General features: G+C 41.3%; 3 protein-coding genes, 3 long non-coding RNA genes, 3 other non-coding genes and 2 pseudogenes across 15 annotated transcripts in view; 5 read left to right on the top strand and 6 right to left on the bottom strand.

Annotated features, from left to right (window-relative positions):
• Positions 1–5,344, bottom strand: part of LOC138407081 (BOLA class I histocompatibility antigen, alpha chain BL3-7-like) — a 7,052-nt gene extending 1,708 nt beyond the window's left edge. The window contains exons 1-6 of one of the 3 annotated variants that reach the window (XM_069521428.1): positions 5,077–5,344; positions 2,850–3,128; positions 1,420–1,722; positions 1,007–1,108; positions 679–696; positions 138–222 (exon numbers count right to left, since the gene is read on the bottom strand). In XM_069521428.1, coding sequence (XP_069377529.1) covers positions 143–222; positions 679–696; positions 1,007–1,108; positions 1,420–1,722; positions 2,850–3,128; positions 5,077–5,221 — 927 coding nt within the window. In that variant the 5' untranslated portion in view covers positions 5,222–5,344 and the 3' untranslated portion in view covers positions 138–142. The remainder of the gene's footprint in view (positions 1–137; positions 223–678; positions 697–1,006; positions 1,109–1,419; positions 1,723–2,849; positions 3,129–5,076) is intronic. The other 2 variants (XM_069521426.1, XM_069521429.1) reach the window with 2 other exon arrangements.
• A 6,681-nt stretch (positions 5,345–12,025) lies between these two features.
• Positions 12,026–14,403, bottom strand: LOC138407085 (uncharacterized). The gene is made up of 4 exons (XR_011240514.1): positions 14,262–14,403; positions 13,606–13,881; positions 13,068–13,135; positions 12,026–12,972 (listed from the first exon to the last, which is right to left on the bottom strand). It is a non-coding gene; the product is annotated as an uncharacterized lncRNA (long non-coding RNA).
• A 9,257-nt stretch (positions 14,404–23,660) lies between these two features.
• LOC138407138 (5S ribosomal RNA) lies at positions 23,661–23,779 on the top strand. The gene has a single exon (XR_011240572.1). It is a non-coding gene; the product is annotated as a 5S ribosomal RNA (ribosomal RNA).
• A 929-nt stretch (positions 23,780–24,708) lies between these two features.
• LOC138407141 (5S ribosomal RNA) lies at positions 24,709–24,817 on the top strand (annotated as a pseudogene).
• A 2,221-nt stretch (positions 24,818–27,038) lies between these two features.
• trnad-guc (transfer RNA aspartic acid (anticodon GUC)) lies at positions 27,039–27,110 on the top strand. The gene has a single exon. It is a non-coding gene; the product is annotated as a tRNA-Asp (tRNA).
• Positions 27,111–33,472: 6,362 nt separating this feature from the next.
• On the top strand, positions 33,473–41,466 carry LOC138407083 (golgin subfamily A member 6-like protein 26). Of its 3 annotated transcripts, none has more exons than XM_069521436.1 (3): positions 33,473–33,655; positions 33,740–34,188; positions 41,239–41,466. In XM_069521436.1, exons 1-2 carry the CDS (start codon positions 33,644–33,646, stop codon positions 34,145–34,147), a joined length of 420 nt encoding a protein of 139 aa, XP_069377537.1. In that variant the 5' UTR covers positions 33,473–33,643; the 3' UTR covers positions 34,148–34,188; positions 41,239–41,466. The 3 variants fall into 3 exon arrangements, with proteins under 3 accessions (XP_069377537.1, XP_069377536.1, XP_069377535.1); XM_069521435.1 differs by having other exon boundaries at positions 41,092–41,466; XM_069521434.1 differs by lacking the exon at positions 41,239–41,466 and having other exon boundaries at positions 33,474–33,655; positions 33,740–37,428.
• A 1,415-nt stretch (positions 41,467–42,881) lies between these two features.
• On the bottom strand, positions 42,882–44,662 carry LOC138407084 (uncharacterized). Its single transcript, XR_011240513.1, has 2 exons — positions 43,422–44,662; positions 42,882–43,178 (listed from the first exon to the last, which is right to left on the bottom strand). It is a non-coding gene; the product is annotated as an uncharacterized lncRNA (long non-coding RNA).
• A 6,321-nt stretch (positions 44,663–50,983) lies between these two features.
• On the bottom strand, positions 50,984–51,826 carry LOC138407022 (uncharacterized). Its single transcript, XR_011240420.1, has 2 exons — positions 51,653–51,826; positions 50,984–51,568 (listed from the first exon to the last, which is right to left on the bottom strand). It is a non-coding gene; the product is annotated as an uncharacterized lncRNA (long non-coding RNA).
• Positions 51,827–58,179: 6,353 nt separating this feature from the next.
• On the bottom strand, positions 58,180–58,251 carry trnad-guc (transfer RNA aspartic acid (anticodon GUC)). The gene has a single exon. It is a non-coding gene; the product is annotated as a tRNA-Asp (tRNA).
• A 4,889-nt stretch (positions 58,252–63,140) lies between these two features.
• Positions 63,141–64,394, bottom strand: LOC138407126 (uncharacterized; annotated as a pseudogene).
• LOC138407071 (uncharacterized) lies at positions 64,141–69,471 on the top strand. 3 transcript variants are annotated; one of them, XM_069521412.1, is made up of 7 exons: positions 64,141–66,509; positions 66,988–67,055; positions 67,151–67,219; positions 67,365–67,500; positions 68,101–68,170; positions 68,600–69,160; positions 69,265–69,471. In XM_069521412.1, exons 1-6 carry the CDS (start codon positions 66,249–66,251, stop codon positions 68,788–68,790), a joined length of 795 nt encoding a protein of 264 aa, XP_069377513.1. In that variant the 5' UTR covers positions 64,141–66,248; the 3' UTR covers positions 68,791–69,160; positions 69,265–69,471. The 3 variants fall into 3 exon arrangements, with proteins under 3 accessions (XP_069377513.1, XP_069377512.1, XP_069377514.1); XM_069521411.1 differs by having other exon boundaries at positions 69,260–69,471; XM_069521413.1 differs by having other exon boundaries at positions 68,472–69,160; positions 69,260–69,471.
• Positions 69,472–71,476: the final 2,005 nt, after the last annotated feature.

Here is a 71,476-nt window from a genome sequence, read left to right as displayed (position 1 = left end):
TAATTTCAACATTGAATCTGTTAACGTGAAATCTCAAATGATTGTTTTCTTTCTAATTAAAACAGAGGTTTTACACATGATCACACGTGTTACTTTGCACTTATTTTAAGTTTTGTTGAACATATGGAGCAACTCACTGTGTTCAGGAGGACGTCTCACTTGGAGGATTAGAAACTTGTCCATCTGGGTTCAGAGGGTTTAAGACGTTTGGATCATTTCCAGCTGTGAGGTCAGAAACACATCATGAGACTATCCTCCCCTGAACAGACACTTTTATTACAAACAACCAACACTGCAGGGAACATTCCTGAAAACTCTCTTCAGCAAAAAATGAAGCCCATTTAATCTACAGAGCTTTTTCTAGAGTCCTGCACTGGGTCAGTTTCCTGTGGGGAGCCTCAAATCCATTGAAATAAATAATGGCAGTAGTGTGGACAAGGCCTAAGTGAACATTTGTGGCAAATTTGAAGAAATTCCCTCAAAGCATTCTTGAGATATCGTGTTCACAAGATGGGGACGAACAGATGAACGGCCTGAAAAAATAACGCCTCCCTGACTGGCGCGGGTGTGGACCAATAAAAAGTGGAGCAAATAGGAGTTGGTGGTGTTTTATTAAACTGGACATGTTCGTACTTTCAGCTGCTCTGAAAACAGAGTAGAAATAGAAGTTTTACTTACGAGATGGGGGACTTTTGGCTGAAATAAAAAGAAAATACAAATCATTTCAGTTATTACAGTTAAAAAAACAGCGCGTCCGGCAGGTAAAGCTTTTTCCCCTGCTTAGCCTCTTGGCGACTATACTGTTGTGAATTAGATAGTCACTCTACAACAGTCTATGGTGCAGAATGAAGTTAGAAAACTTTGTGTGAACCCTTTGTGTGCAGCTCTTGAAACAGATGTTGGTGTGTGAGGAACTGAAGTTTGATCGGACAAAGCATTCGTTAAAAAAGTCTGAAATAAAAACACCAGAAAAATATTGGACAAAGCTTCTGTGTTGGTCTCTCACCATACTTCTTCCTGTACACGATGTATCCAATGACAGCGAGGACGACAGCGAGAGCGACCACTGCAGCGATGATGATGATGGTGGTCACGTCAGTGGGCTTCTCTGTTGAGTGGAATAAAAAAACAAAGCATCACAACCTGAACAGATGAAGCAGGTTAGATGACAATAATCTCCCTGAACCAGAATCCTGTACAATAGACACAACAAACACACACAGACAATCAACCTGTTTCTTTGTCCGGCTGTTGTTTTTAACACTGATCTAAATTTATTGATAAAGACTGATGAAAGAAAATGACCGAAAACCAACAGAGAGTAAACTTCTCCTGCTACACGTCAGCATACACGACCTACAGGACTGTAAGTGGAAATGAAATGTGTGTTTCCCACAACATCACTGATTCAAGTCTCACCTCTGTTGGACTCCACTGAGTCTTTGTCCAGTCTTTTGACGATGTCCTCCTTCACACCAGAGATCTGGAACACACAGTCGTACCTCCTCCAGTCTTCAGGTGGGATTGATGAAACCTGCAGGTCAGTGCTCATCTGGAAGGTCCCGTCATGGTTGGGGAGGACCTCTCCGACGTACACGTCCTCATGAAGCTCCTCTCCGTCTTTCCTCCAGAACAACATGGCTGCGTCGGGGTAGAAACCTGTAGCGTGGCAGCTGACTGGAGATGAGGGAGACTTCTGGAGGAGAGACATCGAGGGAAGCTCTGGGGAGAAAGAAGAAAGACAGTTTATGGGTTATTCTAATGTATTGTATACTAATAATACCATTCCTGTTTGATTCCATCGATTTAGCATTAGTCATGTCTGTTAATATACGAGACAAGTGAAGAACTGTGAGATGTGAGCGAGACAGAGGCTGAAGTGATGCAAAGACACTGGGGGGGACTATATGACGTCAGAGTAATATCACAGTATTTTTTGAAAGGTGACAGTTTTATATCAGGATATTTATTTTCTTTATACAAACAAAGTAAATCTCATGAACTGAACAGGTCTGATAACTTCTGGTTCATGTTGGTATTTTTTGTTAAAGTGCAAAGTGAGCGCAGGTCAGTCGGGGGGTGAGGAGGGAGGACACTCCGGCTGTGTCTCAATTCAGGGGCAATCTAACACATTCACAGTAACATGAGGTCACTGTGACCTTGACCTTTGACCTCCAGGCTCCAAAATCTAATCAATAACGAATCGATCTCTGAGTCCAAGTGAAAGTTTGTACCAAATCTGAAGTTGATCTGATGACATCATGTTCAAGAAAAGCATAAACATACTTTGTGAGGCCACAGTGACCTTGACCTTTGACCTTTGACCACAAAAATTTAATCAGTTCATCTTTGACTCAAAGTGAATGTTTTTACTAAATCTGAAGAAGTTCCCTCAAGTTGATGTTAAGATATCATGTTCAAGAAAAACATATTTGTTTAGTCCACTGTGACCTTGACCTTTGACCTTTGGCTACAAAAATCGAGTGAGTTAATCCTTGAGTCAAAGTGAATGTTTGCACCAAATGTGAGGAAATTCTCTGAAGACATTCTGGAGATATCATGTTCACAGTGATGGGACGGAAAGACGACCCCAGAACATAATGCCAGTGGCCACTAGGTGTCGCCAGAGCAGAGGCATAAAAAGAGCAGAGAGAGAGAGAGAGAAAGGAGAGGGAGAGAGAGAGAGAGAAAGGAGGGAAAGAGAAGGAGAGGGAGCGAGAGCGATGATGATAGAAAGTGAACAAACTGAGTCACAGCAGGTGTCTGTGTATCTGCTCTCGTTCACTGTGATGCCACAGAGTAAGAAATGAAAGAGGAACATCATGTACATGGAGGTTATGTGATTTCACCTGTTCTCTGCAGAGAGCTTTTCCCATGCTCTATGAACTCTTTCAGCCAGTAAGGACACTCCTGGGTGTAGTAGTTCTTAAGATATGCAAGATCAGCTTTATCATTATCCCACTTCAGTTTGGTGATAACAGCCTGTGGTGTTGGAGCGATCCACGTCTCTGTCTCCAGGTCCAATGATATGAAGTCTTCTCCATCATAACCAAACTGATGATAACCTTTAACTTTTCCAGTCTCATCGTCCCATTCACAACCATACATCCGCTGGACAATGTGGACACCTGAGAGAGAGACAGAGATCTGAACCATTATTATCACATCTTCATCACTCACAAACACACACACACACACACACACACACACTCTCTCACACACACACTCACTCACACACACACACTGTGGTCAGCACAGTGACATGAATCTGTTGCTCTACCGTTGATTTGATATATTTAAGGTTCAAACTAATCATTCTGCTTGTTGTTGATTCTGTATTTTGTTATGGCCCTGCTAGCATAGACAAGACCTTGCTCCCAGGTAAATTGAAACTGTGGTGCCTGCAGTTTGGATTACTCCCCCCGCCTGATGTCTACGAGATCCCCATGACCAAAGTTGAGAAGCTGGAGAGAACAGTCAGCTCTTACATCAAGAGGTGGCTTGTTCTTCCTCGTTGCCTCAGCAATATCAGCCTGTCTGGCCATGGGGCCCTGGAACTGCCTGTCTCTAGCCTGAGTATAAATGCACCAAAGTGAGGCTGAACATGACCCTGACCGAGTCTCAGGACGAGGTGATCCGAGCAGCTGCTCCCAGACTGGCAACTGGGAGGAAATGGACCCCATCTGAGGCCATACAGCAAACAAAATCTCCTCTCAGACATGGAGACATTGTAGGACAGGTGTAGCATGGAAGATGTGGGTTTGGACTTGGAACAAGTCAACCCACATGGCACAAGGCAACATCAACCCAGAGGAGAAAACTAGTGGTTGCAGAGGTTCGACTGCAGGAAGAGGCAAAAAATGCACAAAGGCAGTCTCACAGTCCAAACAGGGCTAATGGACTAGCTGGGAAAACATGGAGCATCGTAAACTCACATGGACGGATCTTTGGGAGATGGAAGGAAGCCGACTCAGCTTCATCATCAGAGCCACCTATGATGTTCTTCCATCACCCAAGAACCTAAACCAGTGGCTAGGAGAGGATCCATCATGTCCTCTCTGCCAAACCCCTGCAACACTCAGGCACATCCTCACCAACTGTAAAACCAGTTTGTCCCAAGGCTGCTACACCTGGAGACACAACCAGGTCCTACAACAATTGGCGAGCACCCTGGAAGGAAGGAGGACTACCAACAATGCCCTTCCTCCCCTGACTTCCAGACATCCAAACACCACCCCTTTCATAAGAGCAGGTCAACTCCCAGCAACAACATCTGCTAGAGTAAAATGCAGGTGGATCTAGACCAGAAGCTTGTTTTTCCACCAGAGATCATTACAACTAATCTCAGACTGGACCTGGTCTTGTGGTCAACCATGCAGAAATCGCTCTTCATTGTGGAACTGACAATACCATGGGAGGCTGCATTCAGTGAAGCCTACGAACGCAAACACCTGAAGTACTCCGACATAGCAGCAGAGGCAGAACAACGTGGCTGGCGTGCCCAGGTGCTTCCTGTCGAATTCTGGGACGCCAGGTGTTGCCGTTGATTCCTGTGGAGGTGTGTTGGGCCTTTCAACGAAACACCAGTGAAGCAGGGTGCCCACCTGAAGACCCCAGTGAAGCAATTACCATTATCCCTAACCCACCCATCACCAGTTGCTGATTAAACAAGGGATTGTACTATCAAGTCCTATGAGCTCAACTGTATTTTGTTAATGAATCAATCACTTGTTTAAACTGAAGCAAATAAAGAAAGTAGTTAAAATGTCTGTCACTGTATTTAATTCATCAAAAAGTAAGAGAAGCAACAAACTCTAATATTGAAGAAACTTCACAAAACATTTGAGATTTTTACTTGTTAAAAAAATTAAAATATATTGATCACATGTTTGATTAATTAGTAAATAGTTGAGATCAAATCAAATAAATGAAAATGTGAGTTTGTGTCTGTGTGTGTGAGAGTGTATGTATGTGTTTCTGTTAGTGTGATTGTGTATGTTTGTAGATATGTTTTGTGTGTGTGTGTGTGTGTGTGTGTGTGTGTTGTTATTATTAGAGAGTGAAACATAAACAAACCTTCAGTCTGGCTGAAGCGTTCCTTTGCGATTTCAATGTTGACCTTGAAGATCTGCTGTTCACTCAAAAAGTATTTAGTGTTCCTCTCCCAGTACTGTGAATCTGTTGTCTTCAACATCCAGTCCTGTTTGGGTTCTACTTTCATTGTGTTGCTGTCATAGTGATCGATCTGAACTTCATCAACATAACCAATAGACACAAACTCTGGAAAGTTTGGGACTTGAGAGGACCCAGTGTGGAAATACTTCAGAGAATGAGTCCCTGCAAGAAAAAGTTAAAGTGACTTTAGTTTCAGAATGTTTAATAAATCACTGCACTCAGAGTCAAGAAGACATGAAGTACATTCAACACAACTTCAGCATCTCTGTTGTGTGGTAAACAAACACAAAAATACATTGAGAGATAAAACGTCTGCTCCAGAGTCCAGACACTCTTTACTTTGAATTCTACGTCTTAAACATTTATTCAATCTAACGACTCAAATATTTAATATTAGAAAATAATATTTTCTACTGCAGAGTATTTAATGTAAAGTGAAAACAACTTCAATTTCCAGTTACTACATGAGACATTGATTCTGAAAGTCCTCATTATCATATTAACAATTCAAATTGTGAAATCATGAACATTTTGAACACAACATATGAGCTGTTAGTGCTTTCTCTCAGTCTATATATAAATATATATATATATTCCTCCGTATATACACATATAAATTTATACTGAACCCAGCTAACAAAACAAAGTGTGACGTTAATATGTATGTTTGGCACTGATTCCAAAGTTAAACCATAAGATTAATTATAAATAACTAGAACTGTAATAATAATACAAAGAAAACACAAATATGACCAAACAGAACTTGAATGAAGAAAATAAACTTGTATGTTTTTTATCCATGTTTTAAATTGTAAAGATAAATGCACATCTTCTTTGTTTATTGTGCACAAATAAAATTGGTGCATATGGACAAACACAAACACTGATAACTTTATATCTGTGACAGACTCATATCAAGCAGTCAGGCTTTAGTGCAGATGTTATCACATTAGAAAGTATTAACAGACATCTGTCATTTCTTCATTATGGAGGCAGCCTCATCATCATGAGGTGCCCGTCTACTCGCTGCTTTACGGTAAGCGTATTCTGCCACTTCCGGTTGTCGGTGTCACTGCCACGGTGCTCTCTGCTGCTCACCTAAACAGATTTTCGTATATTTCTCACATCAGCGATTATCTGCATATTTTTAGACTATCCTTAGACTTGTTCTGTTTGCGGACTCTTAACTCTCTTAACTTTAGCAACACTTTAAATCTGATAGTTTTACTAGTGTGTTAGTTACACTAGCTAGCCTAGCTATAGAAATGGCTTCTCTCTGCTCTCCTGCTCTCTCCTCTCCTGCTCTCTCCTGCCCACTGTGCCACATGTTTAGCTACTCCTCGTCCTCCTTTAGCAATAATGGTACTTGTAATAAATGTAGTTTATTTGTTGCCTTGGAGGCGAGGCTCAGTGATTTTGAGGCACGGTATCGCACCACTGAACAGTCAGTAGCTGCTATAGTTAGCAAGTCACCTGTAGCCGGTGCGGTACCACCGAAGGTAGCTTCAGCTAGCCGTTCCCCGGCAACCTCCGAGCAGCTGGGAGGCTGGGTGACTGTTCGAAAAAGGCATAGCCCCAAACTGAAGCCCACGGTACAACACCAACCACTCCACGTTTCTAACAGATTTTCCCCGCTCAGCGACACACCCGCTGAGAGGCCAACTCTGGTTATAGGCAGCTCCATTTTACAAAACGTGAAGTTAGCGACACCAGGGGCCATAGTTTTCTCTGGACCCCTGCCCAACCCAATGTGATGACATGTATAGCCGCATGTAGTCATTGACCGCTGGCTGTCGAGGTGGTGTCCAGCAAACGACGTGGGCTTCATAGATAACTGGACACCTTTCTGGGGAAAACCTAGTCTGATTAGGAGAGACGGCATCCATCCCACTTTGGATGGAGCAGCTCTCATATCTAGAAATATGGCCAAGTTTATTAGTCGACCAAAACCGTGACAACCCAGAGTTGAGACCAGGAAGCAGAACTGCAGTCTTACACGCTCCTCTGCGCCTCCATTAGAGCAGCTGCCCACCCAAACCTTTCGTATAGAGATGGTGTCTGTCCCCCGTCCACCTACATTATTTAAAGATAAAATAAACAGAAGAGGAGTTCATCATAACAACTTAAAAATTAAATCAACATCTCCAGCAGTCCAAAATAAGAGATCATCAGGTCCTTATCCTCCAAAGCTGTTTTAGTCAATGAATCAATATCTGATTATGATATTGATTTATTTAGTCTTAATGAAACCTGGCTGCAGGAGGATGACTATGTTAGCTTAAATTAATTCACTCCTCTCAGTCACTGTAATACTCATATTCCTCGAAGCACTGGTCGAGGTGGTGGAGTTGGAGCCATATTTGACTCAAGTCTATTAATAAATCCTAAGCCTAAACTAAATTATGATTCATTTGAAAGTCTTGTTCTTAGCCTTACTCATCCAACCTGGAAAACATTACAGCCAATTCTATTTGTTATAGTATATCGAGCTCCTGGTCCTTACTCACATTTGCAGAGTTTGCATCAGGCTTGATCCTTAAAACAGATAAAGTCATTATTGTAGGTGATTTTAATATTCATGTGGACCACCACAATGATAGTCTTAGTGCTGCGTTTATCCCTCTATTACAACTAAACAAAAATATAAATGCCCCATGTCAAATATAAGAGTTATATAAGAGTTATTAACATTTGGGTTACGCAATATATAGAAAAATACAAAATTTATTTTCAGTAATTACTAATCTTCATATCGGCGTTGATAACATCGTGGTATGGTCATTTGTAATGTATTGACAGTCCTTTGAACATGATAGGGGTCAGGTTGAGGAATTTGATTGTTCAATATCTTGTGTGTCCACGAGCTGCGTCTCTCAGAGCAACACATCTTCTTCGGATGGAGTTGATCAAATTGCCTATGGTGGCCTGTGGAATCCCAAAGATGCTCTATCGAGGACATGTCTGTCAGAAACGAACTCTCAAACGGCTTATGGTCCGATAATGGACATTGAGCCGCGCAGCTACTACTCTGGTGGACATCCCTGCATCCAACGGACAGAGGGTGTCACTACCTGTACAGATTGTAAAGCCCTCTGAGGCAAAATGTGTTTTGTGAATTTGGGCTATACAAATAAAATTTGATTTGATTTGATTTGATTTGATGAGTCTTTGTCTCCCTGCTTCTTTTCACTTTTATCATTTACATTCTAGATGAATTTGTGTTGTGTGTTAGTAATAATTTGTGTTGATTGTATTGGAGTAGGAGGTCAAATCGATAACAGATCATTCATTAGTAATATGTCATGTCAGTCATGTTACTCACGGTCTTTATCAGCCTAAATGAGGTTGAATATTGAACCAACAAAGCAGGAAGCTGTTTGTCCTCAGCACTCTCTGTATCTATGGAAACAGCGCCACCAACTGACTGTTTACAGTATATATATATATATTGCATTTCCCTCAGTCTTATTTATTATTTATTACCCGCTGTGGTTCAGTCTCTCTCTCTCTCTCTCTCTCTCTCTCTCTCTCTCTCTCAATTCAATTCAATAAGCTTTATTGGCATGACTTTGTATTACAATATTGCCAAAGCATTATTATATAATAATAAAATAATTTAAAACAATGTATTATTTTAACAAAATAATAAATTAAACATCAATAAGACTATACTTTACATCAATTAAAACTATACTATATATCATTAAAACTATACTATACATCATTAAAACTATACTAAACATCAATTAAAACTATACTAAACATCAATGAAAACTATACTATACATCAATAAAACTATACTATACATCAATAAAACTATACTAAACATCAATGAAAACTATACTATACATCAATAAAACTATACTATACATCAATAAAACTATACTATACATCAATAAAACTATATTATACAACATTAAAACTATACTATACATCAATTTAAAAAAAGGTGTGTACCATACAGAGGTAATTATTACCGAACAATATCTATCTAATGATCAGTATGTTCATCAGTGAGCAGGTTGTTGTGCAGCTTTTCTCTTCTCCTGTGACAGACACTCACATATTTTACTGCTTCTACAGTGCAGCACCAGTGATCCCGATGCAAGCCAGGCGGTCCAGGAGCAGAGGGTGGGAGATGGTATCGAACGCTGCGCTGAGGTCGAGGAGGATGAGAATGGTGAGTAGTCCAGAGTCAGCTGCACAGAGGGGGTCGTTGGTGATTCTGACCAGGGCTGTTTCAATTCTATGTTTCGGACGGAAGGCGGATTGGAACGGTTCATGGAGGTTGTTTGTGTCGAGGTGGGACTGTAATTGTTTGGCAACCACCCTTTCAAGTGTTTGGAGATGAAGGGGAGATTAGAGATGGGCCGGTAATGGTTAAGGACAGCTGGGTCAGCACCGGGTTTATCCAACTGGACGTCATTGCTCCGACCAGGTTTCTCATTTACCCGATCAGAAGTCGTTGGTCTGACCAGATTCTTTCATTCATCCTTCCTTTTCTTTAGTACCAGATCTTTTGTCCAATCACACACACTTTATCCAACCAAAAAGAAAACCTGGCATTCTGCCAATAACCAAGATAGTTTATCTCCCATACAATTTTTTTTGTTACACAAAAACAAGACAGAAGCTGAGAAGTGCCTGAGGGGAGCTCTTTTGAGAAGTTGCAGACCACGGATGACTCAGCAGGCCCCAACGCATCATATTACATACAACGACATAGAATCCAACACGCGGGTCTCATTGTTATAATGGTTTATTTATTACAGGTCATTTATACTATTGTGTCATGTACAATGAATGGTGTCATTCTCACAGATGTACAGTGCCTCATTGTTATAACGGTTTATTTATCTATTCTGGTCATTTATACCATTGTGTTATGTACAATGAATGTGCTATTCTCACAAAATGTACAAAGAAATACAATAAAGCGCTTCCATAACCTCAAGGATTTCACCTCTGACTCTTCATGCTGATGTTGATGGAAACAGCTTTCGAAGTTCTGTGATTGGCTGATCACAGACAACACATCTGCTGCTGTTGCATGTGCATGTTACATGTCCACACTTGATGAGCCAAACGTTTACCTTGCCGCACGCCTGACATTCAGGATTCAATTCTTGGGACCCCTTGATGTCAAACCACTTGAGCTTTTTGGTTCTGCAAACACTGCACATGACTGAACCTGGGTCTTCCAGGCTGTTCACACAAGACAGACAACACAAATGTCCACACGACAGGCAACAGTCAGAAATCTGGTAGCAGCAGAAACAGGCGAAGGGGTGGACAGCTTCCTCAGTTTCATCGTCCGTCTAATCTTCATCACGCGTTGGACTTATAAGAAAACATTATAAAACAAAATGACTTTTACAATTCTACACTGATGTCTGTGACATTACCGTTTGCAATTCAAGTACGCAGAATCACATTACCTGGAAGGATGACGTTGCTCTGTTCCACCTCTACGACGTATCTATTGTAATTGCTTTTTTCTGCTGTGTCAAAACAAGATGGAACAAATCGACCGTCAGCCTTGACCACATCGCTCAGTCTGATCATGGGATCCTGGTAGTAAAGGGCAACTGGTATTAGGTCCTCCGTCGATTCATCCCCTTTGAGCGACTGCGTCGTTGGACAGCTGGGGAAAGGTCCTCTTATGTATGGCTTGTATCTCAGCGCCTCTCACTTAGCATGTATTTTGATGTGTTTCATGTTGTGGTAGAAAGTGGTGATCTGAGATGTAGAAACAAAGGAGGATCTCTCTGACTCTGTGATCCTGTTCACTAAAACTGTATTCATCTTGTGGTCTCTCAGTGCTATGCAAGGAGACCTGGCTGACAGGCTCATTGCAGAATTTCAGACAGTGGAGCAATGTAAGCCATGCTTCAGCATAAGGTCATATATCGTCCAGGGCTCAGTGCATCGCACTGTGATTATGTTGGTGGCAGACCCAGGTGGCAACACTACCAGGCTGTGAGGTTCCTGTCAGGGTGACATGAAACAAACAAACGATTTGTGGAAAAGGAGTATATAAATTTCTTTTTTTTTTTTTGGGAGAAAAAAAAGTAAGAGAGGATGTGCTGAGTACTTACATGTCTGCAGGATAGCTTAAACATCATCCTATGGTCTGCAACGGTCAGCTCTTTTCTTAGGGTCCGACTGCACGCTTTCACCAATGCTACTGTCTTCATGACATGTTCGCAGAAGCTAACTCCTGGCTGAATCTCAGTGTACGTGACACTATATTGGTTGACAATTTCAGTCAATGGTTGTTTATCTGTCAACAATAACTCAAAAGCTCCAGAGCCCAATAGATTAAACCTTGGGTCTGCCCGTAGCTTCTTCATTGTAGAGGACAGTTTGGCTATATAGCTCCAAACACCAGCGCTGGATAGGTGAGCGCAAATAACTCTCAAATGCTGGGTCTCATTTTCTGTACAGTTCCACCTGCTCATGTACCACCAAGACCTGATGTGGGTTAATTGATGTGAGACTGTGGCACACGGCACCATCGGACAACCACTGTCATGTACTCCATCATTTTAAAGCTTGTCGAGCAGACAGAGATCTGTTTCTGAGGAGAAACCAAGCACAGAATGATCTATAAATGTATCCCAACACCCCTTGTTTGTCTCACCAAGGTTTCTCATTTATCCAATCACATGCTGTATATCCAACCAGATTTTTGTGTGTGAACATGTGTAGATCAACAAGCCTGTGTATATGTTTGTGGTGGCCTGACGAGGCGGACAATTATAAATAAAAGGACACTGTTGAAACAACATTCTCTCCTCCCGTGTTTATCAGGGGTGGGCCGAGTAATCCCACAGTCGGATAAATGAAAAAAAATCTGGTTGGATAAACAACATGTGATTGGATAAATGAGAAACCCGGTCTGAGCAACGACGTCCGGTCGGATAAACGAGAGGTGGTCGGATAAATGAGAAAACATCTGGTTGGATATTGTGGTGGCAATTTCTGTGAAGCTAGCACAAAGTCAAACACTTCTTTCTGAAAGTTTAATTCAGCATCTGCAGATGGACTCATCAGTACACATCACCTGAATGACATGCATAAATGAGCAAAGAACATAGGAGAATCTGTGTTCCTATAACTCGCAGCCCCCTCCCACTAAGCATGCAAAGGTTTTTATTACCCTCCTGTAGTTTCTCTCAGTGGAGGAGATATCCTGTCCATTTGTTTACATGTTCTGTGGATGACCCCCCTGTGAGACCCCAGGTGTTTGATCCCAAACAGAGATAGCAAAAGATACCATAAAGTTGTTGTTTCTCGAGGCCATAAAGCTCAAGTCTCTTAAGCCACCATCATAAACCTTAAGGTTACCCTTTTTAGATTAACAATTTGGTCAGTCCTCCACATACATGTCTGCTCATGCAATTAAACATACACAAATGTAGAATTTCTATTACAGGTTAAAACAAATAGGAGAATGTAACAAACTTCAGGAGCTTGAAGTACCATTTTAATCCTTTTTTTTAATTTTAACTGAATTTTGGAGAAGAAAATTGACCTCAACTAGATGCATTGGATAATCCATGGTAGAAAACAGGAGAGCTGACAGAGAGCTGTTTCTTGCAGCATTCAATTCCATTGCCATCTTCTCCTGAGCCCCCTGTGTCTCAACTGCAGCGGCAGCTGCCATCTCTTCCAGAGCCTCCTGTGTCTGGACAGCAGCGACAGTGTCAGCTGCCATCTCTTCCAGAGCCTCCTGTGTCTGGACAGGGAGAAGGAACTCTGTCTCCTGGAGCCCCATAAATCACCTTTCCTTTGCTACATAAACAAAATCAGACACATTAGAAGACAGATACAAACGGAGGCTCGGAGGTGTGTGTGTGTGTGTTTGCATTAATGTGTGTGATACTTACAATAATCCAACAGGAGCCAGCCTCACCTCCAGGTGTTTGGTCAGCTTCACTGCTGGCACATTGTTAAACTGGAGACAAGAACAGACACAAAATAAGAGATAAGACCAACTGCATCCTCTGTGTCATCTGTCCCCTTGGTGTCAGAGAGTTAAAACCACCACCACACATATTTATACCTAACCCAGCCTTGTATAATCTCTGTCCTGATCTTAATATTGTCCTCCTGAACATGATGAACCAAAGATGAATAATATCTGTAACCTGTTAACCTGCTCTGTGGTGTTTCCCAGAACTCTAAAGCACAGCACTATCACTGACACCACTGATTCTTTAATCAACCACAGAAGAAATCAATCATGCAGTTTTTACAATTTAATGAAAGAAGAATTTCTTCATGCCAAACGGGAGGTTTCTACCAAAGTAAACGTCTCTATACTCGGTCAGGTTCACTTCTCTGAGTACTCATGAATACTCCTCCATTAATAAGTATATTTCTTGATACAGGTATTGATAAAGTTCCTCTGAATCTCTCTCTAACCTATAGTAAGTATCTCTGGTTGTGTCTGGTTGTGAGGCCCTGTCTGGCTGAACTCTGGGCCTGACTGCAGGACATTTTGCTGCTGGTCGTTCAGTTCAGCATGGGGTTCAGCAGGATACTGCTCCTGAGATGGATTGTTGGTGATGCGCTGAAACAGGTCCTGAAATGCATCCCGCTCCAGCACCTCCCTTTTCTCCGCCCAACATGCTGACCACTGGCTCCTCATCCTGGCAGTTGTGCACCTGTCTCTTTCACTGTTGTTCTCCTGTGACATTGCTGAGAAATTGGGTTTGAGACACTTTTAAAGGGTAAAGTATCAGAGCTAAAAACACCAAGTGTAAACTATATCTACTACTTCACTACAATCCAGAGGGAAATCCTCTACATTTCAATGCTCTACATTTACACGACAAGATAAATGATAATCACTATTTTTACCTCAGCATGCTACTTACATAGCTTACATACTGATAAATACATATAACATTCTGATAAATACATATAACATGCTGATAGATGCATAATATTGATCAAATATTATCATTTATATTATATATTATTATATATATTTGTTTTATTAACAATCAGTCCACAGAAGCTTGTGTTTACAGATGACTGCATCTTAGTTTTAAAAAAAATGTCGATGTGAGTATTACCTGTTGGGTTCACTGGTTAATCAGTTGGCTGATGAATAATAATATCAATAACTGACGTTAAAGGAAGTCAGTATTTTAGACTGAAAATGTAGATTTTCTCTCCAGGCGTCTCTCTCTGTGGTCCACTAGTGAAATGATCAAAGTCACAAATTGCTCTGATCATATATCCTTACATTAAAGTTTAAAACTCCTTTAATCCTTTGTTGTTGTCATTGCAACAAAGGAGAGTTAAAACTCCTCTTTTAAATAATTCTTGAAGCCCCTCAATAGAATATGTTATATTCTGCAATTAAATTTGTTGAACATAAACCACTAAGTATTTACTGTTCATGTTTAAGCTTTCTTGCAGCATTCAATATATTCCTGGTTACTCACATTTGCAGAGTTTGCATCAGGCTTGATCCTTAAAACAGATAAAGTCATTATTGTAGGTGATTTTAATATTCATGTGGACAACCACAATGATAGTCTTAGTGCTGCGTTTATCCCTCTATTACAACTAAACAAAAATATAAATGCCCCATGTCGAATATAAGAGTTATATAAGAGTTATTAACATTTGGGTTACGCAATATATAGAAAAATTCAAAATTTATTTTCAGTAATTACTAATCTTCATATCGGCGTTGATAACATCGTGGTATGGCCATTTGTAATGTATTGACAGTCCTTTGAACATGATAGGGGTCAGGTTGAGGAATTTGATTGTTCAATATCTTGTGTGTCCACGAGCTGCGTCTCTCAGAGCAACACATCTTCTTCGGATGGAGTTGATCAAATTGCCTATGGTGGCCTGTGGAATCCCAAAGATGCTCTATCGAGGACATGTCTGTCAGAAACGAACTCTCAAACGGCTTATGGTCCGATAATGGACATTGGGCCGCGCAGCTACTACTCTGGTGGACATCCCTGCATCCAACATGCCAATGCCACGTTCCCGCATAACTTGCGACATCTGAGGCATTATGACTTGTGACAAAATTTGACATTTTGGGGTGGCCTTTTATTGTCCCCAGTCAAAGGATTGTCCAGCTGTTGCTCATTTTGTCTGATCACTCACTGGACACGCCCCACCCATGCACTGAGTAAAAAAACAACTCACTGAGTAATGCTCACTGACAGCGTATTGGATTAAAAATTATACACAAATCAAGAGAAATATCACTTTTGTACAATAAAATGTCAGCAAATGCTCATTTACAGTTGTTACCCCACATGGCAACAATATTTTACATGGGGCATTTATATTTTTGTTCAGTATAGATTAAATTGGCTTCTGTCAGAGTGTCAAGGAACCGACTCATTGTCTGAACCACACTCTTGATCTTGTTATCTCATATGGCATTGAAATTGATCACCTAACAGTCTTTCCACAGAATCCTCTTCTGTCTGACCATTTTTTAATAACCTTTGAGCTCATATTCTGTGGAACAAACTACCATTTTGGGTTCGGGAGGCAGACACGGTCAGGCCAGTTGGATAAACCCGGTTCTGATCCAGCTGTCCTTAACCATTACCGGCCCATCGCTAATCTCCCCTTCATCTCCAAACACTTGAAAGGGTGGTTGCCAAACAATTACAGTCCCACCTCGACACAAACAACCTCCATGAACCGTTCCAATCCGCCTTCCGTCCGAAACATAGAATTGAAACAGCCCTGGTCAGAATCACCAACGACCCCCTCTGTGCAGCTGACTCTGGACTACTCACCATTCTCATCCTCCTCGACCTCAGCGCAGCGTTCGATACCATCTCCCACCCTCTGCTCCTGGACCGCCTGGCTTGCATCGGGATCACTGGTGCTGCACTGTAGAAGCAGTAAAATATGTGAGTGTCTGTCACAGGAGAAGAGAAAAGCTGCACAACAACCTGCTCACTGATGAACATACTGATCATTAGATAGATATTGTTCGGTAATAATTACCTCTGTATGGTACACACCTTTTTTTAAATTGATGTATAGTATAGTTTTAATGTTGTATAATATAGTTTTATTGATGTATAGTATAGTTTTATTGATGTATAGTATAGTTTTCATTGATGTTTAGTATAGTTATAATTGATGTATAGTATAGTTTTAATGATGTATAGTATAGTTTTAATGATATATAGTATAGTTTTAATTGATGTAAAGTATAGTCTTATTGATGTTTAATTTATTATTTTGTTAAAATAATACATTGTTTTAAATAATTTATTATTATATAATAATGCTTTGGCAATATTGTAATACACAGTCATGCCAATAAAGCTTATTGAATTGAATTGAATTGAAATGAGAGTGAGAGAGCTAGAGAGAGAGAGAGAGAGAGAGAGAGAGAGAGAGAGAGAGAGACTGAACCACAGCGGGTAATAAATAATAAATACGACTGAGGGAAATGCAATATATATATATATATATATATAACAGGGTAACACGGTCACTAAGTATTTACTGTTCATGTTTAAGCTTTCTTGCAGCATTCAATATATTAAGCATATTCTCCTTTAAATCTTCTCTCTGAGCTTTGAATTTGTGTAAATGTTGGATTGCTCCACATAACTTTTATAATCTGCACGGAGTTTGGTTGGATAATTGTTTTGTTATTTTATCCATATGGTTTTATCATAGAGACTAATTGCAATAACTGCAATCACCTGACCATAGGTAGCACATAGACGACCTCTTTGTTGGAGAGATTTCAACCCAAACAAATGATGATGGGAACATTTTTTGTTTGCTCAAGCACTGCTGCTGCATCACGTATAAAACACATAAAAATTTCAATCTGTGTCTTTCTTCACTTTTATGACTTTTGGGAAGCAATCAAAAACTGTTCAAAAATCAGTTTGTTTCAATAATTGTTTTTGAAGCAAGACAATACCGGGACATGAGTTTATCCACAGGTATTTTTTATTTTTATTTAACAAATACATTACATTTGGAGGCAGTTGTGTATTTTGACTCTTCTCCATTTGACTGAGCACCGGAGCATTTCTACAATCTCTTATCAAATTCAGAAGAACAGCAATATATTTGTCTTTACATATGTAACTCAGCGGGCAGCACGGTCAAGCAGCAGTTAGCACTGTGACAGCACGAAGGTTCCCAGTTCTAATCCCAGTTTGGCCTTGGCCATTCTGTGTGGAGGCAACATGTCCTCCTCATGTCTGTGTGGGAGACATGGAGAGTAGAGGTTAATTGGAGACACTTATTGTTTGTTACCCTACAGGCAAACTGTTCAGGATGTACCCTGCCTCTAATGTCAACTGGGAATGGCAACCTTGAAGGTTTAGCAAAATAGATATTGGATGGATGAATAAACCAACCATTCTAAACCCCTTTTTCTGATGTATCATATAAGTGAGGCTTTCTCTGTAGTATCTGGCATCATGAGTTGTCCATGTTGGTTATTCACTCATAAGGTAAGCATTTGAACATTGACTATGAAAACTGGTTATAAACCGGTTGTTTTAAATGGATTAAAAAAGTAACACATCAGCCAAAATTAAAATATAATGTGCTATGTGTGACCAACTGCTTATTCATTTCTGGATGGTCCGTCACATTATTGGAAATAGTATTAGTTAGGGGATAAGTTGCAACATCATGTCCCAATTGGCGAACCGTGAGCACTACAGCTGGGCCTTCACCTCAGCCATCACCGCAGAGAAAAGAAATCATCACGGAAAAAAGCAACAGTACGATGAATTGAAAGGGTTTAACAACTGCAATCCTTTAATTAACTATGACAAAGATGTAAATAAATAGACCATAACATCAATAACATTCTCCACGACAAGAAACATTCTCAACATTAACTTCAGAAAACTGGAGACCATTTAGGCTACATAGTTGAAATTAAATAAACATACTCTAACGCCAAAATCTGGAAATGGGACACTTCTGTTTTCAATATACACTAGATCACTAGGCTCTGCAATCACATCGCATGGATTCTCTTACCACTGTTATGCTGATGACACCCAACTGTTCCTCTCTTTTCCTACATCCTCGTCCAGCACTCACGTTGTGACGTGCATCTCGGAATGTCTGGCAGACATCTCCGCTTGGACAGCTGTGCATCACCTCAAACTCAACCTTAGTAAAACTCAACTCCTCTTCATATGACTGCCCTCATATGGACCTGTCAGTCACTGTTGAGGATGTCACGGTATCACTTTCGTCGACGGCAAGGAACCTCGGCGTAATCCTCGACGATGGACTGTCCTGCACCCCCAACATCAGTGATGTGGCCTGATCCTGCAGGTTTGCCCTCTACAATATCTGCAGGATCCGGTCTTTCCTCACAAAAGACACAACACAACTCCTGGTCCAAGGGCTGGTCATCTCCCACCTGGACTATTGCAACTCCCTCTTGGCTGGACTCCCAGCCTCTGCGGCTAAACCGCGTGCCTCGTTTATAATCTTCCCAAATCGAAATTCAATCCGATTCAAGATGATGGTGCTGGCCTTCAAGGCCGTCAATGGAACTGCACCCGTCTACCTCCAAACACTGGTCAGACCACATGCCCCAGCGAGAGCACTTCGCTCATCAGCTGGCCGACTGGTACCCCCATCGCTGAGAGCAAACAAAGCCCGCTCAGCGAAGTTGCGACTCTTCTCTGTTTTGGCACCTCAGTGGTAGAACAAACTCCCGAACAATGTCAGGACAGCGGAATCGCTTACCTTTGTTGGTGAAAACAGACACACAAAGTTGTTGTTGAGATCAATACTCCTGATGCTTCTTCTTTAGTCAGTCCTTGAAGTTAAAAGAGAAATCGAGGAAGAGAACTGGAGATGAAGCTAAAAACAGCCCCAACATGTTCAGTGGCCACGAGAAGCATTACGTCCATAGTAGTTTAGTACTACCATAGACAATGAATGGGAAAGTGTTGAGGGCCGTTTAGCTAAACTATCCATGGCTGCCGCACGGGGGCCAGTCGAGAATACTGGACCAGTCCAGCAAGCCAATAGGATCGAAGCATTCTCTCTGGGTCCGTTCATTTATTTATTTATTTCCGATTCCCCAAAAGACGGGGTTCACATCCCGATCGCGGTGTTATTGAACGTGATATTTCTGAGTAAAAAGCATTGAAAATACGTGGAGATTAACAATTAATTCTAATGACTCATGACTACTATGACCACTATATTGTTTTTATTTAAGCAGGACAAAAAGGCAGTGTGCAATATTTCAAAGAAAGTTCCAGTTTTATTTATGAACATGTGAAATAATGTATATATGACAAATGAAATAATTGGACTGTAAGTGAAGTTTTAGAAATAATATAGATAATTTAAGACAACAAATAGATATGACAATGACACAGTACATACATAGGGAGGGGGAGTATACAGTGATAGATACAGTGCTGGTTAATATGACAAGTAGAAAACTGGTGTTTCTGGTCATGCAATAATGTTAAAGTAAGTAAAAAAATTAAGTAAAAGAAAAAAAAAAGAAAGAAAAAACTATACAGCTATATTCAGCTCAACAGAAGTCTAAAGAACCTATGATCTATAGACATATAACCATGCAGAACAATTAACATAATAACCTAATAACATATGAACCTTTTCATGTTTACAATCTATTTACTTTCATACAGAAGACTAGACAGAAGCATTGACTTATTTACATCCAAACGATTGTTAACAACAGAGCACTAAGTACATCTGTACAACAAACAGTCCAAACTATGCACAAAAGATCAAGTGTCTACATACTGGCATATATACCTTTCACACATTCATACATTCAGACATTTGTAAAATAAAGAAAGAAATTTTAAAAAAAAGAACACAACAAACAAACCAAACTAGTTTCTGGTGTGTACATTTTCACGCATTCACACATAAATAAAAGAAAAAAAGAAAAGAAAAACAATATATGTACACTTTGTTTTACAACTATTAATTTGTAGTCTATTTACATATACACAGACAAAGAACCTGTACGTCTAGAGACATATACACAAGTCAAATAAGAAACATTAAGAACAATAATTAAATAAACAATAATGAAATAAAATAATGAAATAAAATCAAATAAAATGGGTCTAAACAATGGGTATACAGGGAAATCATTTCTTCCTTTCTTCCACAGTTCTTTGTCTCTCAGCCTCATAGAAAGGAGACTGCTGAAACTCGGGCCAGCTCATCTCCTTGGCCATGTCCTTATCTCTGTACAAAGAGTACACCTTTGATGGGCAATAAGATAGATAGATAGATAGATAGAGTACTTTATTCATCCCCGGAGGGAAATTAAGGTGTCATAGCAGCTTGTGTATCGGAACACAACAAAACACAATGCAATAGAACAAAACAAAACAAAACATTTAGGTAAAAAGAACAAAAACAGAAACACAAGATGAATAGGCAGACAAGTAGTGCAGTGGCAATATGATGATAATAGTAATAATGATATGATGGTAATGTTATTGTTAGACAGTATATAAGAATATTAGTACAGTATATATTAATATATATATATATATAGTATACAATATAACATAATATATATTTATATAGACAGTAATTATACCAATATAATAGCAGTATATAGTAATAATGGCAGCAATAGTATATATAATAATAATAATAGTAGTAGTAGTAGTGATAATAATAATATAATAATAGCATGTACACATGTATAAATATGTGTATATAGACTTGTAAATCCGAAGAATATACAGAGAATATGCAGAGTATGATATAATATGATATGATATATAATATATAATAGGGTATAAATATCAGTACTTGACTATACAATATACTGGCAGTGTAAGAATACATGGACTGGATGTGCAAAAGACAATATTATTCTATAAAAAGGTCTGTAATATTAAAGTGGTTTAAATTAACACACGTAGTGTAGTGCAGGGTACATGGTGCAAAGGTGACAGGTATGTTAGTGCAGTTCTGTGATGGTGGCTCTGACAGAGGGAGATGAGTTGTAGAGTCTTATTGCGGTTGGGAGGAACACATATCCTTGAATGTATTTCCCTGCCACTCCAGGGAAGCCCGTGTGAATGTGAGGGCTGTTTGGTCCCTGTTTCAGTTCCAAGCGGCAGAATCTGCAGAGGCGGACTGTTGGTTGTGGGTGTGGTTGTGGGTCTGGTTGTGGGTCTTGTCTCTTCCTCCTTCCAGGTGCTCTTGGCCCTGTCGCCAAAGCCAACCAGCTGGTCGTCCTCTGATGTGGCTGTCACCACACCCTCTCCCCTGGCCTCGTAGGCGAGGAGAGACTGGATCTCTGCAAAACTCAGAGCATAATTCACAAAGGACAGTAGACTATCCTTGCTATGCCCCTCGGGCCTGAAACGACCTGCAGCCTCCTCCTTACGCATATCCTTGACAAGGTAACATGTAGAGCCAACATCATTCTCCAAAAGCCACCTGAAAGCCTTCCCTTTATACTTGCCAAACTGCAGGATGTAGTCTCCTAGCACCTCCGTCCTGTCTGAGGCATCACCCCCTCTCTGACGAACCGCAGCCAGGGCATTCTGCCGCACGAGGTCCTCTCTCAGGGCAGACCTGTCCTGACGAGTGGGGTCATCCTTGATCCGTCTGGCTTCTGCAGAGGGTTCCTGTAAGAGAAATCCACCTGGTCCCTTGCGGAACACAACACTGAGCTTACCTGGGAAGAACACCGCCCTCTGCATCTTGACCTACCATAAAGTAAAAACATAAGTTTGGGTTATCTTCTATGAACTTCAGTCAAATAGTTCAGAGGGTAAAGACAATAGTTTCTCACACCTCTGAGTCTGGGAGGAAGTACAGTGTGTGCGTGTGTGTGTGGGGGGGCTTGCAGTGAAATAGTTCATAGGGTCAAGACAATAGTTTATCACACCTCTCTGATCCTTATCTACTCACAATGTGTGTGTGTGTGTGTGTGTGGGCGCGAAAACAACAGGGGGGTGGGACGGTCTTTACAGCAGGAGTTGGAGAGCAGTTATGTGTGTGTGAGAGAGAGAGGGGGGGGGGGGGGGTAGGAGAAGTGAATGCCTAGATCAAAGTCTTATTACACTTGATTAATACAGTAGGCAGACCTCTACTGCTTGTCTGAAAGTCTACTCTGGCACTACTAGTTCTGCCAAATGAATTTGAACATATTAATATCACATTTGTATTTTAACAAAAGAGATGGTATCAATCCCTTAGTAGTACAGCTGTTTTAGTTGATGCAATATGTAGCCTAACTAGTCAGACATCTTAGGAGTAACAGATCCATGGTGTAAAGATGAGTTAACATCACAACATCAAAACCAGATACACAAAAATATGAAATAGAATCATGTTATCATGTAATTTCAACACACGTTTGTAGCGTCAGTCTCTTAGCAAGTGAGCAATGCTGAGGTAGGCTATAGTTAACTTATCAACATAAGATTGATATAAACGGACTGACAAGACTATTTAACGTCACGTCATGAAAACTATGCATATAAATATATAAAACGATCATGTCCATTCATACTTTGACGTGTTATTTCACCACAAATCTTCTGCGTTACCCTGCGAGTGGTGCTAGGCAACTGCTGACACGACATTACTGTCAATACCGCGCTGACGAATATATGATATTAAGCAACAACCTAAAAACCACACACAATCTCAACAAATAGCATGATGTTCATTCATTATTTAGTCCATAATTACCCCAAACTTAATTCCGGGCAGTTCTATCGCATCAACCAAGCGAATTAGCAGCAGCAGCAAACTAATGTTATCAGAAAGCAGGCTAACTTTTATGAAAATAAAACAACGTGTCTTACCTTTGACGAATGAAAATGACTTGAATGTTTGAATGATGCACAGCCCCTGTAAGAACACGTAATGACATCAACAATAGACAGTGAATATGCACGCTTTTATGACCGTCTGCCGTTAGAGGTTTGCCTGAAGGAAAAAAAAAAAATATCGGAGGACCGAGAGTCTATAGAAAAAGTCGGAACAGCGCCACAGCCGGAAGAGTGGCCAAAAGAATATTACATCCACACTGTGGTTCAGCACTATCATTGAAATGCATGTTAAAAGGCGTTTAGGTCGGTTTAGCTAAACTTTTCTCGAAGGCCGCGCGGGAGGCCCGGGTTCGATTCCCGGCTAATGCAATAGACATTTTTTTGAGACAGAAGTTGTTTCTGCCCAGTTTCAGGCTGAGGACCTTTCACGTGTTAAGAAAAGGTGATAACCACTACACTACAGACACTGACGAACAGTGAATCCCCAGGGCCTGACACTGGTAAATACACCATAACCAACCAGAGTCCCATAAGCCGTTTTCTGAGAGGAGCCAAATCTATTTGCAAAGAATTTGCTACTAGGGGTCCTTTGAGATTTCAGAAGAGAGATTCAAAACTGCGAGTGAGTGATGATTCACATGTATAAAGGAGGTATTGTGGCTGGAGTCTATCGCTTACGGCCATACCACCCTGAACACGCCCGATCTCGTCCGATCTCGGAAGCTAAGCAGGGTCGGGCCTGGTTAGTACTTGGATGGGAGACCGCCTGGGAATACCAGGTGCTGTAAGCTTTTTAGACTTTACATTGCAAAGAGCAGAGGGCGCTGTTGCTGCTGCTTCAGAGGAGACACATCTTGGAAAGAGCAGGAAAGACTATTCATCAAAGAAAAAAAGGATATGGAACCCTCGCATCATCACTGAAAGAAGAAAGTGAGCATTCAAAAGACCATATGTAGTCAAAACACTACTTTATCCGTGTCATTTCAACATGTCAGTCTCAAAATGTCATATTTGGAGAGAGCGGTGAGTTTACTCAGCATCAAGGAAAAAACAGTTTATGTAACCCTGACATAGTTAATGAAGGATATGATTGAAAATTCAAATTATTATTTTTTGGCTTGCAATACTAGGACAAAATGACACCTTCAGTTTATTTTCCCTGCACAATAAAACAGTTGAAGGAACTCCAGAGTGTCAATGGTCACAAAGTGGAAAAACTTTGGATTAGGGTGATGATTCTCTTTGCCGCCAGCAGATGGTGCAGTTGCTTCTGCTTCAGAGGAGACACATCTTGGAAAGAGCAGGAAAGACTGTTCATCAAAGAGAAAAAGGATACGGAACCCTCGCATCATCACTGAAGGAAGAGAGTGAGCATTCAAAAGACCATATGTAGACAAAACACTACTTTATTCATATTTTATTAACACATCATTTTCAAAATGTCATATTTGCAGAGAGAGATGAAAGAGCAGGGAGTTTACTCTGCATCAAGGAAGCAACTGGATATGAAACACTGACAATATTGCTGAAGGAAATTTTTGAAAATTGTAATGATATTTTTCTTGCAACGATACGACAAAATTGCACCTTGAGCTTGTTTTTCAGAACAATTTAACCCCCGCCCCCCACACCTCAAGATTCCATGGTCGCAAAGCAACAGAACAATTGAGGATGGTGATGATTCACATGTATAAAGGAGGTATTGTGGCTGGAGTCTATTGCTTACGGCCATACCACCCTGAACACGCCCGATCTCGGAAGCTAAGCAGGGTCGGGCCTGGTTAGTACTTGGATGGGAGACCGCCTGGGAATACCAGGTGCTGTAAGCTTTTTAGACTTTTCTTTGCAGAGGGCGCTGTTGCTGCTGCTTCAGAGGAGACAAAATGACACCTTCAGTTTATTTTCCCTGCACAATAAAACAGTTGAAGGAACTCCAGAGTGTCAATGGTCACAAAGTGGAAAAACTTTGGATTAGGGTGATGATTCTCTTTGCCGCCAGCAGATGGTGCAGTTGCTTCTGCTTCAGAGGAGACACATCTTGGAAAGAGCAGGAAAGACTGTTCATCAAAGAAAAAAAAGGATACGGAACCCTCGCATCATCACTGAAGGAAGAGAGTGAGCATTCAAAAGACCATATGTAGTCAAAACACTACTTTATTCATATTTTATTAACATATCATTTTCAAAATGTCATATTTGCAGAGAGAGATGAAAGAGCAGGGAGTTTACTCTGCATCAAGGAAACAACTGGATATGAAACACTGACAATATTGCTGAAGGACATTTTTGAAAATTGTAATGATTTTTTTCTTGCAACGATACGACAAAATTGCACCTTGAGCTTGTTTTTCAGAAAAATTTAACCCCCGCCCCCCCACACCTCAAGATTCCATGGTTGCAAAGCAAGGCTCAAGGCTTGAGTAAGAAATACAAACCCTGCTCCTATCTTACCTGGCACAGTTGGCCACTCATGCCAAGAATCGGGTGTCAGTATCTGTCGAACATTACAGGAATGGCAGGAACCTCTCTTTACATCTGAGTTGGAAAAGTTTCAGACAAACTGTGCAGGCAGAGCATAATGGCACATCTGATGGGCCTCGTAAAAAAAAAAAAAAAAAAAGGTGCCCTTTGTTATAAAGTCAAGCATTGGTGGTTCAGTGGTAGAATTCTCGCCTGCCACTACACTACAGAAACTGATGAACAGTGAATCCCCAGGGCCTGACACTGGTAAATACACCATAACCAACCCAACCAGAGTCCCATAAGCCGTTTTCTGAGAGGAGCCAAATCTATTTGCAAAGAATTTGCTACTAGGAGTCCTTTGAGATTTCAGAAGAGAGATTCAAAACTGCGTGTGAGGAAATTGTTGTTATCGAGGAACCACTTTGACAACATTCATGGTTGACAACAGTTATTATAGGCTCCCAATCTGGAGCAAAGCCTACCCTTGAGAGGTGGATACCGGCAGCATTACTTTCTACTTCATGCACGCACCAGTTGACCAATGATGCCATCCAGTGGATATAATCCAACATAGATCAATTTAGTTTTTAATGATAATCATCAACAACAGTAGCATCAAGCCAGTTAATAAATTAGTGTAAACAGGCTGTAGTAAACATTTTGATTTGAAATTTAAACAAGAGAAAATGCTTAATTTCATTTAAAGAGCAAAACACACAATAACTTTAAGTTTATTTCAAGGTTCAAGTCACGGCTCAGGTTTTTGTTTGACTTTTTAAAAAGAGATTTAATAATTAATAATTGAAACTTTATGGATCCCTCAAGGGGGAATTCTTTTTACACTCATTTTCATTTGTTTATACACGCAGTTTAACCCACAATCCCCCACACACACAAAGGGCTCAAAGACATGCAAATTTGGAGAGAGATGGTAGAGTGATTTACACGTTTCTGTTTACTGGTTCTCACACTGTTTGTATAAATCAGCGAGTTGATCATATAATAATAATGTAAGTGAAACACAGCATGGACACAGTCACTGAGGTGGACTGAAAAACCTTTTCCATTTTCTTCTCCAAAGTTTTAGTCCACACTTACTAAAAAGTTTATAAAAATACAGAAAATCCTGTTCTATCACTCAGACACAGTAAATCAAGCAGTAGCTAGTCTCAGAATCCAGTGTGTGAGCTCCTGGTACACCCACAGTGATTAAAACTCTCTTCTTGTCGTCCTGATGTGAATCACGCCGTATACGAATTACGTCATCTGCCATTCCTCTGACGTGTTGCTGCTCTGGAAGTGTTTGTCCAACTGCAGCCTCCTCAGCTCCTCCAGGCCCGGCTCCACACAAGGTTTCTCTGGAGGAGTGTTCTAAAGATCTCTCATTGAGATGTGGCTCATGTTGTTGTTCATTGATGGGGCTGTTGGAAATTAAAAAGATAAATACAGGGAACACAAACTTATCAATGTTAGGCCTCAGTGGAAATTACTTTTCAAATTCCAGATCACTGTACAAGGCCACAACACACAATGACTTATGCTTAAGAGAACAGCGCCACCGTCCTGTTGATGTGGTTATTGCACCAATCCTTGTTAGTATAGTGGACAGTATCTCCGCCTGTCACGCGGAAGACCGGGGTTCGATTCCCCGACGGGGAGAAGCATTCTTCTTGACACTCTTCAACATCCCCCCCGAGAAGCTGCGCTCCTCTGAATTCATTGACCCACCGGTCCGGGAATCAACTCGATCTTGTCTTCACAAGGTCCTGTAGTACCTCAGCACTCTCTGTTACCCCAATCACTGTGTCTGACCACCACACTGTCACTTTCTCTCTCCCCTTAAAATTCACCACCTCCCTCGCCCCCAGACCTCACGCGGTCAACACCCGCCGCAATCTGAAATCCCTCTCTCCCTCTGCTATCGCCTCTACTGTTCTTTCCTCACTACCATCTACAGACCAATTTTCACTAATATCTACTGAGGAAGCCTCCTCCACTCTGCTATCCTCCCTCCTCTCTGTCCTCTCACCTCCCTACCGGCAGGATCATCTCCCCCCTCCCTGGCTGTCTGAATCTCTACGAACCAATAGATCGGTGCTACGAGCAGCAGAGAGAAAATGGAGAAAATCACATCATCCTGATGACCTTGCCCATTACCACCACCTCCTCTCTGACTTCACCTCAACAGTATCAGCAGCTAAATCTGCCTTCTACCTGTCAACGATCAATTCCTCTGCCTCCAACCCCAGGAAACTATTTTCCTTATTCTCTTCTCTTCTATTCTCACCCCTCCTACTCCTCCCCCTCCTTCCTTCCTCACTGCTGATGACTTTCCAACTTACTTTACCAAGAAAGTATAAGACAACAGCTCCTCATTTACTCCTATGCCCATCCAGAAAGCACCTCCCCCAAACCTCACCTCTGATGGCCTTACCTGCTTCAGCCCTCTCTCCTCTGAAGATGTTCTCACGCTAGTGACGTCTAACCGTGCCACCACCTGTTCCCTTGACCCGATTCCCTCCTCCCTTCTCCAAGACATCTCTCACGACACAGCTGACATCCGTAACTACAGACCTGTATCTCTTCTTTCATTCCTCTCTAAAACACTGGAACGTGCAGTCTACAACCAACTGTCCTCCTATCTTACAGAAAATGACCTCCTTGACCCTAATCAGTCAGGCTTTAGGACTGGTCACTCCACTGAGACGGCCCTCCTCACGGCGACTGAGTCGTTCTGTGCCGCCAGAGCCTCGTCCATCTCGTCAGTCCTCATTCTCCTCGGCTTTTCCTCTGCGTTTGACAAAGTCAACCACCAAATCCTCCTCTCCACTCTGGCTGAACTTGGCATTGCTGACTCTGCTCTGACCTGGTTCACATCATACCTGACAAATCGCACCTTTCAGGTCACATGAAACGGCACCTTGTCCAATCCCTGCCTTCTGGAAACTGGTGTCCCTCAAAGCTCAGTATTAGGACCACTTCTGTTTTCACTATACACTAGATCACTAGGCTCTGCAATCACATCGCATGGATTCTCTTACCACTGTTATGCCGACGACACCCAACTGTTCCTCTCTTTTCCCACATACTCCTCCAGCACTCACGTTGTGACGTGCATCTCGGAATGTCTGGCAGACATCTCCGCTTGGACAGCTGTGCATCACCTCAAACTCAACCTTAGAAAACCGAACTGCTCTTCATCCCGGGGAAAGACTGCCCTCATATGGACCTGTCAGTCACTGTCGAGGATGTCACGGTATCACTTTCGTCGACGGCAAGGAACCTGGGCGTAATCCTCGACAATGGACTGTCCTGCACCCCCAACATCACTGATGTGGCCCGATCCTGCAGGTTTGCCCTCTACAATATCTGCAGGATCCGGTCTTTCCCTCACAAAAGACACAACACAACTCCTGGTCCAAGTGCTGGTCATCTCCCACCTGGACTATTGCAACTCCCTCTTGGCTGTACTCCCAGCCTCTCCCAAATTCTCCCATGTGACCCCCTCCTCCGTGACCTCCACTGGCTTCCTGTTGGGGCCTGCATCCGATTCAAGATGATGGTGCTGGCCTTCAAGGCCGTCAATGGAACTGCACCCATCTACCTCCAAACACTGGTCAGACCACATGCCCCAGTGAGAGCACTTCGTTCATCAGCTGGCCGACTGGTACCCCCATCGCTGAGAGCAAACAAAGCCCGCTCAGCGAAGTTGCGACTCTTCTCTGTTTTGGCACCTCAGTGGATGAACAAACTCCCGAACAATGTCAGGACAGCGGGATCGCTTACCTTTGTTGGTGAAAACAGACACACAAAGTTGTTGTTGAGATCAATACTCCTGATACTTCTTCTTCAGTCAGTCCTTGAAGTTCCTAAAATCGAGGAAGAGAACTGGAGATGAAGCTAAAAACAGCGCCAACATGTTCAGTGGCCAGGAGGAGCATTACGTCCATAGTAGTTTAGCACTACCATAGACAATGAATGGGAAAGTGTTCAGGGCCGTTTAGCTAAACAATCAATGGCTGCCGCGCGGGAGACCAGGGTTCGATTCCCTGATGGCGGGGAACCTATTTCTTTACATAAAATGTTGAGAATTTCCTGTGAAAGTGAAAAAAATAAAAAACCTGAATCCACACATGCATCCACATTAACTGGGTTCCTCCCCTTCATCAAGTTTGGTAGAAAAAGGTTAATTCTTTTTTTTAGTAATCTGGCAAACAAATAAACCAATAAACAAACAGAGGTAATAAATGGATCTTTCTTTTTTTACCATTGTAATTGTAATTTCAAGAACATTTAAATATCCTAAATAAATAAAACAAACAAAAAACAATAAAATAGACTCTGTTGTAAAGTTCTGGAATTGCCGTTTGTGACATGTATTTTCACGCAGGCAATTCGTACTGTCTGTCAAACGTTTGCAGCATTTCTCTAAATAGTTTGAAGCCGAAATATTCCCACACCAGGGCTGTGGCATTTGGCTTTGCAATCATCTTTTTGCCTTGTGTTGCTCCGCACGAGGCTGACTTGCTGCACTCTGTGTGTGTAGCCAATGCTAGCAGTCCAGCCTCCCCCACAGAGACAAAGAGACTGGATGACTGACAAGAGGGTTCACTCCGTTCATTCCGCTATGGAACAAACGCGCTTAGGTGCTGAGACTGAGCATGGAGTGAACCCTCTTGTCATCCAGCCAGCTTGGAGGCAAGAGATGAGGAAAACAAACATGCATGCACATGGCAATATATCGAGGCCGGAAAAATTATTGAGTTCATTTTAATTTATCGTGCGATTAATTGATTTATTGATTATCAGCCTAGGCCTATATACTATTTACTTCCTCAATTTACTTTGTATTCCATTTACATGCTGAAAAACACATTTGGGCCACAGTGTAGAAATTGTGAAATAAAACCTTTGACAGTGCTCCCACTTTGCTGGGGACAGTGGAGGGGGCCTTAAGACAACAATATACTTTATTTGTACACATTCACATGGATAGATTTAATGTTTTTTTTGTTGAGTTTATTAGTCTAAGCCAAGAAATATACACAGGAATACACACAGGCTTACAGCATACCAGGAAGGGACATAGCAGACACAATAAGTAGCATAAGGGACACAATAGCACACATGAAAGGAGGGATAATCTTAAATTTAGATATAAACAAAGCATTTGATAGAGAAGATCACAGTTACTTATATAGTGTATTAGAAAAAGTAGGGTTTGGGCCTAGTATGGTAGGGTTAGGGGTTAGGGTTTAGGGTTAGGTAATGTCTCTACATTTAAGGCTAGACTTAAAACCTTCCTTTTTGATAAAGCTTTTAGCTCTACCCTGAACTATAGTCATCCATAGCTATGCTGCTATAGGTCTACACTGCTGGGGGATCATCCATCAGGCACTAGCACCTTTCTATCTTCCTCTCTCTTCTTCACTCTCTGCCTGGTTTATTTTGTTATATCTTATTACATATCTGTAATTCCTTGGGTCTTCTCCTCCCCTCCCTGGTCCATGCTGTGCGGCTCTCCGGAGCCCGTCCTGGTTCGGGTCCTGATGAGGGATGGACCTAGTGGAGGTAGCCAGTCTGTCGCAGGGGCCAATGTGTTTAATGTGCAAGTGCTGTCAAATATATCAAGTATATATCCTTGCTGGCCCATCCACTGCAGACAGAGGGGGAAAGCTGACGTGGAGCTCCGGGATCCCCTCCCTCTCCTGTTTATAATGCATGAAAATCTAACTTGACCAGTTGATGCAGTTGTAGATGCCTTTTTTTGCCGCCGACTTGTTGATGCCTTTTGAGTACCTGTAGAGGGCTCCGATATGGATGATACCTCATCCTGTTGCCCCTCCATAGATGTTTCTTTAGGTGTCTGGAGATATTAATGACAGATATCAGACTGATAAAATCAAGTAAAAATAAATGTTCCAATACAGTCAATATCTTTCATGTGTGTATGTGGCAGTGTAGATGTATTTCACTACATCAACTGAGAATTATGTAAAACCCCCGACCGTGGGGCAGGAACAGGAACTGGGGGGCCGCTCGCTGTAACCCCTCAGCCGAGGGGCAGGAACTGGCGAGACGACTGCTTGAACCCCCGACCGTGGGGCAGGGACTGGAACCGGAGCGGAGCCAGACGGGACCCGCAACCGAGGGGCAGGAACAGGAAGTGGAGAGCCACTCGCCGTAACCCCCAGACGAGGGGCAGGAGCTGGCGAGACGACTGCTTGAAACCCCGACCGTGGGGCAGGAACTGGAGCGGCGACCTCCGAGACTGAAACGTGAGTAGCATCTGCCGGGACCCCCGGCGCTGGAACGTGGGGGGCTTCTGCTAGAATCCATGATATCCTGACTTGAGGTTGCCGCTTGTGAGCTGGTGGAGATGGATGGAAACAGAGTGGGGGCTCCCCTCCGGTGTCCGCCCCGCACCGTAGCGATTCTACACAGAATCCAAAAGCCAGGCGGGTGCCGAGGTAGTGATCAGCAGGGGGAGTTGGGGGTGAGAGGATGTCCTTGAGTCTCTTCTCTAAGGTCACCAGGTGCGGGACAAAGTGGCTGACCCAGGGTCTGTCCTCAAGCCAATCCCGCATCGGTGCCATCCTCTCCAGGAGCTTTGCACGCTGCTTGGTGCCTGCGGTGCTCAGCTCGTCAACTAAGGAGTCTAAATAAAAAAACCTTGCTACAAAAAAGATAAAGCTCTGCTTGGTCCATATCTGGTTGGTACTGTCAAGGCTGGAGGGTGTGGGGAGGGAACGAACGTGGTAGGAAAAAGGGAAGGGAAGGACCAAAACGCAGAAACTAAATATTGTTTAACATAAAGTGTCTTTTATTTAAAAAAGGTAAAAGTAACGAAAGAAATCTTCATAATTCATACATAAACTAATCCTTTTAGCCCAGTATTAAGTGGAATATATTAAATGAAATGAAATGGAAACAGTCAAACACATCTGTAGAAGCATTGACAATTGTAGAGACCGTATTTGACCAACACTCACAAAGCACTGCTCAATAGCCATGAATCTGTGAGTGAAATTAAAATATGAAACCTTTATTTGCAGTGTAAAATCACATTGAACACATGAACAACACACAACAATACAATGCTTAATCACAGAATGTCGGTGCCTGTGTTATCAACTCAGTGCATCGATAGCTCTCACAGACTAAAATCACATAGATCAACATGTAAATACACATCCTCTCAATTATTTCACATCACTTTTAGAAACCATCCAGCATCAAGGTCCTCACACTCACACACACAAACACACACACACACACACACACAGACATTTTTTACAAACACGAATCCAAACATGCTGCAGAAATGCACAATTCCCCATGCTCTCAGTGACACACAATGCAACAATTAGTTTGCATAATGCACCCACTTCTTGCTGATGGTAAAGTAGTTGACTACAGTTGCTCTACAGTGTTTTCCATTTTCATTATTTTATTTTCATCCAGCTACATTTATTTTATAATGCTTGTGCTGTTAAGATTTCACACTATGTATTTACTGACACATAGACTTATATTTTGTTGATACTTATGTACTTTTACTAATTTAAAGGATCTACATACTTAATTCAACACTTCATAGCATATTTCATTAATTCCCTCAAGCATATCACACATTATCTAGTGGATCTGAAATCCTTGATTGATTTTCTTCATTTGGTCAAGAGACTAACCTCAGTCTCAGACAGGGATCACTGTAGCTATCAGTGCAACATGTGTATAGTAGCCGCCTAGCTCAGGATTTGTGTATGCTCCGCAATGATGTGCATCGTATAGAAGTCAACCTGATAAACCCCCAGGGGCCGCCATGTTGTGCAGTTATAAAAATCGCCATGGAAACGGTTGCTTCTTAAAAATCTTCTTTGATGATTGATGAGGGGCCAACCATCAAAGGGATTGCTGGCCTGCAAATCCTTATCAAATCCAATCAAAGAACCAAAAACTCTAGACATTAAAGGATATTTCTTTGGTCCTCTGAACTACCAAACGTATAAATAACAAGTTCCCTTGCTTCAAGTTATTAGCTTGTGAAAATAACAGACTGTCAACTGAGAAGACCACAGTCCTCGTTAGTGAAGACAACAATCCTGCCTACGGAGACAACCGCTGATTTGTTCAGTAAAAATTCATCAAGAAGACACTGCTCTCATAACTACAAATCCCCCTTTACCGAAATGAACATTCTGGTAAGAATTATTATTTTTAGAAATGTATGTTCAGGTTGTGTTGAGTGGACTTTTAATAATGAATTCCATGTTTCTATTTTTCAGACATGTGGAACAATGCAGTCTGAGATTAAGGCTCTGAAAGAGAAGCTCAAACAGAACGATGAGCTTCTGATAAGCGAGCAGGAGAAAATGACAGCTCGCTCTAAAGCCCACATTGGCGTCCTGGCTGAACTAGCTGTACAGAGCAAGAAGGTGAAGGCTCTGGAAGAGAAACTCAAACAGAACAATGAGCTTCTGATGAGGGAGAAGGAGAAAATGACAGCTCACTCTAAAGCCCACAATGGCAAACTGGCTGAACTGGCTGTACAGAGCAACAAGGTGAAGGCTCTGGAAGAGAAACTCAAACAGAACAATGAGCTTCTGATAAGGGAGAAAGAGAAAATGACAGCTCGCTCTAAAGCCTACAATGGCAAACTGGCTGTAGAAAGCAACAAGCGACTGAAATATTGATATTCAAAAACTCCCCGTCCAACCTGAAGAAGCACACCGAGGTAGGTTAAATTAAATTTCATTCAATGAAGCCATAATGTCAACGTTATTTAACTTTAGTTATCATAAGCCTGTTCAGATATCTGGCTAACATGTTGGCCAGGCTAACGTGTGCTAGTTAACTTTTCTGATTAACCAATGTGCAGATATTTAACAACACCAATGATTTTCCCTCCAAATTAATTCAACACAAAACTCTTGAAGACATGTCCATAATACTGAAATGGTTAATAACGGTTTCTGGTATAGCCTAAGTGGTAGCTGAATATTTCCTTAGGTAAATGAGCGTTACTCCGATGGAGGGATTTTTTTTTTTTAGACCACATTAGGCTAATTAATGGCAGGTTACAGAGGAGCGTTCAGGATTACTCACATGTTAAACTTGAGATTTGCTTTGAATTAATTACCTCAAAACTCAGTTGTTAGCGGCTAATGTTAGGCTAATGTTATATATTGTGAATGTACGCTTACATATTGATCAAAGTCAAAGTGCTTTTATTGCCACACAAAGAGTTAGTGGAATTTTTTTCAGCTTGTAACAAACAGGAGACAAACGACCAGTTAACACAAATACAGTACAGGCTACACAACACCAACAACAGCAATAAATCCAAGTCTAAGTTAATAGTGTTAGCCACTGGGTGGTAGGGTTGGGCTTCCATGAGTGTAATTCTTGCAATTGGGTAAAGATATGATCAAATAATGGTCATTTGACAGTTATTGTTGAGTAACTTATAAACCCTGAAGCTTAAGTTGTTTTGCTTATTAAATGTTGTGGTGTCTGAAATGTCATGTATTGTGTTCTTTTTTTTAAATTTTTGTTTTGCATAGTTATTTAGACAGACATGTAACAGAAAAACAAACAAGAAAAAGCACATACATAAAATGGGTAGAAAAAAGGTCATAGAGTCACTTTGTTATTAGTAGCTTGGGGGAGGGAGCCAACCAGAGTATGTGTACATGTGTCCAGGATAAGAGGTAGGTCCTCTTGTTTGACCCAACAATGAGTATCACGGGGGCATTTCAAGAAAAAAGTCTGAAGTGAAAGTCCATTGTCCACCGGAATTCCCGCCGCCCGCCGAAAGGGGGCGCTATATTCCACAAGCATACAAAAGGGCAGCAGACCTTTGTTTTTATCTGCATTACAGATGGATATACTTACATGCATACATATACATCTTCAAGAATTCACACACATTTTTATACATTTATACCTTTATACTAAACGGATTCAAAATGAGTTGACCATTTTCTCCATTTATTTGTGAATTTGTCCATGCATAGGTTTAAGGAGAAAGTCAGCCTTTCCATATGATACATTTCTTTTACAGTTCCAATCCATTCCCCTTTTGTCGGGGGTTCTTTGTTAAGCCACCTTCTTGTAATGCATTTTTTACTAGCTGCCAACATTATTTTAAGCAAATACTTGTCGCTAGAGTTAACTGTGGACGGGATATTCCCAAGATATATTGTGCAAAAGTCATGTTTGGTCTCGAAACCCATTATAACGTTAATTTTTTCCTACTATTTCCAACCAGTAGGGTCGGATAGTTGGGCACTCCCAGAATATGTGGAAATGGTTCGCCTGGGTGTCTCCACACTCCCTCCAGCAATGCCCATACTCTGGCAAACCCCTCAGAAATTGTTTTATTCTCGGAGTGATAAAAAATCTATACTCTGGCAAACCCCTCTGAAGTTGTTTTATTCTCGGAGTGATAAAAAATCTAATCATATTTTTCCACACAAATTCCCTCCACTGGCCTGAACTTGAAGTGCTCCGTTGGGTTTCGCAAATGTTCAGCCAATCCTCTTACCCATTTTGATTTAATATAAAGTGTGGAAGTTCCTTTATGTGACTGTAAACACGAATAAATTCTAGCGATAAGTTTTCTGTTGAGTTTAGATTTATATGATATTAATCATGATAGTTATTAGGTCTGTGTTGCAATTTTCTGTTGTTTTTATATTGCTATTAAAGTGAGATCTAACTTGAAGATATCTGAAGAAGTCTTGCTTTTCTAGGTGGTACCTATCACTAAGTTTTTGAAAGTCAACCAGCAAACCACCATCCAAAATAAGACAGTAAGTGGTAATGCCTTTAAAGGACCAGTTTTTATATCTGCCATCCATGTGGGAAGGCCAAAATCTTTATCGTTTGCAACCCATCTTAGAATTTTGATATGATTTTCCAATTTTAATTTAAGACACTCACCAAACCAGATGTTTAAGGGAGATTTTGTCCAGCAATTTAATTTTTCCTTAACAGATGAGTATAAGCTTCTGTCCCCAAGTAATGTTTGGAGGGGAATATCCAATTGACTCAGATCTAAATTTTTCCACTTAGCACTGTAACATGGGTTGCACCAATAAATTAAATATCTCAGTTGGGCTGACTTGTAATAGTGCTCCATGTTCGGTAGAGATAGTCCCCCCTTATCTTTGGGTAATTGCAATGTAATATATCTAACTCTAGGTTTTAAGCCTTTCCAAATAAATACAGAAAACAACGTTTATGTTCAATTTGTAACCTGAGTAGTGACCAAACGTTTTCAAACAGGAAAATAATTTAGGCAAGCTCAATTCGGCCTGGGAAAGAGTAACCAATACATCATCCGCGTAAAGGCAGGTCTTATATTCAGTCCCTTTAATCCAAATTCCTCTTATTTCATGATCTTCTCTAATTGCTTGCGCTAGTGGCTCTATGAATAAAGCAAACAAGGCCGGGCTTAAGGGGCATCCTTGTCTACATCCTCTTTCAAGCTGAACGGGGTTTGATAGACTACCATTTATTTTTATTCTGGCTGTAGGGGAGTGGTATAGGTTTTTTAAAGATAGAATAACTGAGCTATTAAAACCAAATCTCTGCAGGGTTAAGTATAAGTATTCTCAGCTGACCGAGTCAAACGCCTTTTCTGCATCTAGGCTGAGAACAATGGATTTATCTTCATTTTTACTCACATGCTCCATTAGATGTAAGGCCCTTCTTATGTTGTCTTGTGTCTGTCTGTTTTTTAGGAAACCTGTTTGATCGTCATCTATTATATCTGGAATTATATTTTCTAATCTTTTTGCAATTATTGAGGCATATAGTTTGTAGTCTATGTTTAGAATTGAGATGGGTCTATACGAGCTACATTCAGACTTGTCCTTACCCGTCTTTGGGATGACAGAAATAATTGCCTGTCTCCATGATATTGGTATTTCTCCCCCCTTCAGCGTAAAATTAAAGCATTTCAATAGTACCGGTGCTAAAATCTCTCTAAATGTTTTGTACCATTCCACTGGATATCCGTCCGCACCAGACATTTTATTTGTTTTAAGTCTCGAAATGGCACTGTCTAGTACTTGTTTTGTTATCTCACATGTCATTATACTATTCTGTTCCGTTCCAATGGACGGCAGGTCCAATGAGTTAAAAAAATTAACAATGCTTGGGGATTCTGCACTATCCGGTTGTGTGTACAGACCCTTATAGTAATTTTCAAAGCATTGTTGTATTTCTTTCAACTTATGACACACTTTGCCAGATTGTGTATCTTTAATTTTATGGATGGACCTTTCATCCTGTTGTTTTTTTATCCTCCAGGCAAATAATCTTTTGGCTCTTGGCCCATTGTCATAGTATCTTTGTTTAGTGAATTTAAGTTTAATCTCTTCTTGACTGTCATATATCCTATTTAAATTTTGTTTAGTCACTTTTATCTGATCTAATACTTGGGGGTCATTAAGTTCCATATGTTTGATTTCTAAGTGTTTTAGTTGTATAAGTAAGTCATTCAGTTGTTTCTGCCTTTCTTTTTTTTTAGTAGAAGACAACATTATGAGTTTCCCCCTGATTACAGCTTTGGAAGCATCCCATATGTTACTTGGAGATACTTCATCATTGTCATTGTGTTCTAAATACTCTTTAAATTCTTTTTCAATATATTTTTTGCACGATGGGTCATTTAATAGGCTAGTGTTAAGCCTCCAAGTTGTGTTTTTAACTTCGGTATCCAGATGTAGAGATAGATATACCCCTGCATGGTCCGATACGTCTTTAACACCTATATCACATTGTGTGATTCTATGCCTGTCAAAGTTGAACATGAAAAAATAGTCAATTCGTGAATGTACGCTGTGAGGGTGGGAAAAAAAAGTAAATTGTCTTTCTGTCGGGTGAGTTTGCCTCCAGATATCCATCAAACCTGCTTCATGAAGAAGTGTTTTGACTGTAACTGTCTCAGGGTTCGTTCTTTTCGTTAAGTTAGAGGAGTTCAAGGGAGGGTTGTAGCTGTACATTCCAGTCCCCACCACAAATGAGCACACCTGAGGTCTCCTCAGCAATTATGTCAAATATTTTTTTAATAAATATCTTATCGTTGCCTGGGGGTCTATAAACGTTTAGCAGTGTCACAGGTTTCTGGTCTATATGTCCCTTTACTAAGATGTAACGCCCCTCTGTATCCGTTAATTGCTTTGAAAATTGGAATGTTACCTTATTTGAAATCAGTATTGCTACCCCTCTTGTTTGCTTACGTCCAAAAGTGTTAGGCTTAGTTCTTGAGTTGGACCCCAAAGCAGACGCGGACTGGAGTTTTGCGGTTTAACAGAGTTTATTTATACGAACACAAAACAGGAGCAGGCTGGGGTGGCAGGGTGCAGGCTGGCTCGATGATCCAGGGTGAGACGAGGATGAATGGAGGAGCAGCGAGGCGCACGGAAAGACTGGGTAGAAGGAAGGAGATACGAGGGTTAGTAATATCCATGAAACGAACACGGGAGTCGGGGACATCGATAGCACATGAAAATACCGGACGGGACGGAATAATCTGGCACAGGAGTGGAGTCAGGACCAGGCGTTTATAGTGGGGATGATGAGGTGATAGAGATCAGGTGCGCCTCGTCGCTGCAGCCAGGAACCAGCCACGCCCCCTTGCCACACACACAACCTGCACTGAGAAAACAGAAAAGGGGAGGGGGAGAGACACCACAACAAAACACCAAACAGAAATCACCACAAAAAGATGAGTAATAAGTATTTTTAAAGCCAAAGCGTTTTAATTTTTCGTGTTCCTCATCACAGAGGTGAGTCTCTTGCCAGAAAACCATTTGCTGTTTCACTCTCTTCATTTTAGTTAGTAGCTTGTTCCTTTTGATGGGGTTAAGCAAACCATTAACATTCAAAGTGATAACTTTGTACTCCTGGTTTATCATCCTATCCCATTAGACCAATAAACACATAATGCTCCTCCAATGACCTGAACATGTAAACAAAAAAAAGTATGTGCTACACAGTAAAACATAAAAGTAGTGACCTCCAAAAGTGAAGTACAAATGTAACTTCTGAACAGGGAGGGGAGGCCTCCAGGAGGAGGGCCCCTCCAGGTGCGCATTGATGTCATCAGTGTCATCAGAGCACACATCCAGCGGCTTGAGTGCAGATAAATCCCCCCCAGATTACTGGTCCAGAGAGTGACTAATGTTTTGGCTAAGTATACTCAATACCATAGCAATTTATATAAACAGGTAAAGTAACAGGACTGATATTCAAACTTTAATCAGCCACGAACACTGTTCAAACATCTTATAGGCTACATATATATATATCTGTGTGCGTAAACTCTGACGTAGGCTATTATCTCTAGTTACTCACGAGTGCATCTCAGATACAGTTCTCCTAAAGCCTTTGAGAGTGTTGAAATCTCCGTAGCTTCTCTCGGGCTCGATCGATGCCTGCGGTGTGGTTTCGGCGTTTGGTGGGCTCGCGGAGCTCCCAGCCTGCGTCTGTCAGTCTCCTCCGGGGCGCCGTGTCTGCGCCGCTCCGTTGGTTGCCGACAGCCACAGGTGCAGCGGTCTCTTCACCAGGCGACAGAATCCCCCTCTTCAGCATGTCCTCCGCTGCCTCTTTTGCATTAGTGTACGTCGTCGGTCCCTCCTCATAAAAGACTCGGAGCCTTTTGCAGGTGCGGGTGTCTGGAACCTCAGCCCTTTTGCCTTTAATACTTTCCTCAGCGGGGCATATTCCTTTCTTTTCTTCATGGTTTCCACCGGGTAATCGTGGTCGAAAAAAACTCTCTTTCCATTAAGATGAACCTCCTTCTTTCTCCAAGCAGTGCTCAGCACCAGTTCTTTGGTGCTGTAGGCGAGAAAATAGGCGATCATGGATCTCGGGGCGGCGTGGGGAGGTGGCTTCGGGCCGAGAGATCGGTGGCAGCGTTGTATTTTAAGGTCAACGTCGGGGAGCAACAACTCTGATTTGATAAACTCCTCTAAGAATGCACAGGGATTGTCGTGCTCCTCTCCCTCGGGGATTCCAAAAATGCGGAGATTATTTCTGCGGGAGCGTGCTTCTAGGTCCACTAATTTGGATAGAATGTGCTCTTGTTGCTGCAAAGTTTCAAGCAGCACGCTCTTTGCGTTAGCGTCCCATTCTTCCACCTTGGCCACTCGTGTCTCTACTTCGTCCAGTCTGACCTGTGCATTATTCAGCTCCACACCAATCTCACTCAGCTTCTGGTTCACTTCTTCTTTAAAGTTCCCCAGCTCTTCCTTCATGTCTCGCTTAATTGTCTCGCAGAAACAATTCAGTTCCCTCTTCAAGTCGGCATGTCCTGCCTTTATGTCAGCGTGGATTGCCTTGATGCTAGCTTGCAGAGTGTTCATGTCCAAGCGCTCGTTAGCTTCGACCGTGTCGACCTCTACATCAGCTTCTCCACTCGCCATTTCCTCGTGTTCCGATCTGTTTTGAATAGTAATGTTCTTAGCCTTCCTTAGTTTATATTTCCCCATTAAATTTGTAATAAAATAAGCCGGAATAATTCTCTAAAAATGGGGAAATTCGTGGACCAGTCTGGGAGCTCACAAACTACTCTGCTGCCCGCCTCGCCGCCATCACCGGAAGTCGTATTGTGTTCTTTTTGAAGGAAGTTGATCTATGGGTTTGAAGCCCATAGGCCCTGAGGATCCGGAGGCCCATAAGTTTAGGCTCTCAGAGGAAAACTGAATGTATACGTTAGGGCTCTAACGGTCACTCTAAATTTTAGCTGACGCCTTTCCCTTCCTGTTACCAGGCGGATGAGGAGGGCTGGAGGAAAGCCAGATGTGTTTTCTTTAGGTTTACGACGACAACTCTCATATATAAACAGGGAGTTGAATCTGTTAGGCAGAAGAGATTCACATTTGCCCCGAATCTCTCTCCAGGCAGAAGAGATTCACATTGGCCCTGGATCTCTCTCCAAGCAGACTGCAGCGCTTGTATTGGTGCTGAACTTTTTGTAATAAACCTTTTATACAATCAAGACGGTGTCAGCGGAGATTCCTTCATCCTCTTCACATCATCGCTACCCCAATATACAACAAGACTTGGCGTAATATATGGACATAGCCAGACCATATATTATATAGATTATTTTGAACAAAATTTCTTACTTGTAAGTCACGGAAAAAGTGAGCATGAAGTAGGGAAAAGTTGTCTTTTAGCTCTATATCGGATGCAAAATGATTATTTATGTACAAGTCTGTGTTACCGGCGCCAGACCTAGGGTAAATCTGGACCGGCAGCAAGGGTTACACAGGCTAGGGAGCACTACGTAACCGGTAAATACACACTTTCTCTAGGTTTGAAGAAGGGAGAAGACCAGATGTTAGCATCTTGCTCAGACTGAAATCATTTATTATCATTTGGACAAATACACATCAGTCATTTTCCTATTGAGTTTCACTCTCATATTAAAGTGCTTGCTGTTCAAATTATATTCAAAATATTACAACAATGACATGACAAATACAGAAATACTATCAAATAAAACTGAAACACACAGTCCCTTAACATACATTCCTACACTGACTCACAGACTACACTTACAATTAATTACATTAATTTGACACACACATAGCACATCACACAAACCAGCCCCCTTACTCTTAACACTTCCTCACATTACACAAACATTTGACACTCTTGTACACACACTGAAACACATCAGCAGCATTTAATAATCATCACGTGACCAGGCTGTGACTAGGATGGTAAAGATAAATATGAATTAACATGTGAGTATTCGCCAAATGCTGGCTATTAATAATTTTAACCACTTTAAAAACAGTTTGGTTAGGTCACAGACCCATAATATCACTCACACGGACCCATTACACCGGTGGCTGAAACCACAGCGTGAACTGCGCATGCACTCGCCATGACGAAGTGCATCAGGATGGCGAGTCACTAAAATATACTTTTTCATACTTTTCAAAATCATCGACACTCACAAAACATCCAACGTAACTTTACTAAATTCGGAACAAAGATGAAATTGTAGAACTGAGTTCTACATTACCTGTAGATTTGAAGAAGGGAGAAGACCAGATGTTAGCATTCTGCTCAGACTGAACTCATTTATTATGAGCTGCGCATGCGCCAAGCCTGTGATCAGGTCTCCCGTGTGAATCCACAGTATAGTACCAACAGCACCACCTACTGATGTGGAGTAAGACTTTACTATTAAAACTGTTGGAATAGCTCAGTTGCTTTCAAAAAATTAGGGCGGTGTCTGTTTTCAATTAAAACTCAATGCATAGCTTTTCTATCCTATTACATCTGCAATAGTAGTCAGTCCCCTGTCCTTCCAGTAAATAAAGGCCTGATCATATGGAGACAGAATCAAATTATGGTTAAAACAAATAGGAGAATGTAACAAACTTCAGGAGCTTGAAGTAACATTTTAATCTTTTTTTTTTATTTTAACTGAATTTTGGAGAAGAAAATTGTCCTCAGCTAGATGCATTGGATAATCTATTATAGAAAACAGGAGCTGTTTCTTGCAGCAATCAATTCCATTGACAGCCTCTTGTGTCTGCACAGCAGCGACAGTGTCAGCTGCCATCTCTTCCAGAGCCTCCTGTGTCTGGACAGCAGCGACAGTGTCAGCTGCCATCTCTTCCAGAGCCTCCTGTGTCTGGACAGGGAGAAGGAACTCTGTCTCCTGGAGCCCCGTAAATCACCTTTCCTTTGCTACATAAACACAATCAGACACATAAGAAGACAGATACAAACGGAGGCTCAGAGGTGTGTGTGTGTGTGTGTGTGTGCATTAATGTGTGTGATTCTACCAAAGTAAACGTCTCTATATTCAGTCAGGTTCACTACTCTGAGTACTCATGAATTACCCCCTCCTCCATTAATAAGTATCTTTCGTGATACAGGTATTGATAAAGTTCCTCTGAATCGCTCTCTAACCTATAGTTAGTACCTTACCTGTGTCTGGTTGTGAGGCCCTGCGTGGCTGAACACGAGGCCTGACTGCAGGACACTTTGCTGCTGGTGGTATATGGCAGCAGCCAGTTCACCATGGGGTTCAGTAAAATGCTGCACCAAGCTGAGAGGTGATGCTATAGGGGGGGTGTCCTCATCAGAACCAGTCCAGTCAAACATTTCATGCCATTCCTGAGCAGGGACATCTTGAGATGGTGGATGGATGTTTGTGTCCTCTGACAGTTTGTTGACCACTGCCCGGACTATGTCCAACAACTCTTTGTCATCCTGCTCCTCCTCAGTAAGGTCAAATTCTGCCCTCAGGTTCAGAATATGCTGAGGTGTGTAGCCGTCTATTCCACTGTTGTTCTCCTGTGACATTGCTGAGAAACTGGGTTTGAGACACTTTTAAAGGGTAAAGCTTCAGAGATAAAAACACCAAGTGTAAACTATATCTACTACTTCACTACAATCCAGAGGGAAATCCCCTACATTTCAATGCTCTACATTTACACGACAAGATAAATAATAAGAATATATCTATTTTTACCTCAGCATGCAACTAACTTACATGCTGATAAATACATAAAACATGCTGATAGATGCATATTATTGATCAAATATTATCATTTATTGAGATATTTATATATTATATATATATATATATATATATATATATATATATATAATATTTATTTTGTTTTATTAACAATCAGTCCACAGAAGCCTTTGTTTACAGATAACTGCATCTTAGTTTTAAAAAAATGTCGATGTGAGTATTACCTGTTGTTCACTGGTGAATCAGTTGGCTAATGACTAATAATATCAATAATTGACGTTAAAGAAAGTCAGTATTTTAGACTGAAAATGTAGATTTTCTCTCCAGGCGTCTCTCTCTGTGGTCCACTAGTGAAATGATCAAAGTCACAAATTGCTCTGATCATATATCCTTACATTAAAGTTTGAAACTCATTGCAACAAAGGAGAGTTAAAACTCCTCTTTTAAATAATTCTTGAAGCCCCTCAATAGAATATGTTATATTCTGCAATTAAATTTGTTGAACATAAACCACTGAGTATGTTTAAGCTTCCTTGCAGCATTCAATATATTAAACATATTCTCCTTTAAATCCTCTCTCTGAGCTTTGAATTTGACTTCAGGAGACTCTAAAATCTAATATTTGATTTTTCTGGTTAAGTCCGTTAAGATAATTTTAAATACTATGTATTATATATTATTACAGTGTAAATGTTTGATTGCTCCACATAACGTTTATAATCTGCACAGAGTTTGGTTGGATAATTGTTTTGTTATTTTATCCATATGGTTTTATCATAGAGACTAATTGCAATAACTGCAATCACCTGACCATAGGTAGCACATAGACACCCTCTTTGTTGGAGAGATTATCAACCCAAACAAATGATGATGGGAACATTTTGTGTTCGCTCAAGCACTGCTGCTGCATCACGTATAAAACACATAAAAACTTCAATTTGTGTCTTTCTTCACTTTTTTAAACTGTAATGTTTATTAGGTTTTTTCCATTTTCACAAGAGACATGTACAAAAACAACAAAAATAAATAAATAAAGCAATAGACATAAACAAACAGTGTCAACAGTCATGGCTGCAGGTATCCATATTCTACAAAATCAGATTTACACAGTTTACATGTCTTTTGTTATATCATACAGCACCCACTTTTTCCACTTTGTAATAGAAACATCTTTCTTCAGTTGAAGTTGGTAAGTCATTTTCTCCATACAGTATATTTCTCCTACAATCCCTAACCATTGTTCTATGGTAAGAGATTCAGTCTTGTAACAGTTCCTTGTTATTGTCTTAGTTGCATTCAACAATATCTTGACTATATATCTATCACTCCCAGTTACACTTTCAGTCACATTTCCAAGGTACATAGTTTTGTTTTCATTTGGTATTTCATATCCCAGTATGTCTTTAATTATGGCAACGACATCATCCCTAAAGGAGCGCAGCTTGGGGCACATCCAGAAAATATGTGCATGGTTAGCTTCTTTGCTCCCACATGCCCACCATCATGGTTGTTCTGTAGCACTTTGTCTACTTTTTATTTTAGGTGTGATGAAGAAACGGGTCAGATTTTTCCACCCAAATTCCCTCCACATTCGTGAGTTTGTGGTAGTGTGTGGTGTTTCACACATATCAAGCCACTCCTCAGGGGTGATGCCAATGCCCAGCTCCCTCTCCCATCTAGCCCTAATGTAATCAGTTGAAGCACCCGTAAAGTCTCTGAGGTTTTGATATAACACAGATACCACCTTGATTTTTGACCCATTATATTAGTACATCTATCACTCCGTTTAATATTTTTGCGCTCCCCATTTCCCTTATTAGATAGCTGTAGGTATCTAAAAAGAATCCAAATTTTTTAATCCATACATTTCTCTAAGGTCCTGAAAAGACATTATGTTTGCATTCTTTAGTATTGTACACATGGCAGTGATTCCCTTCCTCTCCCAGTTCCTGTATGTCAGGTCACTCAAGTTTGATATGCAATCCAGCTCAACAATCTCACTTTCTTTTCCAATCTATGCCTTTTATTGAAATCAGCCCGGATACTCAGTGTGTGGGAGGTTATTGGATCTATTGAACCTTTTAGTAGTTTTTATCAATGTAATGTTGCCCAAAAGGGATTGCACTGGTTTGTTAGCCACCCTCATCTCAATCTCTTTCCATTTGGAGTTATAATGCTTGTCACACCACTTGCCCAAGTTGTGCTGCCTCATAATAAACCTTTAAATTTGGGAGTGCCATATCCCCCCGATTCTTAGCCAGTTGTAGTGTGCTATATTTTATTCTTGCTTTTTTACCACTCCAAATGAACCGCGATATCATTTTGTCCCAGGTTTGAAATCTTTCTAATGGTATCTTGACAGGAAGGGATTGGAAGAAATACAACAGCCTCAGGAAAATGTTCATTTTAATAATGTCAATCTTTGAACTGAACTCCACTGGTCCGACCATATCCTCTTAATTTGTAGATGAATCTGATCACAATGAAAACATGGCTGGATTTATCTTCTGAAGACGGCTTATCTGTTTTGTTAGGGTTACCCCAAGATATTTTATGCTTTCTGAGTTCCATTTCCATTTTTAAGCATTTGTAATTTCTTGGGAAGGGGTATAATTAAAAGCCAGAATCTGTGTTTTATTCACATTTGTTTTATATCCTGAGTGGTCTCCGTATATACTTATAAGTTTCATCAAATGTGTTAGGCTTGTATCAGGTCTTTCTAAATATATTATTACATCGTCTGCAAACAGACTTATTATTATGTTGTGTTTTTCGTCCTGTAATAAATCCAGTTTGGTCCTCGTCAATTAATTCTGTCATGAAATTCTGATATCTCCTTGCTATAATGGATGTGTATATCTTGTAATCTACATTGAGCATAGAAATGGGTCTGTGAATATTCTGCGTCTTTACCCTCTTTGGGGATTACAGATATGATTGCTTCATTCCATGAGGGTGGCAATCTACCTTCCTTAAGGGTACAGTTACAGGATGAGACAAGGAGAGGGGTTAGTTCTTCTCTAAAAGTTCGGTACCACTCTAATGGAAATCCGTCACTTCCTGGTGATTTATTTGTCTTAAGCCTGGATATTGCCTTAGTTATTTCTTCAGGAGTTAGAGGTGCTGTAAGAGCATTGTTTTGCTTTTCTCCAATAGATGGCAGATCAAGAGAACTAAGGAACTGTCTCTTTGCATCTTCGTCCAATGAGTGTGGCTGAGAGTATAGTTTTTCGTAGTATTCTCTGAATGTGTTCTCTATTTCTACTTCATCATGTCTTAGATGGTCTGTGGAAGAGTCTCTGGTCTTATATATCGTGTTTATCACTTGTTGTTTCCTAATTCTCCTTGCCAGAAGCCTTGTGGCTTTAGGGCCTGCTTCATAATAATCTTGTTTCAGAAATCTAAGTTTTTTGTCTATTTCGCTCCGTAGTATATTATCTATTTCCCCTTTAATATCCTTTATTCCTTGTTGGAGTTGGGCTGTGCAAGTGGTTTGGTGTTGTACCTCAAGATTTTTTAGTCTTTCAACTAAATTAAGAAACTTTGCCTGCTTAATTTTTTTTTGTTTTTTGACATAATGACTTAATTTCCCCCTTATCACCGCCTTCAGTGTGTCCCATAAGATTGTTGGGCTGATTTCTTCTGTGTCATTTTCCACAATACTTTTCTTTATTTCATTATTAATTTGTTCTATTGTTGTCTTGCTGTTTAGTATGCTTACATTCAGTCTCCAAGTAGTATTTTTCTGCCTTTTATTCAAAAGTACATTTAAGTGGACTGCACTGTGGTCTGAGATGTCAGCCACACCAATTCTACAGTCTTGTACTTTGTGTTAATCCCAATTGTTCATAAAAATATAGTCAATTCTAGAGTGTGTGTTATATAAAGTAGAGTAATGTGTATAGTCTTTTTCTTTCGGATGCAGTTCACGCCATACATCAACCAGTCCATGTTCCTTCAACGACATGTTTACAAATTTAGATATATGTGTCTTATTTTTTTTTATAAATGTTGTGTCTACCCTATGATCCATTATCATGTTAAAATCACGAGCACATATCACTATACCTTCAGATTCTAAGGCCATGACTGAGAATAATGATTTAAAGAATTGTTTAGTACTCTCTGGAGGAGCATATACATCAATTAACGTAACCATCTCTTCCTGTAGTTTCCCTTTCACTATAATATATCATCCTTCTGGATCCTTGATTTCTTTTAGACATTCAAATTTAGTTGAGTTTTGTATAAGTATTGCCACATCTCTTTTGTTGCTTTGTTTACAAGTACTGTAATTTTCATGCTCTTCCTGGGAAAGGTGTGTTTCCTGCATGAAGATAACTTGAGCCTTAAGTTTTCTCATTTTCAAAATTATCTTAGTCCTTTTAATTGGATTATTTAACCCATTAACATTTAACTACACTAACGATATGCTGTTCATTTATAGCTTTGGAAAATGGCGTTATACTCTTCCTTCGGACCCTTATTGCAGTCATGAGAACAAACAACATCCCAAAGAACATTGAGCAACTCAGCAATAAAAAAAAAAAAATCGAGAAGAATACAACAGTAGGCACTTGCCCCCCACGTTTCCCCCGTGGGTTGAGGGGGTATTCCCATGAAATATGGGTGCCCCTCCTTAGTGAGGTCCATTCTTGTTATCCAGATTCTCTTGAACATCTGTCTCATTATAGTTCACACATACAGCGTCCGATCAGTCCTACAGTGAAGACTATTAAGTCCAATCACCCAGGTCCACCTATATACAAACTCTTAGACTATTTGTCTTCAGTGTCTTACATGTGTTATCTTTCACATACTTATTCATTTAGATGCACTCACATACTTTATTTGTCCATTCCTCGGTATTTCTGTAGTTTATGTTTTGCTTGTGTTGCGGTGTCCTCTTTGTTTCCTACCTGTTGCCATGGCCACGGGCCGCTGTCCCAGTGTTTCGTAATTCTGGCCATGAGTGTCTGGAAAAGGATTCCTCTCTCTTTTAAAACTTTTTTAATTCCTGCGTACTACTTTCTTTTCTGAATTATTTCTCTGGCATAGTCACATTATTGGAAATAGTATTAGTTAGTTGATAAGTCGCAACATCATGTCCCAATTGGAGATCAGCCGTGCTGCACTGCTGCTGCGCCTGTGGAACAAAGAAGAAATGAACACAGTATCACTAATTCCAGCTCTGTCCAACAATCCATATATAATAGCTCCAAAGACTCCTGGAAGAGACATTGTCCTACCCTGAAGAGCAGTCGTCCACATGAGGAAAACACAAATGGTGGCCACCTCACAGCCCCAGTGGTGTGACTACTCTCTTGGAGATTCTCCCATCACAGTGTCCTCTCCATGCAGTCTCTCTGAATCTTCATCTGACGTGGCTGGCGGGAGGGGTGCGTGGACCAGTTCACATGTGAGAACAAAGCCTTTGCAGGGACTGGAGAATATGCTCTGCCTTTTGGGTGAGGATAAATCCATATTTAGGCGAAAAAAATGGATGCGACTAAAGAGGAGATGGAGAGCCCGTCATCGGCAGCGATCACTTAAATAAAGTTGACATTATGGCTTCATTGAATGAAAATTAATTTAACCTACCTCGATGTGCTTCTTCAGGTTGGACGGGGAGTTTTTGAATGCCAATATTTCAGTCACTCTCGGAAGGCAGAATAGGCACTTAATCCGGTAGGAAGAATCTTTCACTCCAACGTACGAAAATATTTCTTGCAAATACGGCCACGGTGTGTGTAACGTTATCTTCATCACCACCACGGAGTTCACCAAGTTTGCCACTTTAGTCGAGATGCTCGTCATCTGCTACCGGAGCGGTAACGTTAGCAGCAGAGCCGGCAGCAAGTGCTTCCATGATGGCATCAATAATGTAACATGCCCGGACAAGCGGGACTTGTTCTTCTTCATGCTTGGCGGTTGACATGACAACAAATGTTTATGGCATTACGTCACCAACTCAAATTTCTTCTGATTTTAATTTGTAGGAATGAGTAATGAAGATGGTTAGGAGAAAAGTATCTGTCAGGTTTAGAGGTGAGGGGAGGGAACGAACGTGGTAGGTAAAAGGGAAAGGAAGGACCAAAACGCAGAAACTAAATATTGTTTAACATAAAGTGTCTTTTATTTAAAAAGGTAAAAGTAACAAAAGAAATCTTCACTTAACAAAAGTCACACTCAAAAACAGGAGTGGAACAAGGAAGGACAAGAAACAACTTACAAGGAAACGTGGCGAGAGGTGACGGGACACATGAACACGACTAAGGTATCCGATGACAAACAGGACATGACAAGAATTGACGACGTACTAACAATCACATGGGGGGAACACAAAGACTTAAATACACACTTGAACTAATGAGTAACTGGGGACAGGTGGCACAAGACAAACAGGTGAACATGATGAGGGCAGGAAGTCAAAGGGAGCAGGGACTACAAAATAAAACAGGAAACAGAGGAACACTGAACAAACTTAAAACATGAGTACAAAATGTAACAAAAACACTGTTGAGACATGAACTGAAAACTCTCTTCATAAACGAGAACAAAATACAATAACAAGACAGGGATGAACACAGGAGGAGCACAGGGTGAAACATAAAGGAACACAGAAGGGAACATGAGAGAACACAGGATGAACATAGCGAGGGACAAGGAGAGGAACACAGGAGAGGGACACAGAGAACAACACAGGATGGAGCACAGAGGAGAGCAGAAGGGAACATGAGCGAGGGACACAGAGGGGACATAGAACAAACATGAATTCCAAACGTAACAATAATGCAATTTAAACTAGAATTGAAAACACTCTTTCTAAAAGAGGACAAAATACGATAGCCCCTGACAGAAAACAATACCAGTGACAGAAAACACCATACCGTGACAGAATACAATATCAGTGACAGAAAACACCAAAACGTGACAGAATACACTACCAGTGACAAAAACTCCGTAACCATGACAAAATAATACCATAACCGTGGTAGTATCAGAGTAAAAGTACACATTTTATTTAGGAAATGTAGTGGAGTAAAAGTGAAAGTTGTCTGAAATAAAAAATAACAAAGTAAAGTGAAATTTCTACTCAAGTAGAAATGTAAAGAAGTATTTGTACTTGGTTACATTACAACACTGGGTAAGGTCAGCTCAGGTGCTGTTGGATGGGCGCTGCTGACTACTTCCAACGCTGTGGCTTTCTCAACCCCAGAGCGTGGCGGATTCCCCTCCAGAGTGAAGTCTTCTTTGGTTTCTCAGGGAGAACACTGGAGAGAGACTTCTTCTCAGTGACATCATCCTTACTCTCTCCATTGAGCTCCCTACTGGAAACATCAGCTTCATGACAGTGGCAGACCACATTGTAAGAAGCTTTGAGCTTCATCAGCTCTTCTTGGAGAACCTTCTTCTCCTGGAGCTCAGTGTTGAACTTCTCCTGGTTGGTAGTCTGATTTTGATAGACCTCATGATAAGAAGCTCTGAGCTTCATCAGCTCTTCCTGGAGCGTTATTCTCATCAGAAGCTCATCGTTCTGTTTGAGCTTCTCTTTCAGAGCCTTAAACTCAGACTGCATTGTTCCACATGCCTGAAAAATAGAAACATGGAATTCATTATTAAAAGTCCACTCAACACAACCTGAACATACATTTCTAAAAATAATAATTCTTACCAGAATGTTCATTTCGGTAAAGGGGGATTTGTAGTTATGAGAGCAGTGACTTCTTAATGAATTTTTACTGAACAAATCACTGGTAATCTCAGTAGGCAGGATTGTTGTCTTCACTAACGAGGACTGTGGTCTTCTCAGTTGACAGTCTGTTATTTTCATAAGCTAATAACTTGAAGCAAGGGAACTTGTTATTTATACGTTTCGTAGTTCAGAGGACCAAAGAAATATCCTTTAATGTCTAGAGTTTTTGGTTCTTTGATTGGATTTGATAAGGATTTGGAGGCCAGCAATCCCTTTGATGGTTGCCTCCACATCAATCATCAAAGAAGATTTTTAAGAAGCAACCGTTTCCTTGGCGATTTTTATAACTGCACAACATGGCGGCCCCTGGGGGTTTATCAGGTTGACTTCTATATGATGCACATCATTGCGGAGCATACACAAATCCTGAGCTAAGCGGCTACTATACACATGTTGCACTGATAGCTACAGTGATGCCTGTCTGAGACTGAGGTTAGTCTCTTGATCAAATGAAGAAAATCAATCAAGGATTTCAGATACATTAGATAATGTGTGATATGCTTGAGGGAATTAATGAAATATGCTATGAAGTGTTGAATTAAGTATGTAGATATGTACATAAGCATCAACAAAATATAAGTCTATGTGTCAGTAAGTACATAGTGTGAAATCTTAACAGCACAAGCATTATAAAATAAATTTAGTAGGATGAAAATAAAATAATGAAAATGGAAAACACTGTAGAGCAACTGTAGTCAACTACTTTACCATCAGCAGGAAGTGGGTGCATTATGCAAACTAATTGTTGCATTGTGTGTCACTGAGAGCATGGGGAATTGTGCATTTCTGCAGCATGTTTGGATTCGTGTTTGTAAAAAATGTGTGTGTATGTGTGTGTCAGGAAAGTGTGGACCTTGATGCTGGCTGGTTTCTAAAAGTGATGTGAAATAATTGAGGGGATGTGTATTTACATGTTGATCTATGTGATTTTAGTCTGTGAGAGCTATCGATGCACTGAGTTGATAACACAGGCACCGACATTCTGTGATTAAGCATTGTATTGTTGTGTGTTGTTCATGTGTCCAATGTGATTTTACACTGCAAATAAAGGTTTCATATTTTAATTTCACTCACAGATTCATGGCTATTGAGCAGTGCTTTGTGAGTGTTGGTTAAATACGGTCTCTACAATTGTCAATGCTTCTGCAGATGTGTTTGACTGTTTCCATTTCATTTCATTTAATATATTCCACTTAATACTGGGCTAAAAGGATTAGTTTATGTATGAATTATGAAGATTTCTTTTGTTACTTTTACCTTTTTTAAATAAAAGACACTTTATGTTAAACAATATTTAGTTTCTGCGTTTTGGTACTTCCCTTTTTCCTACCACGTTCGTTCCCTCCCCACACCCTCCAGCCTTGACAGTACCAACCAGATATGGACCAAGCAGAGCTTTATCTTTTTTGTAGCAAGGTTTTTTATTTAGACTCCTTAGTTGACGAGCTGAGCACCGCAGGCACCAAGCAGCGTGCAAAGCTCCTGGAGAGAATGGCACCGATGCGGGATTGGCTTGAGGACAGACCCTGGGTCAGCCACTTTGTCCCGCACCTGGTGACCATAGAGAAGAGACTCAAGGACATCCTCTCATCCCCAACTCCCCCTGCTGATCACTACCTCGGCACCCGCCTGGCTTTTGGATTCTGTGTAGAATCGCTACGGTGCGGGGCGGACACCGGAGGGGAGCCCCCCACTCTGTTTCCATCCATCTCCACCAGTTCACAAGCGGCAACCTCAAGTCAGGATATCATGGATTCTAGCAGAAGCCCCCCATGTTCCAGCGCCGGGGGTCCCGGCAGATGCTACTCACGTTTCAGTCTCGGAGGTCGCCGCTCCAGTTCCTGCCCCACGGTCGGGGGTTCAAGCAGTCGTCTCGCCAGCTCCTGCCCCTCGTCCGGGGGTTACGGCGAGTGGCTCTCCACTTCCTGTTCCTGCCCCTCAGTTGCGGGTCCCGTCTGGCTCCGCTCCGGTTCCAGTCCCTGCCCCACGGTCGGGGGTTCAAGCAGTCGTCTCGCCAGTTCCTGCCCCTCGGCTGAGGGTTACGGCGAGTGGATCTCCAGTTCCTGTTCCTGCCCCGCGGTCGGGGGTTCAAGCAGTCGTCTTGCCAGTTCCTGCCCCTCGGCTGGGGGTTACAGCGAGCGGCCCCCCAGTTCCTGTTCCTGCCCCACGGTCGGGGGTTTTACATAATTCTCAGTTGATGTAGTGAAATACATCTACACTGCCACATACACACATGAAAGATATTGACTGTATTGGAACATTTATTTTTACTTGATTTTATCAGTCTGATATCTGTCATTAATATCTCCAGACACCTAAAGAAACATCTATGGAGGAGCAACAGGATGAAGTATCATCCATATCGGAGCCCTCTACAGGTACTCAAAAGGCATCAACAAGTCGGCGGCAAAAACTGCATCAACTGGTCAAGTTAGATTTTCATGCATTATAAACAGGAGAGGGAGGGGATCCCGGAGCTCCACGTCAGCTTTCCCCCTCTGTCTGCAGTGGATGGGCCAGCAAGGATATATACTGGATATATTTGACAGCACTTGCACATTAAACACATTGGCCCCTGCGACAGACTGGCTACCTCCACTAGGTCCATCCCTCATCAGGACCCGAACCAGGACGGGCTCCGGAGAGCCGCACAGCATGGACCAAGGAGGGGAGGAGAAGACCCAAGGAATTAGAGATATGTAATAAGATATAACAAAATAAACCAGGCAGAGAGTGAAGAAGAGAGAGGAAGATAGAAAGGTGCTGGTGCCTGATGGATGATCCCCCAGCAGTGTAGACCTATAGCAGCATAGCTATGGATGACTATGGTTCAGGGTAGAGCTAAAAGCTTTATCAAAAAGGAAGGTTTTAAGTCTAGCCTTAAATGTAGAGACATTACCTAACCCTAACCCTAAACCCTAACCCTACCATACTAGGCCCAAACCCTACTTTTTCTAATACACTATATAAGTAACTGATCTTCTCTATCAAATGCTTTGTTTATATCTAAATTTAAGATTATCCCTCCTTTCATGTGTGCTATTGTGTCCCTTATGCTACCTATTGTGTCTGCTATGTCCCTTCCTGGTATGCTGTAAGCCTGTGTGTATTCCTGTGTATATTTCTTGGCTTAGACTAATAAACTCAACAAAAAAAAAGATTAAATCTATCCATGTGAATGTGTACAAATAAAGTATATTGTTGTATTAAGGCCTCAGCCCCCTCCACTGTCCCCAGTCAAAGGTTTTATTTCACAATTTCTACACTGTGGCCCAAATGTGTTTTTCAGCATGTAAATGGAATACAAAGTAAATTGAGGAAGTAAATAGTATATATGGGCCTAGGCTGATAATCAATAAATCAATTAATCGCACGATAAATTAAAATGAACTCAATAATTTTTCCGGCCTCGATATATTGCCATGTGCATGCATGTTTGTTTTCCTCGTCTCTTGCCTCCAAGCTGGCTGGATGACAAGAGGGTTCACTCCGTGCTCAGTCTCCGCACCTAAGCTCGTTTGTTCCATAGCGGAATGAACGGAGTGAACCCTCTTGTCAGTCATCCAGTCTCTTTGTCTCTGTGGGGGAGGCTGGACTGCTAGCATTGGCTACACACACAGAGTGCAGCAAGTCAGCCTCGTGCGGAGCAACACAAGGCAAAAAGATGATTGCAAAGCCAAATGCCACAGCCCTGGTGTGGGAATATTTCGGCTTCAAACTATTGAGAGAAATGCTGCAAACGTTTGACAGACAGTACGAATTGCCTGCGTGAAAATACATGTCACAAACGGCAATTCCAGAACTTTACAACAGAGTCTATTTTATTGTTTTTTGTTTGTTTTATTTATTTAGGATATTTAAATGTTCTTGAAATTACAATTACAATGGTAAAAAAAGAAAGATCCATTTATTACCTCTGTTTGTTTATTGGTTTATTTGTTTGCCAGATTACTAAAAAAAAGAATTAACCTTTTTCTACCAAACTTGATGAAGGGGAGGAACCCAGTTAATGTGGATGCATGTGTGGATTCAGGTTTTTTATTTTTTTCACTTTCACAGGAAATTCTCGACATTTTATGTAAAGAAATAGGTTCCCTGCCGTCAGGGAATCGAACCCTGGTCTCCCGCGCGGCAGCCGTTGATTGTTTAGCTTAACGGCCCTGAATACTTTCCCATTCATTGTCCATGGTAGTACTAAAGTACTATGGACGTAATGCTCCTCCTGGCCACTGAACATGTTGGGGTTGTTTTTAGCTTCATCTCCAGTTCTCTTCCTCGATTTCTCTTTTAACTTCAAGGACTGACTGAAGAAGAAGCATCAGGAGTATTGATCTCAACAACAACTTTGTGTGTCTGTTTTCACCAACAAAGGTAAGCGATTCCGCTGTCCTGACATTGTTCGGGAGTTTGTTCATCCACTGAGGTGCCAAAACAGAGAAGAGTTGCAACTTCGCTGAGCGGGCTTTGTTTGCTCTCAGCGATGGGGGTACCAGTCGGCCAGCTGATGAACGAAGTGCTCTCGCTGGGGCATGTGGTCTGACCAGTGTTTGGAGGTAGATGGGTGCAGTTCCATTGACGGCCTTGAAGGCCAGCACCATCATCTTGAATCGGATGCAGGCCCCAACAGGAAGCCAGTGGAGGTCACGGAGGAGGGGGTCACATGGGAGAATTTTGAGGAAAGACCGGATCCTGCAGATATTGTAGAGGGCAAACCTGCAGGATCGGGCCACATCAGTGATGTTGGGGGTGCAGGACAGTCCATTGTCGAGGATTACGCCCAGGTTCCTTTCCGTCGACGAAAGTGATACCGTGACATCCTCGACAGTGACTGACAGGTCCATATGAGGGCAGTCTTTCCCCGGGATGAAGAGCAGTTCAGTTTTCTAAGGTTGAGTTTGAGGTGATGCGCAGCTGTCCAAGCGGAGATGTCTGCCAGACATTCCGAGATGCACGTCACAACGTGAGTGCTGGAGGAGTATGTGGGAAAAGAGTGGAACAGTTGGGTGTCGTCGGCATAACAGTGGTAAGAGAATCCATGCGATGTGATTGCAGAGCCTAGTGATCTAGTGTATAGTGAAAACAGAAGTGGTCCTAATACTGAGCTTTGAGGGACACCAGTTTCCAGAAGGCAGGGATTGGACAAGGTGCCGTTTCATGTGACCTGAAAGGTGCGATTTGTCAGGTATGATGTGAACCAGGTCAGAGCAGAGTCAGCAATGCCAAGTTCAGCCAGAGTGGAGAGGAGGATTTGGTGGTTGACTTTGTCAAACGCAGAGGATAAGCCGAGGAGAATGAGGACTGACGAGATGGACGAGGCTCTGGCGGCACAGAACGACTCAGTCGCCGTGAGGAGGGCCGTCTCAGTGGAGTGACCAGTCCTAAAGCCTGACTGATTAGGGTCAAGGAGGTCATTTTCTGAAAGATAGGAGGACAGTTGGTTGTAGACTGCACGTTCCAGTGTTTTAGAGAGGAATGAAAGAAGAGATACAGGTCTGTAGTTTCAGATGTCAGCTGTGTCGTGAGAGATGTCTTGGAGAAGGGAGGAGGGAATCGGGTCAAGGGAACAGGTGGTGGCACGGTTAGACGTCACTAGCGTGAGAACATCTTCAGAGGAGAGAGGGCTGAAGCAGGTAAGGCCATCAGAGGTGAGGTTTGGGGGAGGTGCTTTCTGGATGGGCATAGGAGTAAATGAGGAGCTGATGTCTTTTACTTTCTTGGTAAAGTAAGTTGGAAAGTCATCAGCAGTGAGGAAGGAAGGAGGGGGAGGAGTAGGAGGGGTGAGAAGAGAAGAGAAGAGAATAAGGAAAATAGTTTCCTGGGGTTGGAGGCAGAGGAATTGATCGTTGACAGGTAGAAGGCAGATTTAGCTGCTGATACTGTTGAGGTGAAGTCAGAGAGGAGGTGGTGGTAATGGGCAAGGTCATCAGGATGATGTGATTTTCTCCATTTTCTCTCTGCTGCTCGTAGCACCGATCTATTGGTTCGCAGAGATTCAGACAGCCAAGGAGGGGGGAGATGATCCTGCCGGTAGGGAGGTGAGAGGACAGAGAGCATCTAAAGAGGACACCTCTTTAGATGCTCTCTGTCCTCGCGAGGGATGATAGCAGAGTGGAGGAGGCTTCCTCAGTAGATATTAGTGAAAATTGGTCTGTAGATGGTAGTGAGGAAAGAACAGTAGAGGCGAGAGCAGAGGGAGAGAGGGATTTCAGATTGCGGCGGGTGTTGACCGTGTGAGGTCTGGGGGCGAGGGAGGTGGTGAATTTTAAGGGGAGAGAGAAAGTGACAGTGTGGTGGTCAGACACAGTGAGTGGGGTAACAGAGAGTGCCGAGGTACTACAGGACCTTGTGAAGACAAGATCGAGTTGATTCCCGGACCGGTGGGTCAATGAATTCAGAGGAGCGCAGCTTCTCTGGGGGGATGTTGAAGAGTGTCAAGAAGAATGCTTCTCCCCGTCGGGGAATCGAACCCCGGTCTTCCGCGTGACAGGCGGAGATACTGTCCACTATACTAACGAGGATTGGTGCAATAACCACATCGACAGGACGGTGGCGCTGTTCTCTTAAGGATAAGTCATTGTGTGTTGTGGCCTTGTACAGTGATCTGGAATTTGAAAAGTAATTTCCACTGAGGCCTAACATTGATAAGTTTGTGTTCCCTGTATTTATCTTTTTAATTTCCAACAGCCCCATCAATGAACAACAACATGAGCCACATCTCAATGAGAGATCTTTAGAACACTCCTCCAGAGAAACCTTGTGTGGAGCCGGGCCTGGAGGAGCTGAGGAGGCGGCAGGTGGACAAACACTTCCAGAGCAGCAACACGTCAGAGGAATGGCAGATGATGTAATTCGTATACGGCGTGATTCACATCAGGACGACAAGAAGAGAGTTTTAATCACTGTGGGTGTACCAGGAGCTCACACACTGGATTCTGAGACTAGCTACTGCTTGATTTACTGTGTCTGAGTGATAGAACAGGATTTTCTGTATTTTTATAAACTTTTTAGTAAGTTTGGACTAAAACTTTGGAGAAGAAAATGGAAAAGGTTTTTCAGTCCACCTCAGTGACTGTGTCCATGCTGTGTTTCACTTACATTATTATTATATGATCAACTCGCTGATTTATACAAACAGTGTGAGAACCAGTAAACAGAAACGTGTAAATCACTCTACCATCTCTCTCCAAATTTGCATGTCTTTGAGCCCTTTGTGTGTGTGGGGGATTGTGGGTTAAACTGTGTGTATAAACAAATGAAAATGAGTGTAAAAAGAATTCCCCCTTGAGGGATCCATAAAGTTTCAATTATTAATTATTAAATCTCTTTTTAAAAAATCAAACAAAAACCTGAGCCGTGACTTGAACCTTGAAATAAACTTAAAGTTATTGTGTGTTTTGCTCTTTAAATGAAATTAAGCATTTTCTCTTGTTTAAATTTCAAATCAAAATGTTTACTACAGCCTGTTTACACTAATTTATTAACTGGCTTGATGCTACTGTTTTTGATGATTATCATTAAAAACTAAATTGATCTATTTTGGATTATATCCACTGGATGGCATCATTGGTCAACTGGTGCGTGCATGAAGTAGAAAGTAATGCTGCCGGTATCCACCTCTCAAGGGTAGGCTTTGCTCCAGATTGGGAGCCTATAATAACTGTTGTCAACCATGAATGTTGTCAAAGTGGTTCCTCGATAACAACAATTTCCTCACACGCAGTTTTGAATCTCTCTTCTGAAATCTCAAAGGACTCCTAGTAGCAAATTCTTTGCAAATAGATTTGGCTCCTCTCAGAAAACGGCTTATGGGACTCTGGTTGGGTTGGTTATGGTGTATTTACCAGTGTCAGGCCCTGGGGATTCACTGTTCGTCAGTTTCTGTAGTGTAGTGGTTATCACCTTTGCTTAACACGTGAAAGGTCCTCAGCGTGAAACTGGAAAAATAAAATGAAACAAAAAAAGGTCTATTGCATTAGCCGGGAATCAAACCCGGGCCTCGCGGCCTTCGAGAAAAGTTTAGCTAAACCGACCTAAACGCTTTTTAACATGCATTTCAATGATAGTGCTGAACCACAGTGTGGATGTAATATTCTTTTGGCCACTCTTCCGGCTGTGGCGCTGTTCCGACTTTTTCTATAGACTCTCGGTCCTCCGATATTTCTTTTCTTACTTCAGGCAAACCTCTAACGGCAGACGGTCATAAAAGCGTGCATATTCACTGTCTATTGTTGATGTCATTACGTGTTCTTACAGGGGCTGTGCATCATTCAAACATTCAAGTCATTTTCATTCATCAAAGGTAAGACACGTTGTTTTATTTTCATAAAAGTTAGCCTGCTTTCTGATAACATTAGTTCGCTGCTGCTGCTAATTCGCTTGGTTGATGCGATAGAACTGCCCGGAATTAAGTTTGGGGTAATTATGGACTAAATAATGAATGAACATCATGCTATTTGTTGAGATTGTGTGTGGTTTTTAGGTTGTTGCTTAATATCATATATTCGTCAGCGCGGTATTGACAGTAATGTCGTGTCAGCAGTTGCTTAGCACCACTCGCAGGGTAACGCAGAAGATTTGTGGTGAAATAACACGTCAAAGTATGAATGGACATGATCGTTTTATATAGTTATATGCATAGTTTTCATGACTTGACGTTAAATAGTCTTGTCAGTCCGTTTATATCAATCTTTTGTTGATAAGTTAACTATAGCCTACCTCAGCATTGCTCACTTGCTAAGAGACTGACGCTACAAACGTGTGTTGAAATTACGTGATAACATGATTGTATTTCATATTTTTGTGTATCTGGTTTTGATGTCGTGATGTTAACTCATCTTTACACCATGGATCTGTTACTCCTAAGATGTCTGACTAGTTAGGCTACATATTGCATCAACTAAAACAGCTGTACTACTAAGGGATTGATACCATCTCTTTTTTTAAAATACAAATGTGATATTAATATGTTCAAATTCATTTGGCAGAACTAGTAGTGCCAGAGTAGACTTTCAGACAAGCAGTAGATTGTCAAGAGAGTATTAATCAAGTGTAATAAGACTTTGATCTAGGCATTCACTTCTCCTACCCCCCCCTCTCTCTCACACACACATAACTGCTCTCCAACTCCTGCTGCAAAGACCGTCCCACCCCCCTGTTGTTTTCGCGCCCACACACACACACACTGTGAGTAGATAAGGATCAGAGAGGTGTGATAAACTATTGTCTTGACCCTATGAACTATTTCACTGCAAGCCCCCCCACACACACACACGCACACACTGTACTTCCTCCCAGACTCAGAGGTGTGAGAAACTATTGTCTTTACCCTCTGAACTATTTGACTGAAGTTCATAGAAGATAACCCAAACTTATGTTTTTACTTTATGGTAGGTCAAGATGCAGAGGGCGGTGTTCTTCCCAGGTAAGCTCAGTGTTGTGTTCCGCAAGGGACCAGGTGGATTTCTCTTACAGGAACCCTCTGCAGAAGCCAGACGGATCAAGGATGACCCCACTCGTCAGGACAGGTCTGCCCTGAGAGAGGACCTCGTGCGGCAGAATGCCCTGGCTGCGGTTCGTCAGAGAGGGGGTGATGCCTCAGACAGGACGGAGGTGCTAGGAGACTACATCCTGCAGTTTGGCAAGTATAAAGGGAAGGCTTTCAGGTGGCTTTTGGAGAATGATGTTGGCTCTACATGTTACCTTGTCAAGGATATGCGTAAGGAGGAGGCTGCAGGTCGTTTCAGGCCCGAGGGGCATAGCAAGGATAGTCTACTGTCCTTTGTGAATTATGCTCTGAGTTTTGCAGAGATCCAGTCTCTCCTCGCCTACGAGGCCAGGGGAGAGGGTGTGGTGACAGCCACATCAGAGGACGACCAGCTGGTTGGCTTTGGCGACAGGGCCAAGAGCACCTGGAAGGAGGAAGAGACAAGACCCACAACCAGACCCACAACCACACCCACAACCAACAGTCCGCCTCTGCAGATTCTGCCGCTTGGAACTGAAACAGGGACCAAACAGCCCTCACATTCACACGGGCTTCCCTGGAGTGGCAGGGAAATACATTTATTGCCCATCAAAGGTGTACAGAGATAAGGGCATGGCCAAGGAGATGAGCTGGCCCGAGTTTCAGCAGTCTCCTTTCTATGAGGCTGAGAGACAAAGAACTGTGGAAGAAAGGAAGAAATGATTTCCCTGTATACCCATTGTTTGTACCCATTTTATTTCAGTATTTTATTTCATTATTGTTTATTTAATTATTGTTCTTAATGTTTCTTATTTGACTTGTGTATATGTCTCTAGACGTACAGGTTCTTTGTCTGTGTATATGTAAATAGACTACAAATTAATAGTTGTAAAACAAAGTGTACATATATTGTTTTTCTTTTCTTTTTTTCTTTTATTTATGTGTGAATGCATGAAAATGTACACACCAGAAACTAGTTTGGTTTGTTTGTTGTGTTCTTTTTTTTTAATTTTATTTATTTATTTTACAAATGTCTGAATGTATGAATGTGTGAAAGGTATATATGCCAGTATGTAGAAACTTGATCTTTTGTGCATAGTTTGGACTGTTTTGTTGTACAGATGTACTTAGTGCTCTGTTGTTAACAATCGTTTGGATGTAAATAAGTCAATGCTTCCGTCTAGTCTTCTGTATGAAAGTAAATAGATTGTAAACATGAAAAGGTTCATATGTTATTGGGTTATTATGTTAATTGTCCTGCATGGTTATATGTCTATAGATCATAGGTTCTTTAGACTTCTGTTGAGCTGAATATAGCTGTATAGTTTTTTCTTTTACTTATATTTTTTACTTACTTTAACATTATTGCATGACCAGAAACACCAGTTTTCTACTTGTCATATTAACTAGCACTGTATCTATCACTATATACTCCCCCTCCCTATGTATGTACTGTGTCATTGTCATATCTAATTGTTGTCTTAAATTATCTATATTATTTCTAAAACTTTACTTACAGTCCAATTATTTCATTTGTCATATATGCATTATTTCACATGTTCATAAATAAAACTGGAACTTTCTTTGAAATACTGCACACTGCCTTTTTGTCCTGCTTAAATAAAAACAATATAGTAGTCATAGTAGTCATGAGTCATAAGAATTAATTGTTAATCTCCACGTATTTTCAATGCTTTTTACTCAGAAATATCACGTTCAATAACACCGCGATCGGGATGCGAACCCCGTCTTTTGGGGAATCGGAAATAAATAAATAAATGAACGGACCCAGAGAGAATGCTTCGATCCTATTGGCTTGCTGGACTGGTCCAGTATTCTCGACTGGCCCCCGTGCGGCAGCCATGGATAGTTTAGCTAAACGGCCCTCAACACTTTCCCATTCATTGTCTATGGTAGTACTAAACTACTATGGACGTAATGCTTCTCGTGGCCACTGAACATGTTGGGGCTGTTTTTAGCTTCATCTCCAGTTCTCTTCCTCGATTTCTCTTTTAACTTCAAGGACTGACTGAAGAAGAAGCATCAGGAGTATTGATCTCAACAACAACTTTGTGTGTCTGTTTTCACCAACAAAGGTAAGCGATTCCGCTGTCCTGACATTGTTCGGGAGTTTGTTCTACCACTGAGGTGCCAAAACAGAGAAGAGTCGCAACTTCGCTGAGCGGGCTTTGTTTGCTCTCAGCGATGGGGGTACCAGTCGGCCAGCTGATGAGCGAAGTGCTCTCGCTGGGGCATGTGGTCTGACCAGTGTTTGGAGGTAGACGGGTGCAGTTCCATTGACGGCCTTGAAGGCCAGCACCATCATCTTGAATCGGATGCAGGCCCCAACAGGAAGCCAGTGGAGGTCACGGAGGAGGGGGTCACATGGGAGAATTTGGGAGAGGCTGGGAGTACAGCCAAGAGGGAGTTGCAATAGTCCAGGTGGGAGATGACCAGCACTTGGACCAGGAGTTGTGTTGTGTCTTTTGTGAGGAAAGACCGGATCCTGCAGATATTGTAGAGGGCAAACCTGCAGGATCAGGCCACATCAGTGATGTTGGGGGTGCAGGACAGTCCATCGTCGAGGATTACGCCGAGGTTCCTTGCCGTCGACGAAAGTGATACCGTGACATCCTCAACAGTGACTGACAGGTCCATATGAGGGCAGTCTTTCCCCGGGATGAAGAGGAGTTGAGTTTTACTAAGGTTGAGTTTGAGGTGATTCACAGCTGTCCAAGCGGTGATGTCTGCCAGACATTCCGAGATGCACGTCACAACGTGAGTGCTGGACGAGGATGTAGGAAAAGAGAGGAACAGTTGGGTGTCGTCAGCATAACAGTGGTAAGAGAATCCATGCGATGTGATTGCAGAGCCTAGTGATCTAGTGTATATTGAAAACAGAAGTGTCCCATTTCCAGATTTTGGCGTTAGAGTATGTTTATTTAATTTCAACTATGTAGCCTAAATGGTCTCCAGTTTTCTGAAGTTAATGTTGAGAATGTTTCTTGTCGTGGAGAATGTTAATGATGTTATGGTCTATTTATTTACATCTTTGTCATAGTTAATTAAAGGATTGCAGTTGTTAAACCCTTTCAATTCATCGTACTGTTGCTTTTTTCCGTGATGATTTCTTTTCTCTGCGGTGATGGCTGAGGTGAAGGCCCAGCTGTAGTGCTCACGGTTCGCCAATTGGGACATGATGTTGCAACTTATCCCCTAACTAATACTATTTCCAATAATGTGACGGACCATCCAGAAATGAATAAGCAGTTGGTCACACATAGCACATTATATTTTAATTTTGGCTGATGTGTTACTTTTTTAATCCATTTAAAACAACCGGTTTATAACCAGTTTTCATAGTTAATGTTCAAATGCTTACCTTATGAGTGAATAACCAACATGGACAACTCATGATGCCAGATACTACAGAGAAAGCCTCACTTATATGATACATCAGAAAAAGGGGTTTAGAATGGTTGGTTTATTTATCCATCCAATATCTATTTTGCTAAACCTTCAAGGTTGCCATTCCCAGTTGACATTAGAGGCAGGGTACATCCTGAACAGTTTGCCAGCAGGGTAACAAACAATAAGTGTCTCCAATTAACCTCTACTCTCCATGTCTCCCACACAGACATGAGGAGGACATGTTGCCTCCACACAGAATGGCCAAGGCCAAACTGGGATTAGAACTGGGAACCTTCGTGCTGTCACAGTGCTAACTGCTGCTTGACCGTGCTGCCCGCTGAGTTACATATGTAAAGACAAATATATTGCTGTTCTTCTGAATTTGATAAGAGATTGTAGAAATGCTCCGGTGCTCAGTCAAATGGAGAAGAGTCAAAATACACAACTGCCTCCAAATGTAATGTATTTGTTAAATAAAAATAAAAATACCTGTGGATAAACTCATGTCCCGGTATTGTCTTGCTTCAAAAACAATTATTGAAACAAACTGATTTTTGAACAGTTTTTGTTTGCTCCCCAAAAGTCATAAAAGTGAAGAAAGACACAGATTGAAGTTTTTATGTGTTTTATACGTGATGCAGCAGCAGTGCTTGAGCAAACAAAAAATGTTCCCATCATCATTTGTTTGGGTTGAAATCTCTCCAACAAAGAGGTCGTCTATGTGCTACCTATGGTCAGGTGATTGCAGTTATTGCAATTAGTCTCTATGATAAAACCATATGGATAAAATAACAAAACAATTATCCAACCAAACTCCGTGCAGATTATAAACGTTATGTGGAGCAATCCAACATTTACACTGTAATAATATATAAGTAGTATTTAAAACTATCTTAAAGGACTTAAACAGAAAGAAAAAAAATATTGATTTTAGAGTCACCTGAAGTCAAATTCAAAGCTCAAAAAGAGGATTTAAAGGAGAATATGTTTATATATTGAATGCTGCAAGAAAGCTTAAACATGAACAGTAAATACTCAGTGGTTTATGTTCAACAAATTTAATTGCAGAATATAACATATTCTATTGAGGGGCTTCAAGAATTATTTAAAAGAGGAGTTTTAACTCTCCTTTGTTGCAATGACAACAACAAAGGATTAAAGGAGTTTTAAACTTTAATGTAAGGATATATGATCAGAGCAATTTGTGACTTTGATCATTTTACTAGTGGACCGCAGAGAGAGACGCCTGGAGAGAAAATCGACATTTTCAATCGACATTTTTTTTAAAACTAAGATGCAGTTATCTGTAAACACAAGCTTCTGTGGACTGATTGTTAATAAAACAAATATATATAATAATATATAATATAAATGATAATATTTGATCAATAATATGCATCTATCAGCATGTTATATGTATTTATCAGAATGTTATATGTATTTATCAGTATGTAAGCTATGTAAGTAGCATGCTGAGGTAAAAATAGTGATTCTCATTTATCTTGTCGTGTAAATGTAGAGCATTGAAATGTAGAGGATTTCCCTCTGGATTGTAGTGAAGTAGTAGATATAGTTTACACTTGGTGTTTTTATCTCTGATACTTTACCCTTTAAAAGTGTCTCAAACCCAGTTTCTCAGCAATGTCACAGGAGAACAACAGTGAAAGAGACAGGTGCACAACTGCCAGGATGAGGAGCCAGTGGTCAGCATGTTGGGCGGAGAAAAGGGAGGTGCTGGAGCGGGATGCATTTTGGGACCTGTTTCAGCACATCACCAACAATCCATCCCAGGAGCAGTATCCTGCTGAACCCCATGCTGAACTGAACGACCAGCCGCAAAATGTCCTGCAGTCAGGCCCAGAGTTCGGCCAGACAGGGCCTCACAACCAGACACAACCAGAGGTACTTACTATAGGTTAGAGAGAGATTCAGAGGAACTTTATCAATACCTGTATCAAGAAATATACTTATTAATGGAGGAGTATTCATGAGTACTCAGAGAAGTGAACCTGACTGAGTATAGAGACGTTTACTTTGGTAGAAACCTCCCGTTTGGCACGAAGAAATTTATTAAATTGTAAAAACTGTGCATGATTGATTTCTTCTGTGGTTGATTAAAGAATCAGTGGTGTCAGTGATAGTGCTGTGCTTTAGAGTTCTGGGAAACACCACAGAGCAGGTTTACAGGTTACAGATATTATTCATCTTTGGTTCATCATGTTCAGGAGGACAATATTAAGATCAGGACAGAGATTATACAAGGCTGGGTTAGGTATAAATGTGTGTGGTGGTGGCTTTAACTCTCTGACACCAAGGGGACAGATGACACAGAGGATGCAGGTTGTCTTATCTCTTATTTTGTGTCGGTTCTTGTCTCCAGTTCAACAATGTGCCAGCAGTGAAGCTGACCAAACACCTGGAGGTGAGGCTGGCTCCTGTTGGATTATTGTAAGTATCGCACACATTAATGCAAACACACACAAACACACCTCTGAGCTACTGTTTCTATTTGTCTTCTTATGTGTCTGATTGTGTTTATGTAGCAAAGGAAAGGTGATTTACGGGGCTCCAGGAGACAGACTTCCTTCTCCCGTGAACAACCGCCACTCACAGTAAGTCTGCCTGACTAGTTCACAGTCACCTTGTCTGTCATGAATTTATATTTCTTTGATTGAGATGCTTTCATGTTCTTTTCTTTCCTCACAGTTTTACACATTGGTAATTCATGCTTTCTGTGTTTTTTCTGTTTTTCCACAGAAAGAGAAAACGTGAGAGCCAGCAGGATGATGACATGCCGTATGTCAAGCTTTCGAAGACGGAACAGACACTAAACGCTGTTGCTGAGCTCGAAACTCCTGACTGTGCAGTCGTTGAGCCCAGCTTTGAAAAGAGGGTATGTGTCTTTGCTGTGTAGGTTAGAGACTCTGTGTCACACAAACCTCATCCAGCTGTGTCTACTACCACACTTCTAAAACCTTTCTCTAACTATAATTCTTGACATCATGACACACCTATATATCTAGATTTAACTTGTGCAATAAAAGAAAGCCACCGGTTCATAATTGATATATGCATTATGATATATATCAAATAGATATTAGAAATATTTAAAAACAAATAATTTACTGAAATAAAATTAAAATTGCATTTATAAAAAAACTAAATATATATGTGTAACGGAGTAGATCTATGCCTGTTAAATTATGGCAGAAAAAGGTGCAACACCGCCTTTTACTGGCGCAGTGGTTGGTGAGGGTACTGCAGAGAGAAAAGAGGACTCCACTGTGGTAAGACGTCCTCTCGCATGGTCCGGGATAATTCATTATTTCCTTTAATGTTCCAGATGTTTATACTTTATATTTTACCGTGTCAAGTACTCACTGTGACCTATGCTAACAGTTTTGAGCAATAACTGTGACTTATTAAACCGTAAAATGATGTTAGAGACTTGTTAATGTTGCTAAACTAGCTTAAATATTTTCCCTCGTGTCAGGTGTTATTATCCCGAGACTGTGATGGTGGAACTTTCCCTCACCACTGTGCTGCTGTATGCTGTGTTGCAGGTAATATGTTGTGCACTTCTTATGTAACTTTTCATATGTTTTTTTTGTATACCAGTCTGTGAACAGCCTTTTTCATTGTTCAGATAAATGGCTCACATTTGTTATCTATCTCTGAATTTAATGTTAATGAGCTACTTGTGATTTTTATACTTACCTCAAGGTAAATGTTGAATGTGTTCTTAAAAGACATTTTATGTCACATAATGGTTATGTGGGGATTTTTCATTTATTATTTATGGAATAACAATATACACTATATCACACTAGGATGTAATTTTTATTTTTTATTTTATATGAACAGGTTTCGGTATTTTATTTAACTGTTAAATGCTGCACAGAGAAAAGAGGACTCCACTGTGGTGTTATTATCCCGAGACTGTGATGCTTGAACTTTCCCTCACCACTGTGCTGCTGTATGCTGTGTTGCAGGGAAGAGCTGTAATAAAACACCCCATAATCCACCTGGTCGTCGTCTGTGGTCTGTAGAAGCAACAGTAGTGTGGAGCTGCATCTCACAGATAGCTGTGACCTGTCACATATGTACATACAGATATACATGCATTTATACTTCTGACCAAATATACTTCTTCAAATATTTTAATGTCCTACTTTACTTATAGTAGAGTGGATTTTAATAATGTGACTTTACTTTTAATTTAGTTAATATAAAGTACTCTGTTACATTTCATTACTGGGTGAATAAGAAGTATTTTAGAGGGCAGAGAAGAGACAGGGACTTTGATACTGATTATAAAGGCTCAGGATAGTGTATGACTTGCTTATGGATGAGGCACTGATACGATCCTGGATGAAAACTATTAAAACTAACAGGTTGTGGTTTTAACTCTGACACCAAGGGGACAGATGACACAGAGGATGCAGGTTGTCTTATCTCTTATTTTGTGTCTGTTCTTGTCTCCAGTTTAACAATGTGCCAGCAGTGAAACTGACCAAACACCTGGAGGTGAGGCTGGCTCCTGTTGGATTATTGTAAGTATCACACACATTAATGCAAACACACACACACACACCTACCTCCGAGCCTCCGTTTGTATCTGTCTTCTAATGTGTCTGATTGTGTTCATGTAGCAAAGGAAAGGTGATTTACGGGGCTCCAGGAGACAGAGTTCCTTCTCCCTGTCCAGACACAGGAGGCTCTGGAAGAGATGGCAGCTGACGCTGTCGCTGCTGTCCAGACACAGGAGGCTCTGGAAGAGATGGCAGCTGACACTGTCGCTGCTGTCCAGACACAGGAGGCTCTGGAAGAGATGGCAGCTGACACTGTCGCTGCTGTCCAGACACAGGAGGCTCTGGAAGAGATGGCAATGGAATTGAATGCTGCAAGAAACAGCTCTCTGTCAGCTCTCCTGTTTTCTACCATGGATTATCCAATGCATCTAGTTGAGGTCAATTTTCTTCTCCAAAATTCAGTTAAAATTAAAAAAAAGGATTACAATGGTACTTCAAGCTCCTGAAGTTTGTTACATTCTCCTATTTGTTTTAACCTGTAATAGAAATTTTACATTTGTGTATGTTTAATTGCATGAGCAGACATGTATGTGGAGGACTGACCAAATTGTTAATCTAAAAGGGTAACCTTAAGGTTTATGATGGTGGCTTAAGAGACTTGAGTTTTATGGCCTCGAGAAACAACAACTTTATGGTATCTTTTGGTATCTCTGATTGGGATCAAACACCTGGGGTCTCACAGGGGGGTCATCCACAGAACATGTAAACAAAAGGACAGGATATCTCCTCCACTGAGAGAAACTACAGGAGGGTAATAAAAACCTTTGCATGCTTAGTGGGAGGGGGCTGCGAGTTATAGGAACGCTGATTTTCCTATGTTCTTTGCTCATTTGTGCATGTCATTCAGGTGATGTGTACTGATGAGTCCATCTGCAGATGCTGAATTAAACTTTCAGAAAGAAGTGTTTGACTTTGTGCTAGCTTCACAGAAATTGCCACCACAATATCCAACCAGATGTTTTTTCATTTATCCGACCACCTCTCGTTTATCCGACCGGACGTCGTTGCTCAGACCGGGTTTCTCATTTATCCAATCACATGTTGTTTATCCAACCAGATTTTTTTTCATTTATCCGACTGTGGGATTACTCGGCCCACCCCTGATAAACACGGGAGGAGAGAATGTTGTTTCAACAGTGTCCTTTTATTTATAATTGTCCGCCTCGTCAGGCCACCACAAACATATACACAGGCTTGTTGATCTACACACGTTCACACACAAAAATCTGGTTGGATATACAGCATGTGATTGGATAAATGAGAAACCTTGGTGAGACAAACAAGGGGTGTTGGGATACATTTATGGATCATTCTGTGCTTGGTTTCTCCTCAGAAACAGATCTCTGTCTGCTCGACAAGCTTTAAAATGATGGAGTACATGACAGTGGTTGTCCGATGGTGCCGTGTGCCACAGCCTCACATCAATTTCCCCACATCAGGTCTTGGTGGTACATGAGCAGGTGGAACTGTACAGAAAATGAGACCCACACTTATTTGCGCTCACCTATCCAGCGCTGATGTTTGGAGCTATATAGCCAAACTGTCCTCTACAATGAAGAAGCTACGGGCAGACCCGACGTTTAATCTAGTGGGCTCTGGAGCTTTTGAGTTATTGTTGACAGACAACCATTGACTGAAATTGTCAACCAATATAGTGTCACGTACACTGAGATTCAGCCAGGAGTTAGCTTCTACGAACATGTCATGAAGACAGTAGCATCGGTGAAAGAGTGCAATTGGACCCTTAGAAAAGAGCTGACCATTGCGGACTATAGGATGATGTTTAAGCTATCCTGCAGACATGTAAGTACTCAGCACATCCTCTCTTACACTTTTTTTTCTCCAAAAAAAAAAAAAAAAGAAATTTATATACTCCTTTTCCACAAATCGTTTGTTTGTTTCATGTCACCCTGACAGGAACCTCACAGCCTGGTAGTGTTGCCACCTGGGTCTGCCACCAACATAATCACAGTGCGATGCACTGAGCCCCGGACGATATACAACCTTATGCTGAAGCATGGCTTACTTTGCTCCACTGTCTGAAATTCTGCAATGAGCCTGTCAGCGAGGTCTCCTTGCATAGCACTGAGAGACCACAAGATGAATACAGTTTTAGTGAACAGGATCAGAGTCAGAGAGATCCTCCTTTGTTTCTACATCTCAGATCACCACTTTCTACCACAACATGAAACACATCAAAATACATGCTAAGCGAGAGGCGCTGAGATACAAGCCATACATAAGAGGACCTTTCCCCAGCTGTCCAACGACGCAGTC

This window comes from Paralichthys olivaceus, chromosome 24 (assembly GCF_024713975.1).
Source record: "Paralichthys olivaceus isolate ysfri-2021 chromosome 24, ASM2471397v2, whole genome shotgun sequence".
Lineage (NCBI taxonomy): Eukaryota > Metazoa > Chordata > Actinopteri > Pleuronectiformes > Paralichthyidae > Paralichthys > Paralichthys olivaceus.
The sequence above is the reverse complement of the archived record's forward strand: the minus strand, read 5'-3'. Positions and strand labels throughout refer to the sequence as shown.

Bases quoted from the DNA above. Each gene is read 5' to 3' on its own strand.
- LOC138407071 (XM_069521412.1), top strand. From the start codon at position 66,249: ATGTCACAGGAGAACAACAGTGAAAGAGACAGGTGCACAACTGCCAGG. The intron at 67,056-67,150 runs GTAAGTATCGCA...GTGTTTATGTAG, and splicing joins CTGGCTCCTGTTGGATTATT to CAAAGGAAAGGTGATTTACG. The intron at 67,220-67,364 runs GTAAGTCTGCCT...GTTTTTCCACAG, and splicing joins GTGAACAACCGCCACTCACA to AAAGAGAAAACGTGAGAGCC.